The sequence below is a fragment of the Solenopsis invicta genome, chromosome 13 (assembly GCF_016802725.1).
Source record: "Solenopsis invicta isolate M01_SB chromosome 13, UNIL_Sinv_3.0, whole genome shotgun sequence".
Taxonomy (NCBI): Eukaryota; Metazoa; Arthropoda; class Insecta; order Hymenoptera; family Formicidae; genus Solenopsis; species Solenopsis invicta.
Genome location: NC_052676.1, coordinates 9,743,830 through 9,794,534, shown reverse-complemented (window position 1 = coordinate 9,794,534; position 50,705 = coordinate 9,743,830). Strand labels below are relative to the sequence as shown.

At 32.9% G+C, this 50,705-nt stretch overlaps 4 protein-coding genes across 4 annotated transcripts; 3 read left to right on the top strand and 1 right to left on the bottom strand.

Moving 5' to 3' along the window:
- The first annotated feature begins 11,127 nt into the window (after nt 1-11,127).
- LOC120359453 lies at nt 11,128-11,992 on the top strand. Its single transcript, XM_039456937.1, has 3 exons — nt 11,128-11,576; nt 11,666-11,857; nt 11,931-11,992. Exons 1-3 carry the CDS (start codon nt 11,198-11,200, stop codon nt 11,990-11,992), a joined length of 633 nt encoding a protein of 210 aa, XP_039312871.1. The 5' UTR covers nt 11,128-11,197.
- On the top strand, nt 11,788-13,248 carry LOC120359402. The gene is made up of 3 exons (XM_039456755.1): nt 11,788-11,857; nt 11,931-11,992; nt 12,065-13,248. Exon 3 carries the CDS (start codon nt 12,076-12,078, stop codon nt 13,246-13,248), a length of 1,173 nt encoding a protein of 390 aa, XP_039312689.1. The 5' UTR covers nt 11,788-11,857; nt 11,931-11,992; nt 12,065-12,075.
- Nucleotides 13,249-27,241: 13,993 nt separating this feature from the next.
- On the top strand, nt 27,242-29,372 carry LOC120359452 (uncharacterized protein F54H12.2-like). The gene is made up of 2 exons (XM_039456936.1): nt 27,242-27,974; nt 29,215-29,372. The coding sequence occupies exons 1-2, from the start codon at nt 27,242-27,244 to the stop codon at nt 29,370-29,372; spliced, it is 891 nt and encodes a 296-aa protein (XP_039312870.1).
- A 23-nt stretch (nt 29,373-29,395) lies between these two features.
- LOC120359451 (putative uncharacterized protein DDB_G0282133) lies at nt 29,396-45,114 on the bottom strand. The gene is made up of 5 exons (XM_039456935.1): nt 45,095-45,114; nt 44,794-44,948; nt 31,669-31,936; nt 31,124-31,620; nt 29,396-29,616 (listed from the first exon to the last, which is right to left on the bottom strand). Exons 1-5 carry the CDS (start codon nt 45,112-45,114, stop codon nt 29,396-29,398), a joined length of 1,161 nt encoding a protein of 386 aa, XP_039312869.1.
- Nucleotides 45,115-50,705: the final 5,591 nt, after the last annotated feature.

Genomic DNA, 50,705 nt, shown 5'->3' with positions numbered 1-50,705 from the left:
GGATTCAGGAGGAGATGTTCAACTTGTAGTGCCAAGAAAGATGCAGATACAAATCATACAGCGGGCTCACGAGCGAGGACATTTTTCTGTGGGAAAAACTGAGGACCTGGTACGTACTGATTATTGGATGCCAAACCTGCGACAACGTATGGAGAAGGTGGTGCGGAACTGCATCGCATGCATCTTGGCCGAACGGAAGGCAGGAGTGCCTGTTGCAACCAATTGAGAAAGGAAGCGTTCCGTCGGACACGTTTCATGTCGACCATCTCGGACCGTTGTCCTCCACAAAGAAATCTTATCAATACATATTTACTGTGGTCGACGCTTTCTCCAAATTCACGTGGCTTTACGCTGCTAAGTCCATGAGTACCGCCGAGGTCTTGGTACGCCTGAAGAAGCAGGCAGCTATTTTCTGTAACCCCCGGCGAATTGTCTCAGATAGGGGAACTGCATTTACTTCGAGGGATTTCAAGGACTTTTGCCACGAGGAAGGCATCGAACATTTTTTGATTGTAACGGGAGTTCCCAGAGCAAATGGCCAGGTTGAGCGCCTCAATCGAACGCTTCTACCGCTTTTAAGTTAGCTGCCCCGAGGCCGGGCGAATGGTTTAAATATTTGGAAATCGTCCAGCAGTGCCTGAATTCGACTATCCATCGTAGTATCGGCATGTCACCACTCCATCTTTTATTTGGAACGCATCCACGACTTAAGGATCGTCCGGACATTCGAGATTGGCTCGAGAAGGAATGGATAGCGTCGTTCAAGGAAAATAGAGACGAGTTGAGAGCTCAGGCCAACGAGAATATACTAAAGGTTCAACAAGAGAACAGGCGAACTTTCGACAAGAAGAGACATAAAGCTGTGATCCATCGCGAGGGTGATTTAGTTGCCATTAGGCGCACTCAGCAGGGTCCAGGTTTGAAAGTCGCTCATAAATATCTTGGTCCTTACGAGATCATACGTGTTCTTCGCAATCAGCGGTATTTAGTGCGAAAGGTCGGTGAGGGAGAAGGTCCTCAGCGAACGTCAACGTCGGCAGATTTTATGAAGCTGTGGGTCAACCATGATTCGTCGGAGGACGAGGATCGACGAGAACATTCGGGACGAATGTTCGAACAGGAGGGCCGAGTGTAGGGCCTGTAATTAGCACGGCCCTGGCGCGTTCTGTAAAGACTGTAATTTCTAGTCACCGCGGCGCTGGTAGCGAGAGGCCCGCGTGGCGATAACGGCGAGCTTGCGAGCGCGAAATAGATCAAGATCAACCGTGATCCGTGCAGGTGTTTTTCGCAATGTGTACGTGCGGTTAGAGTCTCGTCCTGGCGAGTCGTTAGCCGTAAAACTGTCTCTTAATAAATAGCTCTTATTTTCTCGGCCAGTTAAATAGCGTGAGTGTTCGACCATTAGTCCTCGATACTATCGAAAATTATCCTACATATGTGTTATATGAGATATGTACTGGTGATTGACTGTTTTACCTGACTTTATATAATTTCGGCAAGTTCGTGTAGCTACAACAATTTACAGCTTATTCGACATATATCTTATGCAATAATTCTTAATTAACAATTGGATTAGTCGTTACGTTCTCAAGAAAAATTATAAAATAAAAATTTTAGTAAAAGCAAAATATTATTTTTAATTTGACCATTATAGAAATCTAATGAAAGTTACAAGGAAAAAGTTCATATTTTACAAGTATAAGGCTTTACGTTTCTCGTGTACCATGTGTATACGCCATCTTGTCATACCGAAGTACACGTATAACATAAAAATTTGGAATTTTATATTGTAAAACTATTAGTCTTAAAGAGTTGAGATTTTATCAGAGTATTCTTTAGCTTATGCTCTTTATTTTTTAATAATACTTCAAAGTTGTGGGGGCAACCGTTTAGTTGTTATAAACAATTGAAGTTTTATTACTATTGGAATTTTTTATAATAAATCGGAGTTACTTAGAGCTCTGTCTTATAATGCATAATAATCTTTAGGTCTATATGTATAAAAGATATAAGTGTGAGCTTTTTATGTGTAACCGTTTTTGCAATAAAAATTTATTAATTTCCTTAATTAACTTTTGAATTGCTTCTAAACTATTTGAGTTAAAGGTATCAAATTTAAATTGTAAAGATAAGTTTTAATTCTGAATAGTTTGACAACATTTTTATTCTCCTGAGATTAATTGTTATTAATTATAAAATGCGAAATGTATTTATTCTTGAACTATTTAAGATATTGCTATGAAAATTGAACTACAGGGTCATTTTATGATTCTAATTAATTAAATATTATGTTCAACTCTTAATTTTGACATTGGGGTGACTTTATATATATATATATATATATATACATACAGGGTGTTCAAAAAGTCCCGTACCGGCAAAATATCTCAAAAACTAAGCATTTTAGAAAAAAATGTTTCAAATAAAAGTTGTAGGGTTTTAAAAGATCTATTTATTGATCTTATCAGTTTGACCTTGGACAGCGTCGCCAAGGTCAGATCGAAATCACATTAACTTTTTTAAATGAAACTGCCTACTTTTTATTGCATATTCTTGTAGCTTATCTCAAGACCTTTCCAAAACACTATAAACAAATGTATTTTTCTTAAGTATTTTTTGAGTTGTGAAGCTTGAACGTTACAGTACATTACAGCTTTCAAGCCTCACAACTCGGAAAATACTCAACGAAAATAAACTTTCTTGTAGTGTTTTGGAAAGGACTTGAAATCGATTACAAGAAAATGCAATAAAAAATATGCAGGGTGTTCAAAAAGTCCCGGACCGGTTGCATGTCCTGGACTTTTTGAAGTCTAATAGAAGTTTAAAGTATTTTGGAAAGGTCTTAAGATAAGCTACAAAAATATGCAATAAAAAGTATGCAGTTCTATTTAAAAAAGTTAATGTGATCTCGATTTGACCTTGGCGACGCCATCCAACGTCAAACTGATATAATCAGTAAATAGATCTTTTGAAACCCTACAACTTTTATCTGAAATATTTTTTTCTAAAGTGCTTAGTTTTTGAGATATTTTGCCGGTCCGGGACTTTTTGAACACCCTGTATATATATATATATATTTACGTAAAGGCAGTTTTGAGGACCTTGTCTAACAGCCTAATTTTATTTTATAGATAGAAAATATATTTTGTTATATAGTAATATGTATAGTAATTTGTTATATAGTAATGCCGTTCGCAAAATTTGGAAAGAGTACTTATTTTTCAAGATACATAAGATAATGTATCGTAAGGCAATTTTCAGGTTCTAAACGTTTTTTTAATGAATAGAAATATCAAATTAATTTTAATGACAATTTTTTATAGATCTAACACATGCAATAATAAAATAACATTCTCACGTATTTTTGTAAACTATATTTAAAGGAATTAGGATAATTTCTCAATGTTCTGAAAACTGCCTTTTAGTAAATTAATAAATCAGCAGAATGGCATTTTTCAGGTCTTTAAAAAAAGTGCGTTTAAAATAAAAATTTCTTCATATTTTGTATCGCTTCTTAAATAAATAATAAAAAAAAACACTAACAGCATAAATTTTTGTATATAAATAAATATGTTAAAAAAAGTTATCTATAAAAAGTTTTGGACCTGAAAACTACCTTTCAGATGATTATGTCAACGAATTGGCAGTTATGAGGTCCATCATTTTTTAAATAAAAAACATAGTTTTGCTTTAAATGCTACTAATGCAAAATTCATAACTTATAATAATAAAACTAACAATTAATATAATTGAACATATGTCTATTACAAAATAAACTCAAATTACTTTTATTTCAATATTACTTTTTCGTAATTGATATTTATTATTGAATATCAAATTATTGATAACTTTTTGATAAATTATTAACAAAATAAGTATTACGTATTTTTTAAACACACCGATCTGGTAAAATACGGAAACACATTCTCGGATGTAGAAAATTTTTTCAACTTTGAGAAGCTGTAACTTTGATTACAATCAAAATTTTTCAACAATTTCTTTAAATGAAAATTTAGAATCTCAGAAATATGACTGTACAATCGCCATTGCTGAAAAATAATTTATTTTGAAGTTACAAAGCTAATACCATTAAGCAAAAATGAAAAATTTGTAAAAAATCCAGTTTTCTTTCAAAATATCATATCTTCGCTACAAAAAACTTTTCAAGACTTTCAAATACGGCGTTTAAAAGCTAAAGAGTCGTACATTAAAAAAAAATTATATTATTGTTATTTCTATTAAAAAATATACTTATGTAACAAGAAGAATAATGTATTTTTGATTTATTCAAAGTGTCTAAAATTGAAAATTAATTTGTTTTATGATATATTTTGGAAAAGCTTTCTTTTCTACAGAACTATATAATATTCTAAATTTAGACAGAGTATATACGACATCCGCAAACGGATCTGTTTAAACGTGTTTTATCCAATTTTTTAATTTAAAATACTTACATAAAATATTTCGCTTACATACAATGTTAGTTCCACAGACTTCAACAAAACTTTGCAGCCGTGCCGTTCAAATTCTAATTACCAATATAGTTGGTCAACTATATCAATCAAAAGAGGAAATTTTAAACTTTTTTTACGTCTTGGTCCCAATCTCCTATCTCATTCCGTCTTTACACAGCAAACGTTCGAAACGTTCATATAGGGTTTTTACAACCCACTTACGAATTTAAGGGTTAATGATTCCTTACATTTTTAATTATTTTAATTATTTTAATAAATTCCGAAACAATACGATTTTATCCTTTCGTGCCAGGTAGTACGTATGTGCTAAACATTCAATAATTTATATCTTCAATAAAAATAGAAACAGCAACTTCTTCCTGGACTTATTTTAAGATACAAGATAAGACTCAATAATTAATTTAATTATGCTTTGATACTGTGTTGCGTTTTATTTATTATTACATTTATTATTACATTTATTATTTTATTTACTAATAACATGCATTTTATTTGTTATTGCGTGAATAGATAACGATTCATTTGCATTTGCACTTGGATTTTTTAAAAATTTGGTTATGAATCCAACTTCTAATCTGTGGAACGGAGCAACGGCTTAAACATTTGTTTCTCATTTTAGCTTCTACCATTTGTTTTCCTGAGGGCAAACGTCGTTCACTTATTTCTTGTTTAAATGAAGTATTTATTACATTACACTCTTCTTCAGTCCATCTTATACGTTTTGTGGAACCGTACGGTGATGCTATAAAATATTAAAATTAATTACAAATATTGCACGTGATGAAAATTATAATTGCGAAAACTATAAATTATAATTTAAGTTAAGACTCGGCAAAAATGCATATTTCGGCCAATTGTCAACTTAAAGCTTTCATCTCACCGCATTACTTCCCACGCAGTCTAAATACCAATTGACATTTGGACTGCGTAAAGGTTGGCAAGGTAAGGGGAATAACGCTGGCTGAAAACTGGCTGAAAATGTACATTTTTGTCGAGCACTGAATCATAATTTATATCTTTTGCGATTTTCTTATAATTTTATCTAATTTTTAATGTGACATTAGTATTAAATTATAATATACTTTTAAAGTGTATCCCATCTTGCCTATGGGAATACCTCATCTTACCCTACCTACAGAGCAAGATGAGAAAAATGGCTTTTATTTTATTTTTAATAGAGTTTATAATTTTCTGAAGATTTTATTTAATGACAGTTACGTATTGAGCGATTAATATTTAAAGAAAATTTAAGAAGTAAAAATGATTCCTTAATTATGAAAACTTAACTTTCATTTAACATCAAACATTAACTGCACTGTTTTGCCTTACCTAACCACATTGGTATATTTTTTAAAGCTGAGTAAGTTAATATTTTTAATTTATAAAATTAAAAGGATATTAATTTATATTTAACCATAACAAACATATATAAACATACTATGTATATTCAATTAAAGTTAATGTCTTGTAAAATTGAGTTAAATGTTGTTTTAAATAAAGTTAAATTAAGGATTAATTTTAAGAAAAATTATTTACATTAAATTTTTAAGTAAATATATAATCATATTTAATATATACTTACTACTACGTTTTTTCTTTTTTTCACTGCACCGCTATTTTCAGTTTCTTCGATTGAATCATCGCTATCTTCGCCAATGCAATTTTCCGTTTCATTTATTTCAAAACTGCTTTGTTCATTAAACTGCAGATCTTCATCCACATTTTCTTCAACACTGCCTTGTGCAATGTTGAATAATCGCGACATTTTAATTGCTTCAATCTGCGGAATGGATTGCCGATAATGTCTCATGTGGATATTTTTGTCATGGCCAAGATGATTGGCCAATTCTGTTACGTCAAGTTCTGATAAATTTAATGTAATGCATCTTGTTGCTATATGCTTTCGAAGCTTTGTGCCTCGTAATCTATCAGGCATGCTTGCACCACAATCTACAGAATATGTACGTAATAAATCACATGCTCTCAAATGTTTAAATCGGCTTTTGTCATAACCTGGTAGAGCAAAGATGTAGGGGTTTTTTTCAGGAATATTTGCTGCTTTACGATGTTGTAAAAGTAAATCAATACAATTTTTCATTTCACGATCCAAAAGTACGGGAACAGATCGTCCTAATTTACCTCTAAGAAGAATTCTTATATACTTTTCAGCTATCTAAAAAATAAATAATCATTCATTTTATTACTTTTAAAACTATTTAGGCTAATTAATTTTTGTATTAACATGATGCAAGAATTTACACCGCAAAAATAAAAAGTATAAAAATAGTGAAGGTAATATAATATCTTTATATTATATTATGTCGTAATTTCAATTTTATATTAATCATTGTAAGATGAATAAATTTGTTTATGTATTCGTAATGAGTAGTATAGAAATGTATATAACCTCCATAAAATAATATATTCTTTGTCGAGAGTGTAATTTAAAATAAAAAATCAAAAGCAGACCGTATTTGCAAATTTATATACAAATAAGTAAGCAAAACAAAAATAGCAAAAATTAAAATACATAATTAAAAATAATATTCAACAATTGTAAAGAAGAGCTAATGAGCCACGACAGGTGTTATTGTCAAAAATAATATGTCAGATATTGAATTCTTTTTGACAAAAGAATTTAATTCTTAATAAATGAAAAATATATTTAACTTATACTTTTTTAACTGTTGTGTAGCTATAAGTTTTGCAAAATATAAAGTTACGAAAAGTTTATGATACAGAAATTGAAACATCCCCGGTTTAAGTTAATCTGCAATACACAAATTTTAATCATTATACTATCTGCAACATATTTTTATTATTTTTTTACTAGATTATAGTTTTCAAAATTTTATAATTTTTTATGAAATAAATGTTACGTGTAAAAACTTAGCTTAAAACGTACCTTTCGAGCTTCAGCCGATAAAGATCCATATAAATCTAGATTTGTTTGTTCGTTTATATTTTCTTGAAGCTTATAATCATCGATGGATATACGTTCAATTTCTCCAGCTTTACGCCTATTAAATACTTGAATTGATATCAAAGTAAATTCTCCTAGCGCTCGCCAAGCATTATACGAGAACACATCTTTAAGGTGTTGAAATGCTAAACGCCTATTAGTTTGTAGAAAGTCGTGCAACAATTTAATATCTTCTAATGGAGGTAATTCTTGCAATTTATATCGTTTAGCTCGTAACATAGACTCTTCAACCGTTTTATTAACAGATACACTGAAATCTTCTTGTAATAATTTTAAAAAATTCTCTATGTTTGTTTTTTTTTCCCATTCGTTTTGTTTTATGCATTCGGAGACAGCTAAATTTCCTATTTGCTTTAGAAGAGTGCCAATCCTTGCTGCGTTAGAAGGAGCCTTATAAATCTTTAAATGGTCATCAATACCTGCCACTTCATTTACAGCGACAATGCAATCATCGTATATCGATGGATGATAAAGACTAAAGGAATCTGTCACATCCTTATTAATTTTTCGAAGGGCTTGTAAAAAACGGGCTAATGATCTCATACGTGATCTTATCATATTTTGTTGATGCTGATGTTTGTATTTTACACACATTTTATTGCCATAAACAATTAGTAGTTCATCATATCTAATTAATCGGACGAGATCATCTTCTCTTATTATAATACTGGAAGTACAACATTCCTTAAAATAGAATTTGCACGTTCGTGAATTCGACCTTGAACTTTTCTTCCAAGTACTTGGATAGATCTGCCAACAGTCTTTTGCGAACATTCTTTAAAATGATGACGTATGTTATTTTTAGTGAAGAAACCTTTACAACTCGCACAACATATAAAATCGCGTGCAGTTTTCTTTCTAGATTCTGTCGGTCTTCTACAAACTATCAGCTCTCCTTTATTATACGCAGGATCTGTATTGAATAAATTACCTCTTCGTCTAATAAGCCCAATAATCTTTTGTCTCTCTTTATTACCTAAGATGAAAAATAAAATATACATAAGTAGGCTAGTACCACTATGGGTAGACGACTGTGACGTCACTGGCGCCGTGCCCCCACTTTTCTTATCAGGGCGCACAGCATCACAGTCGTCTCCCCATAGTGGTACTACTCGTCGATCTTTCCCTACCATCACCACTACCACCGCAGATAGCTGCCCACAACAGCGCGATCGGTGTTGTTATCTTACTTTGATCTTATTAATGCTAGAGTTTTAATAAATTTACGATTATACAGAGGGAATACTTACTACTACTGCTACTACTACTCTATCGACCAATTTTGATTTTTTAATTTCTTAAGACTTATAACTGTTTTTAAGCTAATTTATGAGAGGTTGTTTTTTAAAAATACACAATTATTAAACATTTATTAAACATATATATTTATTATATATTCTTAAAAAATACAGTAATTTATGTAGTTTGTTTAATAATCAAAGTAATTTTTATAAATTAATTTTTTTAGCTAGTTGGAAAGCATGCTCGGTATCCAGGTATTATACACATGAACACAGAGGCGTAACCAGGTTTATTTACTCTAAAACCGATGTATTGATCGCAGCACTGTAAATAACAATAATTATTATTATTAAGTAGCAAATATACCTAAAAAGTTATATAATGTACCAAGTTATATACTTACTTGATAACTTTTTGGGCGGTGTAAGTTCTGTATATCGTTGTTAGCTCGAGAAAAATAATGTGGAATTCTTGCTCGACAAATATCGGATATTTTATATTTACTTCGTTACAAATCTGTTTTTCAAGAATACTACGTACAGTTTTAATAAAATGCGTTACGGAATGTAAATCCATTTTAAAATCATTTTTTGACACTTCTATATTTATCCGCTTGATTAAAATATCTTTACAATAATTGACGCATTCAGCGATTGCTTCAAGTTTTTTCAAGCGTTCATTAATGCATACACATATTTCTTTAAGATTATCAAAAGTGTTTTTTTGGATTATTATTGCCCAGGGGTTAAATTTTCTTCTCTTTTTTGCAGCGACTTGACGATTTTGTATATCAAGCTCTTCCCTGCAGTAGTTTTGCAAACTCTCAATAATTATAGATCGTTGACCATATGAAATTGTGAATAGTAGTAAGAAATCTTCTTTTATAAATTGCTGATCATGCATTTTCTCAGCCACGTCATCAGTCGTATCAAAATATTCGGATATAGTGTTAAAATCTTTCTGGAAATTATACCAGGCATTTGTTTTAAATGACACGCCAATAAAATCTTTTCCGATTAAACGAGCCGCTGGATATAAATCGCCACTTTGTTCATCCTCTTCAAATTCGATAATTACTTTCTTACCAAGAAAGATTTAATTTATATATTGTAGGTAGAAGAAGTTGTTTCTCTACAAATTTGCACGAATTACTTGTTTCACATGATTCGGAATTGATACAGCTGCTATCCGTTTTTCGTTTTGCCATGTCGTTAGTCACTGTACAATATATCGCAAGGTACTTATTAGCTTAATTAACAAACGTCTAATGAACGCTGTGCTGTCGATCTTATACACTGAAGATCAGTGCAATAGTGGGGCAGAAGGATTACCTATAAATCTTAATATACCATAGTGCCGCAAATCCGGACTCCCCAAAGTTAACATATAAAGGCAAACACATGCACGCGTTAGGTAATATGAAACCGCTTGCTACACGTCTCGCGATAAAAAACGAGTATCCCATACATTATTACGTCATCGTTTGGGCTTGTACATCATGTGTGAAGCAAAGCAGCGTTTTTATTTAATAGATAGACAAATAACAAATAAACGATAATAAAAACGTTAATATTAGAATTGATTTAAAACCGTTAATAATAATATCTTTTCTTTATATCCTGTATTATATTATTAAATGATAAATTCTATCCTTAATCTAATTTATTTTATTATCTATCTAGCTATTTATCTAGTTAGTTATTAAAAAACGCTGCATCAGATATAATTGACACCATTCACTCTATCCTCGCTCAGGATGCTGAGACTGCGGCTGAGGCTGAGCTGTAGGGAAGAGGACACCGATAGATGTGTCGGTGGAGGTGAATGAATAGCCTGAGAAGGAAGAATCTATTTTATTACTATTATTGTTTCCGTGTTACAAAAAATGTATTCAGATATAAAACTTTATACAGCCCGTTCCGGAGATGTCTGCGATGTCTTGTCATCAAAAAAACTAGCGAGTAGAAATCCTGAGAATCAGCTGATGCTGCAGAAATCTTATAACTCGTTAGAGAGCATTTTGTAACATTTAGTATATCGAGAACTTTGAGCGAATAAAGTTCTGCGGTAAAATGAATCTCCGCGAAATAATAATTAAAGTACAGAGTGTTTTAATACCGCGCTCTTCGTATTTACGCCGTGTTTGTAATAGAGCCTGGTGTACACATTTACGGAGTGATTCACGACAAACTTTATTAAAAAAATTTAAATTTTTAATAAATCACACCACTTTACGTAATATTATAAAATGTTTTAATCGCGGATTGTTCTCTGGTGATCGTGACATCCTACATATTATTTATAACGAAATTGTGCGACGTGGCTTACACAATACGGCTTACGTTAAAAATATTGTATCCAGGTATGATGAACGACGTAGTAAGTATAACAAATTTGCAGAAGTTGGTTGCAATTCGCTCATCTTAACGTATCAAGAGAGAGGAGGGAAGAGAGTAATCGAAATAATAGATATTACATTTTATTAGACATACAAGAGATGCTAGCGAATGACGAGGACGATACATTTCTAATTGAGTGTATCGAGCAATTTGAAAACTGTATTCCAACCACGAGCCCTAACAATAACGAATTAATCGGTGAAAATAGCATCACTGATAACACTGCTAACACTGCAGATATTACGGATAATACTGGTATGATTAATGAGGAAAACAAACACGATATAAATAATGATCGTGACAACTCTAATGAATTTTTAATGGAGGGTGGAGGATGGCTGTGGCAGGAATTTCTAAAACTTCCTCAACCAACGGCGTTAGAAACAATACAGAGTGGTTACGTTAATGAAAAACCATTTGACGCTGTACAAGATGTCGGCTTAATTAATAACGCCGTTTGCGCTGATAATAATAATGGTATGAAGTTTCAATTTTTATTGCTGAGTATATAAAATTAGTTATATCTAACAAGCTTCTAATGAATGATATTGGTTGGGTATGGTCAGAGTTTCCGCGGTTTTCTCAGGAACTATCGTTGGAAATGGAACGGGACGTTGATGCTATACAGAGTATCTCTATGGTTAGACCCGTGACAATAACAGACAAATCGTTGGAAATGGTGCAGAACGATGATATACAAGGCACCTCTTTAGTGGAGTCTACGACAATAACAGACGAGGTCACCGATACTAATAACGGTAAGATATTTATGTTTTATTGTTAAATAAATAAATAAATAAATAAATAAATAAGATTATTTATATGATGCAGGGTCTGTACCTGTGAGTCATACGACGGAGGTCGTAAACTCGTTTAAACACCTTGAAGATTAAGTTAGTAATAAACACATTAAAAAAAAAACTTGTAGAAAAATTAAAATAGTGATCATTAATGTATTACTACAGGTATATCATCAATGCAAGTGGGGTGTGGTCACTCTACTGCTGTAGAAGTGGGGGAAAAAGAAGAGTCGCACGAGATTAGGAGAGAAGGCGTGGTAGATGTGGATCCTATTGAAGAAAGAGACGCGTTACAACATGCTCAAAATGAAGTCGGAGACCCAATAACATTTAATATATCGAACGAGAATCAACGCTATTTTCAACGGTTTGATGCGTACGGTCGTGAAATAACGCTCGTTATTTGTCAGGCTCCAGAGGCTACCGATCCATTAATGTGGCTGGATAAAGTACTTGTAGAAATACACGCATATCTTACAAATTCGAGTGATCCTGACGATTACATAGGTGTAACATTTACAGCCGATACTTTTTCACTTGGTCCAGTGTGGTTATCTTTCCGTTATGTACGCGATTTTCAATATATAGACTTATGGGCACTAGTGAGCCGAGCCGCACAAAGCAATACAAATTTTTGTATTAACGATAGCTGTACGATAACATGTTGTGTAATACGTGGAGTAAACGGATGTTCGCGAAGAAAATTAACCCATAATGTGGCAAAACGGTCGATATTAACGATAACAAACACCGATAATTTATGCCTCCCACGTTCATTAGTAACAGCTTTGGCATATGCAGAACGCGGTGAAATTCGTTCGGCTGAGTTACATCGTTATTGGATGGCTATACGTTTGGCTAGGGGTAAACTACAAAAAGAAAAGGCGCTCGAGCTTGTAAGAAATGCTAAAATAGATATACCGCCTAATGGTTGCTCTATATCGGAGTTAGAGTATTTTCAAAAATATTTAGCAAACGCGGGAGTAGCTATAGTTGTATACGAGGTTGAAACGCTAGGGCATGGTGGAGAGCCTTTATATGATGGGACGGCTTATGTAATAAATTCATTCACCAGCGTCGTACATACGCTGCGTGTTCTATATTATCGAAGATTACACCATTTTGAGCCAATTCTAAATTTACGCGCCGCTGTAGGAAGTAGGGGTTTTTGCGTGTTTTGCAATGTAGCGTATACTAGAATAAGGGATCATAAATGTTCGCGCAAATGTAATCGTTGTATGAGCCAACCACCGTGTATAATAACCGCAAATCCCCGTATTAAATGTAATTCTTGTAAACGCTCTTTTTATAACAACAATTGTTTTCAACAGCATTTAAGGGGATACTAAACATGGTCCTTTTTTACCGACAGAAAACGATTAATTTTCTGTCAAACTTTTCTTTTAATTGCAATTATTAGATTTCAAAATCCTTCTCTACAATTAAAGTATAAACTTTAATGTACCTCACAGCACGCCACTTTATGCCGAAAACGTTAAATTTATATCATTTTATCTAATCATAGTCTAGTATGGCATCCAGAGCTGTCAACGAGTGGCAATATTCGCTTCGTACAAATATTTGACGGTCTTTTCCTACAAAATGAGTGTGCAGTGAGGTGCAGATTAGACGCCAGAACAACGTAAAATTTTCAAAATTTGGCTTAGAAGTCTAATATAAAAGATTTCTTTGACAGAAAATTTGTGAGCACACGTACGTCTGATCTCGATATATCACAGCTGATCGCAGCAGAAGAAAGCAGACAATTAGTTGCCCTGTATTTTGACAGATGGCAGTGTTCAAGTCGGACGAAGCAATCGATCAGTTTATCGATCGATTGGATTGAATCTAAGCTAAGCAATAATAGGTTAGGTTTCCTGTCAAATACAACTCTGCAAGCAGATTATCTGCTTTGGCTTGAACTTCTTGGCATTCTGCGTTTCGAAATTCACTGTTAGTACTAGAAATCTATAGTTTCGTATACTGTAGACGTTACCTATAATGTAGATTTACAATACTAACAGTGAATTTTGAAACGCAACCGTAATACAAAAATAAATAAAGGATAGACTTTTTTAGGGTTGATTATTTTGTAGGGTAGATTCGGAACATCAACTGCATGATCTCATACCTTTCTCATAAATTTATTCATTTTTAGAATACAGATTTCACATGTCAAAGCTTGAACATTTTATACAGAACACTTATTAGAAAATGTTAATTTTTTAAATTCCCTCTTTATTTTTTTTAAACGTGCACTATCAATTTTTTGCTCTGGACGCAGAACCTGTCGTCTATCTATGACATCCATTTTTCAAAAGAAATATATTCATTACACAAAATTAAAGAGTAAATGACAAAAGTATCATAAATTAAGTATCAGGCTATGCACCATTTATACATTTACAGATATGTACCGTAGAAATCTTACCATTCGAAAGTTCGCGGATCGTATACAGTAACGCTATATACTTGGTACGAGAGATTATTGCATTACAATAAAAATCATTACGAATTGATTGATTCATAATGATTCATGCTCTTAGATTTCGTAGAATCTAAGAGCACGATTGATACATCAGCACATATGACAAGTGCACGCACACTTTGCGAGGATCCCACCGTGCGCATTACTTAGTAAATTCATACGAATGGCAAATTGAAAACCGAATATGGTGCATAGTCTGATACTGACTACAGTTTTCGCTAAAGATAACATAAAGTAAAATAAGAAAAGTATAAAGAAAGAAACTCATTTATACATAGTTTTTATTTCTATCGACTTTGATGAGTAAATATTTTTATTTTATGAATAAATATTTTCAATACAGATACATTATTATTATTATTACACATGTGTATAACCGACTATTCAAGCATTCTTGAGAAAATGATAAAATACTTTCAGCAGCTATAGTATCAATACGGAAAAAGAATTGTAAACGGACCTCTCTGAGGATGTTCATGATTCTTGACTGTTATGCTGAAGATTTCAGGTTCGATTCCTCGGGACAAGACTTTTTTTTTTGTAAAGTGTAGTATTAAAAAAAATCAATAAATTTAAAAATGCTTCTCTACAATTATATTAACTTCAATTTCGACACAAAAAATATGTCACAATTTTAATACTTTTTTTTGACGTTCCTCATTGTAAATTTTTATGGCGACTATATCTTTTGTATTCTTGAGAAAATTTAATTGAATTGATAATAAAAGAGCGTTTATAAACTTACTAATATTTTTTAAAAATTGTTATATATATAAGTTGTAAAAATAATTTTTATATCATACTAATTTGACACAATTGTGTCAAAATGACATTAAAATGAATCGTAATTGATTGAAAAGTGACTTTTAATGATCATTATGTAGTCACTTTGATATCATTTTGATGTCGTGATGACTCCTTGTTCTGCTTGGGTAGTCAATGTTTTTCCACGCATGCAAACTTCTTCTTCGTAATTCTTCTTCGTAATGTTACTATAGGTGCTAGAAATATTTTATTATTTTCTCGAGAATGCCTAAATAGCCGGTTCTATGGTTTTGCTGTAGTAAATTTACGAATGAATACTACATAATCATGAAATTTTTAATTAGGGATCGCCGAGTCCCCGCAATATTGAAAAATTTTTGTCCCATCGCCAACAAAAACGAGAATATTTTTTAGTAAAAAAACCCTAATAGGATGTAACAAAGCGCCTAGAACGGCGCTCCATGCACACTAACTATCGTCGACCAATACACGTGTACTCGATCGACATCCGTAACGGCGAGGACACCGCGGTTGTCATAAGTCTATGTAACATCATGCTTTCTCTCTCGACCCAGCGTCAAGTAAGAAAGATGCGTGAGGAGTTCTACTGTCTTTTTCTTTCTCAAGCAGTCTATTCTTCTCGACCTATCCTCTTCTGTCTCGAGCGTTCTTGATTTCTCTCATTACAAGCCGGCAACACTGCACAAGCCGGCAACACTGCACAGCTTAGCGAAACGATTTCAGATTTTCTTGTCGCGGATCAGAGTTGCAACGCGCGCGCGCGCGCGCGCACGCACGCGACGTATTATTCTATATACGTTTTTTACTTTTATATATATATATATAACATATATTACATATATTACATATATTAGTAGGAAAATCTCGATAGGACAACATTTATTATATTATGACAATAAAATCTTGCATAACAATTTTAATCAGCAATTATGTAGGTACATTTAGAAAAATAGATGTAAAAGTATTGACGTTTTGTAAAGCATTGATAACTGCTGATGTAATTTCAAAATAGTATTTTGACAAAACTATGACAATATATATCAATTTTATATCATGATATATTTACAAAATTAGGAAAAAATTGATAAAAAATATAGCTACGTTATGGATAAAACACTTATAAATATAATCCATATACATGTTTACAAAAATTAATTCTTTCAAAATTACCGTTGTAAGAATAATGCAGTATGAAATATATTACAATTTAGTATTGAAAAAATAAAGAAATTAAAAAATGCTTTTTTTTATTAATTAAATGGAAATTGAACACAGAACATATGTAAAAATTGTAACACTTCTTTTGACGTTCAAACACCCATTGTAAATTTTCATGGCAAATACATCTTTCGTGTTTTTTAAATTTTAATCCGATTGGTAATAGAAGAGCATTTTTAAATTTTCTAATATTTTTTCATAATGACTTACTTAGTGTTAAATAATTAAAAATAGTTTAAAAAATACATGTAACAATTTTAAAAATTCCCACTAACTTTTATATAATTCTACGTACATTATAAATAATTATATGTACGTATGTATAAAGAATAACTTTTTTACAATTTTTACAATATCTGTGATTTCATTTGTCACATTCTTCACTAATTTATATATATATGAATAATTGTAAAAAACATTATTTTTGATACATCCGTAAAAACAATTATTTATAATGTATGTAGAATTATATAAAAGTTAGTAGGATTTTTTAAAATTGTTATGTAACGTATATTTTTTAAACTATTTTTAAATATTTAACACTAAGTTCGTAATTAAAAAAAAATATTAGGAAATTAAAAAATTCTTTTCTATTATCAATCAAATTAAAATTTTTCAAAAACACGAAAAATGTATTTGCCATGAAAATTAACAATGAGTGTTTGAACGTCAAAATAAGTGTTACAATTTTTACATATGTTTTGTGTTCAATTTCAATTTAATTAATAACAGAACAGCATTTTTTAATTTCTTTATCTTTTTCAATACTAGATTTACAAAAAAAAAATTGTCCTAAGGGATCAAACCTGGAAACTTTCGGCGTATAAGCCACGCATTTTACTATAGAGCTACATGCCCAACTTGACACGTCTTTTTTCGTAACGGTACTATAGGTGCTAAAAGTATTTTACTATTTTCTCAAGAATGTCTGAATTGTACTACAATTTGTATGAAAATTACAATCCTACTGCCGCAACGCGCGAGCGTGTACTGCCACTCTAGTAGTATGGCATCTGATGGCATCTTTGCGGTGTGCTTCATGCCGTTTGTCGCTGGTAGAGTTCTTTTTACACGTACGTCTGAGTATTCGTGAGTAACCCGCAGTGAAATAAACGTTCAGACAATATAGTTGTTATCGTTGCATGGTACGGATTAAGATAATTTACTCCGCGCGTACTCCTGCGCATCATCTCTTTCTCCTCCCCCCCCCCCTCTCTCTCTCTCTCTGTCTGTCTGTCTCTGTCTCTTTTCTGTCTTTCTTGTTTCTTTCACGTCTCCATCGTGACGCGTTGTCACTCGTGGTCACTCGCATTCACCGTATCGTTCCCGCGCAATAGTTTGAGGTTATAATGTAGAGGCAGTAGTCAGTTCGTACCACAATAGTGGGCGACCACGACAACGGTAGCGGTAGCGTCGTCGTCGTCGTCAGTGATAATAAGAATAGTGGACGACTACGACAACGGTAACGGCAACGTCGTCCTCGTCGCCGTCGTCGTCGTCGTTAGTGCTGGTGATAATAGCTAGTGAACGACTATGACAACAGTAGCGGCAGCGGCAATGGCGACGTCGTCACCGTCGTCATTGTCAGTGATAGTGATAATAGTGGACGACCACGGCAGCGGCGACGGCGACGTCGCCAGTGATAGTGATAATAATGGACGACCACGGCAGCGGCGACGGCGATGTCGTCGTTGTCGTCGTCAGTGATAGTGAGAATAGTGAACGACCACGACAACGGTTGCGGCAGCGTCGCCGCCGTCGCCGTCGCCGTCGTCGTCGTCATCGTCACCGCCGTCGCCGTCGCCGTTGCCGTCGTCGTCGCCGTCGTCGTCGTCATCGCCGCCGCCATTGCCGTTGCCGTCGTCGTCGTCGTCGTCGTTGTCGTCGTCGTCGTCGTTGTCGTCGTCGTCGTCGTCGTCGTCGTCGTCGTCGTCGTCGTCGTCGTCGTCATTGATAGTGATAATAGTGATCGACCACGACAACGGTAACGGCAACGTCGTCCTCGTCGTCGTCGCCGTTGTCGTCGTCGTTAGTGCTGGTGATAATAGCTAGTGAACGACTACGACAACGGTAGCGGCAGCGGAGGACAACGGGAAGCCGCCGTATCGTCTGCGAAGACGAACTACGTTATGTAAAAAACCTATAATGAGATATCAAAAGGTTTCTTTCTCCATAGACCGGTAAACCGTTCTAATTATAATTACATTTGTAATTACTGCCAGAGGCGTTTTGTGAGCTGGCTTGTTATAACAAAATGCCACAGCTGTAAATCGTGCTGTGGATAGTTATAAACAATTTTTGATTATTGCCAGAGGCGTTTTGTGAGCTGGCTTGTTATAACAAAATGCCACAGCTGTAAATCGTGCTGTGGATAGTTATAAACAAATTTTGATTATTGCCAGAGGCGTTTTGTGAGCTGGCTTGTTATAACAAAATGCCACAGCTGTAAATCGTGCTGTGGATAGTTATAAACAAATTTTGATTATTGCCAGAGGCGTTTTGTGAGCTGGCTTGTTATAACAAAATGCCACAGCTGTAAATCGTGCTGTGGATAGTTATAAACAATTTTTGATTATTGCCAGAGGCGTTTTGTGAGCTGGCTTGTTATAACAAAATGCCACAGCTGTAAATCGTGCTGTGGATAGTTATAAACAAATTTTGATTATTGCCAGAGGCGTTTTGTGAGCTGGATTGTTATAACAAAATGTCACAGCTGTAAATCGTGCTGTGGATAGTTATAAACAATTTTTGATTATTGCCAGAGGCGTTTTGTGAGCTGGCTTGTTATAACAAAATGCCACAGCTGTAAATCGTGCTGTGAATAGTTATAACTAAATATCGGAGGCGTTTGAACTAGCTAATTATGACACAATACTATAAGTGTTTATCATACGCATATAATTTTTATAAAACGCTGTACTTCATTGTACTTCTTCTCTTCTCTTTTTGTTATGTAATAAAAAGAAATAGAGTATCTGTCTAATAGAGCTCATGTGAAAATAGAAGAGAAACAACGCTTATATGATAAATGTCGATAAATGTCGATAAAAATGTTGGTATTATCGATATTTATCATTTTTAGTTCTGCAGAGATCCGCAGATGTCGCATTTAGTTCCACAGAAGGCCGCAGATGTCGCAGGACCATTAGAGTCTAGACCGACCTCGATTGAGTTCGCCGGTCACTTTAGCATCCCCTTAAAAAACCCGTACGACGACACAAATAAGAGAAAAAAAAATAAAAAAAGTGTTTGCGATACATTAAAAATATGTGACACGTGCTCAAGATTTATTACAATAGATAAAAAAAGGGAACATGATTGTATCGCGGTATATTGCAAAACATGTAAAGATTTTTGCCATATTAACCATTTATGCTATATACAGCCTATAAAACAAACTACAGATAAACGACCAAAAATATTGTTTTTATTTTATGATTTTGAAACACAACAAAACACGCGCATTAAAGGGGATGATAAAAAATGTGTACATGTACCAAATTTATGTGTTGTGCAACAAACATGTACTTATTGTTTAGAAGATAATGATGATGATATGACAAAATTATGTCAATATTGCGGTATACGTGAATATGTATTTGATCAAGACCCTCTAAAGCAACTTGTTGATTTAGCTACAAAGCCACTACGCTCGTTTAGTCGTACAATTTGTATCGCCCATAATGCGAAAGCTTTTGATGCTCAATTTATTTTGAGACATTTTGCTACGAGAGGTGGTGTAAATGAGATGCCGTCAATAATATACTAAATGGTACAAATATCGTTGTAATGACGATAGGGCACACGACATTTCTCGAGTTTAAATTATCTTCATATGCCATTAAGTGCTTTACCAAAAGCTTTTGAACTTAACGGTTGTACTACAAAAGGTATATTCCCACATTTATTTAATACACCTGAAAATCAAAATTATATAGGACCGTTACCAGATTTGAAATATTATTCAAGTTGTTATATGCAAAATAATGAGCGCGAACGGTTTTTATCTTGGTTTACTAAAGCAAAACAATTAAATTATATATTTGATTTTAAAAAAGAAACATTATTGTAAAAATGATGTGACGATATTACGTAAAGCCTGCTTAGCTTTTCGTAAAATGTTTATTAAATGTGGTATGGTTTGCCCTTTCGAGGAAAGTATCACAATAGCATCAGCCTGTTCACGTGTTTATCGTAAAAATTTTCTTCAAAAAAATAAAATTGGTATTATACCAACGGGCGGTTATCGTTGGGGTCAAAATCAATCGCGTAAAGCTGTTTCTTGGTTGATTTGGACAGAGCGCGAATTGGGTAGTGTTATAGCTCACGCTGGACATGGTCGTGAGACACGATTACCCGAAGGTGTTTTAGTTGACGGTTATTATGAAGAAACCAATAACGGTGTGACGATTAAACATGTTTTGCAATTCCACGGTTGTTATTGGCATGGCTGTACCCGGTGCTACACTGTAAATAGAAACCAAGGAATCGGTAATGATACAATGGATGCCCGTTTAGAACGTACTCAGTTTATTACAGCAAAAATTATAGCTGCTGGATATGTTTTAACAGAAATGTGGGAGTGCGATTATGAACGTATTTTAAAATCTAGAGAAGATATGCGTATGTTTTTAAAAAATTATCCAGCTATATCTCAGCCTGCGTTAAATCCCCGCGATGCTTTTTACGGTGGTCGTACAGAGAACATGGTGTCTCTTTACGATGTAAAGGATAATGAGAAGATACATTATGTCGATGTATGTTCTCTTTACCCATATATTTATAAAACAGGTATATTTCCTATAGGACATCCGAAAATATATGTCGGTGAAGAGTGTCACGAATTAACGGGTCCTACAGGTGTCGAAATTGATAAAATAGAAGGACTCGTTTATTGTTCAATATTACCACCGCGTACGCTTTATCATCCTGTATTACCGGTGCGTATGGATGGTAAATTAATGTTTGCTTTATGTCGTACATGTTGCGAAAATATGTGTCAAACAGCGTGTACACACGAGAATGTTGCCGATCGCGAATTCACCGGTACGTGGGTAGTACAAGAAATACGCAAAGCTGTAAGTGTTGGTTATAAGCTTGTAAATATTTATGAAATTTGGCAATACGAGGTAACGCAATATAATCCCCAATCTAAGGAGGGTGGTCACTTCACAGAATACATTAATACTTTTTTAAAAATTAAGCAAGAAGCTAGCGGTTGGCCTTCTGATTGCACCGATGAAGAGTCAAAAAAACGATACATAGAGGAATATGAGCGAGCGGAGGGTATTAAATTAGATCCTGAAAAAATATGTATCAATCCTGGTCTCCGAGCTGTTTCAAAACTATGTTTGAATTCTTTTTGGGGAAAATTTGGTCAACGTGAGAATCTACCTAAAGTTGAAATTGTAACAACGCGTAAAAGATTAATACAACTGCTTTCTAGTAACGAAGTTGATGTTACAAGTATATTACCTGTTAATGACGATGTTTTATATGTTGGTTATGTATATACAGATGAAAATTTAACGCCATCCGCTCTAACAAATGTTGTTATAGCTGCATACACGACAACTCAAGCGCGTTTAAAATTATATGAATATCTCGAGCGCCTCGGAGGTAGGGCTTTATATTGCGATACCGATTCATGTATATACGTAAGCAATAATTCTCAGAACGCTTATGAACCACCAACAGGTAAATTGTTGGGTGACTTGACGAATGAATTAGCGTTCTACGGTGAGGGTAGTTACATTAAATCTTTTGTTTCGGCTGGCCCGAAATTTTACGCATTTCTTGTACGTAAACCCGATGGTAGTACCGTAGAAATTTGCAAAGCTAAAGGTATAACTCTTAATTTTGCAAACAATAAATTAATCAACTATTATTCCGTCAGATCACTCGTTACAGATAAAGGAGATACGTCGATAACACTTCATTTTGACTCTATCAGACGTACGGAGCTTCATAACGTAATAACGTGTACAGAGAGTAAAACATGTAAGCAGACATTTAATAAACGAAGACGGTATGGGCCTTATGGGTCGTTACCATACGGTCATTGTAATTTATAATTATTTGTTATATAATTGTATTTTTGAGCTTTTGAATAAAATATCTATGTATTATCAGAAGTTTATCGATTTTTCTAATATTTACCTGTATTACAATATAAAAGTTTTTAAGTAAAAACATCAGCCACCGAGCGTTATTCGTAAAAATGGATACACGGTGGAAACACCCTTGGACCTCTATGATCTGCGGTCCCACAGGCTGTGGTAAAACTTTTTTTGTGAAAAGATTTTTTCGGAATATGAATTTTATGAGTGATACCAAGTTTGACCGCGTATTATTTTACTATTCAGAATGGCAATCAGGTTACACCGAATATGGTGATAATGTCGAATTTCGTGAAGGTCTACCGCGAAATGATGACTACGCTGATGATCCACGGCCAAAGCTTATTGTTATTGATGACCTCATGCGCGAAGCATCCGATAACAGTGTTATAGATTTATTCACGAAAGGGAGTCATCATAAAAACCTTAGTGTTATTTTTATTACACAAAATTTATTTCACCAAGGACGTGGTATGCGCGATATTTCATTAAATGCTAATTATATAGTTGTGTTTAAAAACCCAAGAGATCGGGCCCAAATACAGCATTTAGCGCGCCAAGTTTATCCCGAAAATACACGGTTCTTATGGAAGGTATATAACGATGCAACTACAACAGCACACGGTTATTTATTACTTGATTTAAAGCAATCCACACCGGAGAGTTGTCGTTTTCGCACCCATATATTTCCTGATGATAAGTACCAATATGTTTATATACCACGTAAAAAACTAAAAGACAAGAGTACCGCACAGGAAATACCAATAATACGTATCTAATACTTTTACAAAATTTATCTGATATATAGATGTGTTTTTAATGTGGTTAAATACGATCATGAATTCAAATTTTGTCAGTAGTCAAAATGTTTTTCATCTTGGTAGACAATGACGATACCATCGATGAGTTAACAGTTGAACAATTACAATTTATACCAAAAATTATTTTACTACTAATCGGTAATCACATAGATTATCTGTGGGATAAGCTTCCTGAGTATATAAAGAAAGATCCAGAAGTGTGTAGTTATCGCCGTTGTTTAAAACATTATAATCAAGTGACTCAGCAACTGCATATTAATGGCCCAACGCCGCTAATTAAAGATTGTTGTAAATGTAACAATAAAAGATCGGCTATTTAGTAAAATTTATAATGGTCCTGCCCGCGCATATTTTATTTGGTCAAAAATACACAGCGATACTACGGGCCTTATGTCACCTCAGTAATAAACAGCGTGTTGCTATCTTGAAAAAGGCCGACCCAAAACTTATTAGGTGTATATGTGAGTGTGCTTTAAACATATTACGCGGTAATGTGGCTCTTAAACACTCATATAAACGTCGTTTGAAGCGTCATGCGAGCATATTGCGACGATTAGTTGATAAAAACGCTTCTTGGAAGAATAAGAAACGGCTAATCGTACAGCGAGGTGGTTTCTTACCTTTATTATTAGGCACCGTGTTATCTCGTCTTATAGGTGGAAACTAAAAATAATGGAACACGCAAAAAAAATGGTCTTGATACCGAAAGAAAAAATTGCGCAATTAACACGGATATCGAACGATAGAACAATTCGAACTCCTGGTACGACGATAAGCAGACTAGATGAAGAAATGCTTGAAATTCTCAATTCAAGCAAATTTGCGGACGAAAGAGAAAAATGCAAAGCTTACCTGCAAACGTTACAACGTTACCTGTATTTTGTAGAAGAAGCAAAACGCAATATACCTACTAAATCTATTAATATTTTGATTGACATTGTTTACAAAACAAAGCAATCAAGATATTCGGAGGATGAAGAGGTAAAAACACCGGAACAAAAAGATTGTTTAGACGATTTATTTATTCTAGATAGCGTACCATCAAAATATCGACCAAAAGCTAGACTTTTATTAAACCATACACATTTGAACGCTTCTGAAAGACTAACTTGGGATAAATATGGTGTTATTTCTATTGATGGTGTAAAAATAAAGGAATCTAATATCGTCGACCTTATAAACGACGCTATGCGCTCCAGAAAAATAGCAAAACCGATCGGCAAAAATCGTTTTGTCACACTCATGCACAATGTAAAGGTCCCACGTGAATTTATAGGAAATCAAAATTTATGGTTAAATGAACCGGTCAATAACAATACGCTTCAAGTACCTAACAATACAACGACACACACCGCAGGACCGTCGCGTATGCGGTCTGATTCAAGCGAGCTTCCTACAGATGATACCGATACCTACAGCGAGTGTTATGGTACCGCAGATAGGTGGGAAAGTTTATCACCTAGGAAAAAAAAAGAAACCCGTGATAGAACATGAAAAAGCTAGAGAAAATTTATTATAAACCAATGCACGCGGCCTCTTTTTTTGGAGCACCAAAATTATTGCGTGAAACAAAAAAATCAATACCCAAAAACAAAACAATTGCCTGGCTGGAAAGTCAAGATGCATATACATTGCATAGGCCTTTACGTCGCCAATATCCTAGACGTTCTTACAATCTGTATAATATCGATGATGTATGGGAGGCAGATATCGTAGATCTACGTGCAATTAAAAATTATAATGATAATTACGCATATTTACTTGTTGTTATTGACGTTTTAAGCAAATTTGCTTGGATTGAAAAACTACGTGATAAAACAAGTACTAGTGTTGCTAGGGGTTTAGTACATATACTGGCCCGTAGTAATGGTAGACGACCTATTGTTGTACAAACAGATCGTGGTAAAGAATTTGTGGGGTCTGCCACATAGCTTTTTTTAAAAAACGCAAAAATTGGTTTTCGAGTGGCCCGTAATCCAGATGTGAAAGCTGCAGTTGTTGAAAGAAATAACAGGACATTAAAGGAGCGTATATGGCGATATTTCACTTATGCAAGGAATAAGCGGTATATCGATGTACTAAATAACATTGTTGATGCGTACAATCGTTCGTATCATAGCGGTATTAAAATGGTCCCGCAAGATGTAACATTGAACAATGCAAGATTTGCTCGATCAAATCTCGCGCATAGATATGATAGTAAATGCGCCGGTGCTCCTAAATACAAGATCGGTGATCTGGTGCGAATCAGTAGTAGTAAAGCAGCGTTCGCGAAAGGTTATGAAGGCGGCTGGAGCAAAGAAATATTTCTTATAATACGCATTTCCACACATCCACAACCACCTGTATATTTTTTACGAGACCTTCATGGTGAAGATATCGACGGCATTTTTTATGAAAAAGAATTGAGCAGGATCCGGCAAGATTATGCAAAGACCGATCTTATGGTCGAAAGAATAATTCGTAGTAAAGGACGAGGCAGTGCAAGACGTATCCTCGTTAGCTGGCGCGGTTTTCCAGAAAGTTTTAATAAGTAGATAAACCCTAACGATTTAAAAAATTATAATGAGGGATAATTTTTACGTGGTTTTACCTAGCAACAGCAGTTCTTCATATTTTCAGGATAACACAACAACTCATTTTATTACACGTCTACCACAAGCATTACGTTTACAAGGGGAGTGGGGTGTTTCTTTAACTGATATTCAAATACCTATGACGTTTCTCCATTTTTCACAAGATGAAAAGACTTTGGTGAAAATAAAAAATTTTATCAATGAACCGCCTGAAGAAGAAGAGTTAAAAACGGGTTTAGAACATCATATAGTACCACAAGGACTGTATCAGACAATTGACGATCTTATCGAAACAGTAAACAAAACAACGCTGAAGAAACATTTAATTTTTACATTAAATAGGTTTGGTTATGTCACAGCACAGCGTTCATGTACAGATTGTATGGCTATAACACATGGTTTCCGCCTATCGCCATCTCTGGCTCAAATATTCGGTTATGAAACTCAATGTCATATATTGGATGGTGAAATGTCTTGGCCGGCATCTAGACCGGCTAGTTTAATCAGAGCATTACCTACAACGCTGTTTGTATATACCGATATATGCGAATCGTACATTACAGGTGATATGCAAACACCTCTACTTCACACAGTACCTCTAGATATAGAATCGTATGTTTATGGTTTGGTTAAGTATAAAAGTTTTGCAACAGCTAAATATATACCGCTAATACACACTGCTTTGCAAACAATCGAGATTGATATAAGAGATGAGTTTGGACAACCTATACCATTCGAATATGGTACATTGACTGTAACACTACATTTTAAGAGATTAGACTAAAAATGACATATTATGATGCGTTTCGATATTCAACACGGTAGCGGTAGACAAAGTGGCATCGAACGCGTCTATGTAGGCGCCCCAAATCAACGCGGTCGGTAGTTTTCTTGGTGGTCTCTTTCGACGTGTTTTAACCCTTTTATTAAAAGGAGCCAGAGCCATCGGTAAAGAAGTTGCTCGCTCTGGTATGAATGTAGCTCGCGATGTAATTCAAAGAGATATACCGTTTAAAGAAGCTTTTAACAGCCGTATGAAAGATTCAGCTGAGAGCCTAAAACGGAAAGCCGAAGAAAAAATTGATATTCTCATGGAGGGTTCGGGCTATAAAACGCCTAGAAAGTCAAATATACAGCATTTAATTAACATTCGCGACAACGATCATATCGTAAGGCGTCAAAAGAAAAAGAAAAAGATTTACAGTAGCAAAACACCGAAAACTAAGACAAACACGTTAAAGAAGAAGATAAAAAAGAAAAAGAGCTCTATTCGCGATAAACGAACTGTAGTTGACATTTTTCAATAACATATTTGACGTAAAGCAGACGACGCCATGGCCTTTTTACACTCTCATTCGTGCGAGTGTCTCAAATCAGAATTGGAATTATTCACCGTCCCACCAACGCAAGCAACAATTGAAAACTCGCAATGGTTACATTACAAACCAATATCGTCGTTAACCGATGATTCACCTATAGAATTTGTTATACCAGGCCAGGGAGAAGAATACATCGACTTACCACATACCATGTTATGTATCAGTGTTCAAATAAGACCGACCGTTTCCAAAGAAATTCCAAAAAAAGAAGAGACTTCAGGTGCTGTTGATAAGCTAGTAGGACCCGTCAATAATTTTATGCATTCGTTATTCAATCAGGTAGATGTGTTTTTCAATCAAAAACTTGTAACACCCCCAAATAATGCGTACGCTTACAGAGCTTATATAGAAACATTGCTTAATTATGGCCCTGCTGCAAAAAACTCTCATTTAACAAGTGTGTTGTGGTATAGCGATACGGGTAGTGAAATGGCGCAACCATCCATCTTAAACGCCGGTTTTCTAAAACGGTGTTCGTTAACAGCTAATGCTAAGGAAATTGACCTTATGGGTTATTTACATTGCGATGTTTTCAATCAAGAAAGGTTTCTGATAAACGGCGTAGAAATGCGTTTGCGGATGGTACAATCAAGAGACGCTTTCTGCCTTATGGATCAAACCGAACGAGGTTTCGAAGTTCATATACTCGATGCTACGCTACTTGTCAGACGTTCAAAGATTTCACCAGGTATATTATTAGCCCACGCTAAAGCTCTTTCAAAAACTACAGCAAAGTATCCTCTTACGCGTGTTGAAGTAAAATCTATATCTATACATAGCGGTATATATGGTGAAACGCTCGACAATGTGATACTTGGTCAGATACCAAAACGTTTAATAATCGGTTTTGTCGATAATAGAGCATTCAACGGAAATCGCACTCTTAATCTTTTTAATTTTCATCATTACAAAATTAATTATTTATCTTTATACGTTGACGGCACACAAATACCTAGTAATACCGCTACAACCAGATTTTACAAAAGAAGGCCTGTATATGGATGCCTATCACACACTCTTTTCTGGAACGGGTATACATTTTCTAAACGAGGGTAATTTTATTTCTCGTGAAAATTATCCAAATGGCTACTGTCTTTTCGCATTTGACCTCACACCGAACCTTTCGGCAAACAACAATACGCACTGGAATTTAATGAAACACGGGAACGTTAGAATTGATGTGCGTTTTGAAGAAGCGTTAAAAACTACGGTAAATTGTATCATTTACGCCGAATATGATAATATTTTAGAAATCGATGCTTCTAGACAGGTAATTGTAGACTATGGGGGATAAACGCTGCCGAGAGCTGAAATAAACGCACTATGGAAACGGGTACTACTGGAACAACGACGCCTCGAACAAAGAACGCATATATTTACCCGACAGTCTGTATCGGTTTTTGATCGTGTATAGTACTACAGCTTATATTCAAGATAACAAACACACCTACAAATATGGATATCGTTGTCGATATACAAAAACGCTGAAGAATCTTTCTTTCCAAAAGAAGTTGCTATTGTCTCTATAAACACAACCTACTGTGCTCATTGGATCATCGCGCAACCATGTTCTTTTATTGAACTACCAGATCGTTCAAAATCTCAAAATAATTGGCTTAGTAAAAATTTCCACGGTATTGAGTGGTATGAAGGAAATACACCATATAAAAACTTACGACGACATTTGAGAACGATTGCACAGTTTACCAACCGCATATTCACTCGGGGGTTTGATAAATCAACATTTCTTCATCGTATTACCAGTAGAAACGTTATAAATTTAGAAGAAGAGAAAGAATGTCCGCCATTTCATCAATTACCGCGATTAGAACAGACATGCCTTATTTATAACATAAAAAGTAAGACAAACAATTGCGAATATACATGTGCTTTAAATAACGCATTACGCCTTGGAAAATGGCTTAAAGAATACGGTCTTTTGGATTCTACATCATTATTATCATTGACATCACCGTCATCACCACCCGCACCATCGTTTTCTACGACTTGGTGTAATCGTAATAATCATCATAATATCAAAAAAGAAGAAGATGATATCTCTCCAGTCAATTCTTGGTGGTTATGAACACCCACCAATTACGGGCAGCTCTACAAAATATACCGTGCGATACCATAGGCGTTTACGCCTCTGACGAGATACCAGCTGTGTGGAGTAAACCCGCGGCTATTATTGCTAATACCGATGATCATACAAAACCCGGGACACACTGGGTCGCTATGTACGTCGGAAGGGACGGTATCGGACACTATTTCGACAGCTATGGGTTGCCACCCATCATCCCCCAACATCTCAAACGATTTAGAAGAAACTGCAAAATCATACTCTACAACCCTCAACAATTTCAAAGCAACACTTCTGACGTATGTGGACAATTTTGTGTCATGTTTGCGCATCTTATGTGTACTGGGTTTGGCATGCATAAGTTTCGTGATATTTTTTCGAACGATTTATCACGAAATGATAAAATAGTTCGCGATTATTATAATTCGTATGTAAAACGTCATCAGCATTACATTTCTAAAAAAAATCAATTTACGAGTGGCGGTATTTCAAATTTGTACGGGTCGCTGCGGCCTCAAAGTTGTTATTCACGAAAATAATATATCTTACATTCCACACAAATATGTAACCACCTAACAATTACAAGAATTGATGTATATTTTGAACGATATGTAATCAATAAATGTTCATAATTAATAATGTTACTTTTGTTATTACTGTATTTTTAAGAATGTATAACCAATAAATATATATATTAAATAGTGTGCTTAATTTAAAACCAACCTCCCATAAATTAGATTAAGATTGAATCTTCTTTTGCAGTAAATAAAAAAATTTTTTATTAAAATAACTATAAGACATAGAAAATGAAAAAAACTAATTAGTAGATAAATAGTGCAGCCTCCTTTTTGCAGTAAAAAAAAAAAATTTTTTTTACATTTTTATTAAAACAGCTATAAGGCGTAAGAAATAAAACCGACAACCAGATGAGTAACGCCGCTATAATAACGCCGCCGGGTAACTATCTGTAGTGGGGAGAGATCGCCTCGTAGTATCACTATGGGGAGACGACTGTGATGCTGTGCGCCGTGATAAGAAAAGTGGGGGCACGGCGCCAGTGACGTCACAGTCGTCTACCCATACTAGCCTACTTACATAAATGAAAATACAATAGTTTTCAAAATAAAAATGAAATGCATTTTAGTCCAAATTAAACGGTAATGTAAAATTAGCTAAATTATTTTATACATTTAGGAAAATTTAATAAACTTATAATGCAAAGCAATTTAGTTAATTTTATATAACAAATTAGTTTAGATAGATTTTACTAAAATTTTACTAAATTTATAAAAAAATATAGTAAAATACCTTTATGTCCATGTTGTCTTACTACTACTATAACTACGTTTACACGTTACCATTAATCAGGTTTAATAATATCTTGGTCTGTCTTATAATTAAAGGTATTATTAAACCTCACTAATAGAGAAAAGTAAATGTAGTTTATGATTTTGAAATTAATATGTAAATTTTATATTGTAAATACTTTTATTGATAAAAGTAATTTATAATAGAAAGTTAGCTAAATTATTTGATATTTTTAACATATTTAGTTAATTAGTTTACATTATCGATTCGATAATTTAATCAATTATTTATTTTACTAATAAAAGTAAGTTTAGGATATGGTCCTAGGAAATTCTTCTATGTACTTTCTATGTAAAGTGAAATATATTGATTAATAACAAATTTATATTTGAGAAAACAAAATATTATAAATACGTTTTTAATAATATGAAAAAAATTTTCTATACCTTTAGGTAATGTAGTAAACTTCTTCACTTCGTCTTCATTTTTATGAACTTTTTCGAGGTGTCTACTTATCTTTGATTGCATTTTTTTGCAATAATAACAAAAGATTTGTTTTCCGCTACCTTTAGATTTTGAAGTGTTAACATGTAAATTAGTATCATCACACATTTTACTTCCAGTAACATTTAAAGAAGTTTCTAAGCTATTCTGTGTAGTATTATTAGATTGAGGTGCAGATGGTTGTATAAGAGTATTGTTTTCTTCATCAGAACTATCTGAATCTGCATTATAGTTAGGATCCTTATCTACATCATCACTACTATCGTCACCATAAATAGAATTATATACACAGGAATGTGATTTGTGCAATTCCTCTGATTTTTTATGGATATTTGATTCTATGTTGTTATTATCATCCGATTCTACGTCGTCACAGTTATTTTTATCTACATTACTACCTTTGTTACCACTAAGGGTAACGTCTTCAGTACCATTATCACTATTAATGCAATTTTTATCCGATATCTCTAACAAATTATTACTAAACACGACATTTTCTTCAACATTTTGACAACATAAATCAGTATTTAAGAATACGTCTATATCATTCAATTCTGGAAATGGTAATATTGTAACTTGTAAATCGTTTTCTATATCAACATTTAAGTCAGAAAGTCCACTTATATTCATAGGTAAAATATTTTCATGCAGTAACATGTCAGATGTAGATTCATTAGGTAAATTGACATTTTGATCTAGTATTATTTCAGTCGTTGCTTCATCAGAAATTACAATATATTTAGGTTCTTTATCGACTGTAAAAAATTACAAGTATTAATGACACGTTGGTTTCTGATTATTATACGTATAAATAGAAACTTTTATTTTTACCTATGTGTTTATTTATTTGCAAGATTGGTATCTTTGCATTTAAATTTGTCGCAATAATTTTAAGCATTTCATGATTATCTGTGGATCAAAACATTTTTGATAATTATATTTAAAACGAGTTTTAACATACTTAAAAAAATAATTACATTGTATAGATATTTTAAAGGTAGATGAGAGTTTATTTTAATTTTAAAAGAAAGTCTATTTAATATTGTAAATAAATAATTAAATCCATTAATCTGAATCTATATTAAAAATCCTTTCTCGCAATAGGCCAGTCTTAATATTAACCGCAATCAAATTTTGTTAAAATATACATAATTAAATTTATGACTTTGCCAATTATAAAACGTAAAACTAATTGTTTTTATCCTAATTTTTTAATTTTTTTGAATATATCACTTAATATTATGTATTATTAATTAAAATTATTATATTTTATATAAATAAATTGTAATTTGTAGAAAATCTGTAACGAAAACAAAATATCTGTTTTAAGTATTTTAGTTCATAAATTTAATTGGCTACTTTTTTTAATTTAATCAGTTATTGACAAGTCCATTATTAATAATAATAAAGATCGTGATATGAAATTTGTAACTTACCATTTTGTGCAATCAATTTTTTACAACAATGAGTACTTCGAATTTTTACGAAGTACTTCTTACGATGCTGATATAAACCATACATTTTAATTAAATTCCCAAAACTTGTAAATTTCCTTCTGCTGAAATTGTACTAAAATTATGGATAGTTATCAATACTTAAACGAAATTATAATTATTGACGTTATATTATTGCTGCTAGCATTATCACACGACAGAATTTGCGTAATAATTTTTAACTTCATTTACAAGTCTACAGCAGAAACAATTCTGAAATGATTAATAATGCAAGATACAAATTCATGTAGCAACGTCGCTACATATATATGTATCTTCTATTTTGATAACTTTAGAAGTGAAACTGTTGTAAATGTAATCGCTTCGTTTGCATGGCTCCGCTTTTGCACGTGGCAGAAGAAGTGACCGTGCCTCTTGATAATTAATTACTCTGCATATTCTATCGTATGCTTTGCAACAATAATACAACCACAATAACTATAATTTCTTCTGAATATTGATATTTTTCCGGATATAAATAATTATATATGTATTTCGGCACCTTACTGAGCAGGAACTACGAGATAGAATCATAGATGTACAGTCGTGAGCTAAAAGATTGCAACACATTTTCTTCGATGGTTTTTGGAATGTAGACTTGCTCATCAAACGGCGAACGTCATTGATTCTTACCTGTGGATCCAACCAATTAAACATCGAACCATCTAACCATCGAAGAAAATGTGTTGCAACCTTTTAGCTCACGACACCCAAGGACTTTGATTCTGTCCATGGGGAAATTTTCCAAACTGAGAAGTCACGACTTTCTACATACTCGCAGTTCATAATTAATGAAACGACTAGAGCTTATTGGTCGTTACGTTAATCATGAACTGTAAGTATGTAGAAAGATAGCGACTTCTCAGTTTGGAAAATTTCCCCATGGACAGAATCAAAGTCCTTGGGTGTACACATATATGGACGTTTCGTGAACACAGATGCACTGTTTCTTGTTTATCACCACGCATGTTTTATAGTTATTTTATGAGAACGGAACCATCAGTTTTCATTAAAGAAAAGCAGTCTTTTCAAATATAGTAGGAAAATTTACATAAATTTATATCATATTCCGATATATTTAATTATCAATTTACATTCTTATAATTTCTCTTATTTTTGACAGATTGACTCTTATATAGAGAAATACACTGAAAGCGTTATTTTTTATTTAAAAAATAAGAATTTCTGTTCGACTGTAAATTTAAACGTATATTTGAATGCCTTTTTAAAAAGTTATATCTATTATACAACATATTATAATTAACTAACATTTATGCAAATAGTACTTTTCGATTTACATTTATCCATGCAATGGCAGTTTACAGGTCGGTCCTGAATTTTCAGAAATTACCGCTATATGATTACATGCTACGAAGTATTGTATTTAATTTGAATCGGAAGATGAAGTAAACTTATATGTTATTGTGTATTAGAACATAACTATATTATAACGTGTCACAATATAATAATATGTATACAAATTTCGACTATTTTTAACTTCGACGGCAGTTTTTGGTTTGGCCCTAAAAATAATCTACGTATCAATACGAAGAATGGCGCCAAAAGTATCTTTTTCATTAATGAAACGGGTACTGTGAAATAAAGTTCGCTCAATTGGCGTCGTTCTTCGTATGGATACATAAAAAATTTTTCAGGACTGACCCGAAAATTGCCTTTGCATGGATAAAAATAAACCAAACATTGTTATTTGCATAAATTATTATTTAATTATAATATGTTGTTAAATAGCGTACACACGCAGCGCACACGGATACACACACACACACACACACACACACACACACACACACACACCCATACACACACACATATATCGTCGTGCACGACAAAGAGTACCGACACATAATTACGAAATTTTTCGAACTCGCCGAATTGAAACGGACTGCGGTCGCCTATGGCACATCTTGCACGACGCCGCGGCGTCGCGGCTTTGAAAACGCGGAACCGCGTGCCATCAGGAAACAATTATCCTGTCGAACGCGGGTTGACATCACAAGGTTCTTAAGCCGAAACTGGCGATAGTTAAAGCGATATCGGTGACCAGCATCGAAGCCTATTCTTTGGTCGACGATTGATCCAACCGCTTTACGCAGATTCGTCGCGGTCACAAAAATTAAGAATCTAAGCGGCCAATCCGGACAAGGGCGCGAATCGCCACCGTGAATCCGGACGAGCACGCAAAGACCGCCGCGGATATATATTCGGTGGACGAAACCCTCCGGCCTCTTTGCCTGTTCCAGCAGCCCGAGTGTCAGAGTGCGTAATTCGAAGTATCGGACGAGTGCGCGAAGTCGAGCCCTTTCACAAGGCGAACCAGGAGTCGAGACTCAGGGTAGCGGTTCCCAGGCGACGGTTCTTAAACCCAAGATCGTTACCCCTAGGCGCGTCAAGACTCCCGAATCGCCCGAGACACGCGTAGTGTTGAAAGAAACGAGAGTCGAAGCCGCGAACTCTGCGAAATAAAAACGCGTCCGAACATTGTACTTGAAATAAACTACAGTGAGGAAAATTAAATTCTTTTCTCCTGCGAAACATATGTTATAGTACAATAATAGTATAATATATACATATATTATACTATAGTAATAGTATAACATATACATATAACATTTTATAGAACGGGATCCGATAGCCCACGGTGCGATAGCCCACCAACCAATCATCTTGACTTATCTAACACAAACAACGGAAAAAGGCATTAGACGCTGTGAGTGGTGATGGACTATCGGTTCCATGCGCTATTGGGATCCCATTTTATAACAAGGCTTGATAGTTAATAATTATTAACTTCAATTTTATCTAACAAAGTTTATTGCTGATAATAATAGCAGAATCTTATACTTAAAATTACTTTAAGTACTATCTTAAGATATAAATTAATTATAGTGCTGTATTTTAGGATCTTAAAATGTTACTTAAGATGAAAACAATAATTGATTTGAATATCGATTTACATAGAGCTGTTGGTTTTCCAAGATTAAGGCCCGTATTCAAAATGCATTTCTAGCAATATTTGTGCTCTTCTGTGATATCCTTATTTTATGGCTTATGTATATGTAAACGTCTTATGTATATGTAATCAAGATATAATGACGCATTCATGTGCTAATTTTACTATAATCATTGAATACGGACTCTAACCTGAAAGATATAAACATATAAGGTACACTTCTATCCCTTGACATTGAGCGATGACTTTTGTTATTAATAATGGAGTATATGTTATTTTATTATGTACATACATATATTCTCTATTTCTAGCATTAATATCTTTTCTAAAAACACTATTATTTTTATTCGGATTGGAACTTTAATCATTTTTTTTAAATAAAAATGATTCACTATTGAGCCTTGTTATAAAAAGATAAAAAGTCTTATACTATAACATATTATAATTAAATAATAATTTATGCAAATAACTTATTGTATTATAACATATTATAATTAACTAATAAATTATGCACATAACAATTTTCGTATTATTTTTATCCATGCAAAGGCAGTTTTCGGATCAGTCCTGACAAACTTTTATTCATGCAAAGAACAGTGCCGATTGAGCGAACTTAAATTCACAATACTTGTTTCATTAAGGCCGTATTAAACTAGATTGAATTAAAATTAAAATTGGATTGTAATTTTATTTAACAAAAAAAATACTTAATTTCGACGTCGTTCTCAGTATAAATACGTAGACTTATTTTCAGGGCCGACCTGAAAACTGCCTTTGCATGGATAAATGTAAATCAAAAAATGCTTTTTTCATAAATGTTACTTAATTATAATATATTGTATAATAATAGAAATCGCTGTTTTTAAAAAAGGCATCGATTTCAATTTCTGTTTATTTAAAATAATTAAGTTCATAATCGAATAAAGGTAATAATATGTTTTATAAAAAATATATTAATGTTAGAAGTAGACGACATCACATACATAATATTATTAAAATATGCGTCATTACTAACGATAAGGTCATCACTTAAATTAATGTCGATGAATAGAATCTATGTTTATATCTTTAAATTTAAGTCTATATATTCAGAACGCGATTAGAACAAAATTAACGCAGAAATGCGTTGTTATATATTTATACATAATCCAGTTTTAGTCAAAATTTGATGAAATTGTAGTGAAAAACAAAGTCTTAATGTGTAATAGAAATTTATTGTACAACTATATAAGTTTATCTGGATAGGCCTTTAATCTCGGAAAATCAACAACGTTATGTAAAACGGTATTTATAAACAATTTCCGTCTTAAGTAGTATTTTTAGCACTTAAAATACTGCTCTATAATTAACTTACGACATCTTAAGCTATAGTACTAATAAATACTTCTTTATATGTATATTTTAACGTAGATATATATATATATATATATATATATATATATATACCGGGTGTCCCAGACCACCCGTCCCACCCGATTTTTTCGTAAACGCGACATTTTAAAGAAAAATATTTCAGACAAAAGTTGTAGGGTTTTAAAAGATCTATTTACTGATTTTATCAGTTTGACCTTGGATGGCGTCGCCAAGGTCAGATCAAAATAACATTAACTTTTTTAAATAGGACACCTCATTTTTGGTTCCAGAATCTAATAGCTGGTGTCAAGACCTTTCCAAAACACTATAAGAAAGTTTATTTTTGTTGAGTACTTTCCGAGTTGTGAGGCTTGAAAGTTACGGTGTACTGTTACCTTCAAGCGTCATAACTCGGAAAGTCCTTAACCAAAATAAACTTATTTATAGTGTTTTGGAAAGCTCTCGAAATCGACTACAAGAAAATGCAATGAAAAATATAAGCAGAGGACACCGACTTCGCCCATGGTATCACGTCGAATAATGCTTTCTCTCTCGACCCAGCGTCGAGCGAGGAGGATGCACTATCGTAAAGCCCCCCACCACTTTCCGCCCGCACCCCGATCGTCGCCGCGCAGCCTAGACACACGTACGAGCGCGGCTCCGCGTGTGTGCGGCAGCCGAGCGCTAGCGTCGAGAGACACCATTTCTGCCGGTGCGTGTACCTATAGTCCTACGCGTAGAGTTTTGAAGATACCTAATTACCGAGATCTCTAACATTCGGTACAGCTCTATGATGCCGTTTATTCTTGATTTATTAATATTAATCTTCATTTAATGTTGATTATTGTAGCAATAAAGTAATTTTCACGAAAAAGCACCCTTACATACCACTCCTAAAAGTCATTGCTTAGAATTCATAATATTACGCAACTCGTCACCAATTCACGTTTTCTAATAAGCAACCCGGTCGTAAGCGTAATTTGTAGTTATGCCTTACCCGAACGAAGAAGCTGCGTTAATGATGTCAGTTTTGGGTAGAGCTGGAAGTTTTCGAGCAGCTGAAATAATGTGGCGAAATGAATATCCCGATCATACACCACATTCGCGCAAAGTTTTCAGTCGCTTACAACGTCGAATAATTGTAAAAGGTATTGTTCAGCCGGATCATAATAAGGGAAGGCAAATTCATCGATCAGTTCGTTCAGTAAGAGCACCTGATGTAATTGCATCTGCCTTTGTAACCCCGAATGATTCTTTAAAGCGACGAGCAAGAGATAGTGGAATAAATCGAAGCACGATCAGTCGAATTTTTCGTGAAAATTCATTCCATCCATATCGAATGTCACTTCACCAGGCCATGACATTGAACGATCATAGACAAAGACTGATATTCTGTAATTGGATTACTCAACAATTACCTAATTTCCATAGAAGTATTTTATTTTCTGATGAGTGCACCTTTAAAAGTGACGGCGAAATAAACACACATAATTTTCGTTATTGGGCACAAGAGAATCCACATTGGTATCGAGAAATGGATCATCAACGTATCTGGAAAGTCAATGTTTGGTGCGGAATTGTTGATACGCATATCGTGGGACCATTTTTCTTTCAAGAGAATTGAAACCGTTTTTTATACGCAGATTTACTCGAAAACGAACTTCCACGTTTACTTGAAGATATTTCACTCCAATTACGTCTAAATATGTGGTTTCAACAGGATGGATGTCCCGCCCACACGTCTGTCATTGCTCGTCATCAACTGAACCGCATATTTCGCGGCCGATGGATAGGTAAACATGGTCCACATAATTGGCCACCACGATCACCGGACCTTACAATTTTAGATTATTATTTGTGGGGACGAATAAAAGACCTTGTATACCGCGAACGACCTACGACTGCAGAAGATATGAAAAACAGAATTCGACAAGTCATTCAGTCTCTAGATACTGACGAAATTCGTCGGGCGACGGATGATTTCCAAAGTAGGGTAACAGCCTGTATAAATGCACGTGGTGGACATTTTGAACATCGAGACTGAACAACATGCGTATGCACAAAGGTGACGGCAAGGGGAACTACCTTATGAAAGCACCCCGACAAAGGTGACGGCGAGGGGAACCACCTTAAAAAAGCACCCCGACAAAGGTGACGGCAAGGGGAACCACCTTATGAAAGCACCCCGACAAAGGTGACGGCAAGGGGAACTACCTTATGAAAGCACCCCGACAAAGGTGACGGCGAGGGGAACCACCTTAAAAAAGCACCCCGACAAAGGTGACGGCGAGGGGAACCACCTTAAAAAAGCACCCCGATAAGGTGTAAGTACGATCTTGTTACCTACACGTGGTACACCTTAGGTAACGCTAATACCTACAGGCGGCACCGATTATTTCGTTTTTACATTTTAAAAATGTTACTTTGACTTATACCTTTATGCCCAAGATCGATCTCAAGGTCGAATTCAAGATCATCATCAGGTTGATCCCTCGAAATCATGCAAATTTTGTCTGAGCCATTTTTTTGTACAAGCACATCCCTACGTTTTAAAAGGGTGGGACGGGTGGTCTGAAACAGGTATATTTTTCATTGCATTTTCTTGTAGTCGATTTCGAGAGCTTTCCAAAACACTATAAATAAGTTTATTTTGGTTAAGGACTTTCCGAGTTATGACGCTTGAAGGTAACAGTACACCGTAACTTTCAAGCCTCACAACTCGGAAAGTACTCAACAAAAATAAACTTTCTTATAGTGTTTTGGAAAGGTCTTGACACCAGCTATTAGATTCTGGAACCAAAAATGAGGTGTCCTATTTAAAAAAGTTAATGTTATTTTGATCTGACCTTGGCGACGCCATCCAAGGTCAAACTGATAAAATCAGTAAATAGATCTTTTAAAACCCTACAACTTTTGTCTGAAACATTTTTCTTTAAAATGTCGCGTTTACGAAAAAATCGGGTGGGACGGGTGGTCTGGGACACCCGGTATATATATATATATCTTTTATACTAACAATTAAATATTACAAAATAATGACGATAAAGATCTCTTTATGAAATAGATTAATTTTACTCGAATTATACGTTTAAATTTAAATTTGAACAAAAATGCTATTTTTTTAAATAAAAAGTAATGCTTTCTGTGTATTTTTCTATATAAAATTCAAATCTGTAAAAAAAAATTATGTAAATTTATGTATAAAGAAAGGATATAAATTTATGATTAAGCATATCGGAATATGAATCAAATTTATGTAAATTTTTCCACTATATTTGAAAAAACTGCCCGCCTTTAATGAGTGCATCAGATGCGTAACCGCTCACTGAAAACGTAAGTAGCAATTTAAGACGATTGGTTCTTACCTTTAGATCCAACCAATTATCTTTAATTGCTACTTACGCTCTCAGTGAGCGGTCGCGCATCTGAATACACTCAATGACTAATGGTCCTATTTTCATAAAATGTACTATAAAACGTGCGTGGTGATAAATGAAAAGCGGTGCATCTTTGTTCACGTCGTTCAGGAAACGCATTTCCGTTTGGGCCGCTCACGTTTTCGGACATAATTGTCCGTATATTTTTATAATCGTCGATTGCATGTTACAATCGACCGCCGGAACGACAATTGTAAAAATTGTCGTCAAGAGCAACTTCCTCGAGAGGCGAGAAACAATAACTAGAGTGAAGTGAGTATCCACGGACATAGAAATACGTCAATGATTTTATCCCGTAGATCTCGCTCAGTAAAGTGCCGAATACATACATAATTTACGTCTGGAAGAGTATCAATACTCAGAAGAAATTATAATTATTGAGGTTAAGTTGTATTATTGTTGATAGGCATATGACAGAACATGCAAAGTAATTATTCATCAAGAGGCACGGTCACTTCTCGCGCCACGTGCAAAAGCGTAGCCATGTAAGCGGGGCAATTACATTTACACAACCGCTGCATTTCTGAAATTATCAAAATGCAAGGTACAGATATATGTAGCAATGTTGCTACATGAATCTTTATCTTGCATTATTAATTACTTCAGAATTGTTTCTGCTGTACACGTGTAAATGTAATTAAGAATCATTGTGCAAATTCTATTGTGCGATAATGCCAGCAACAATCACATAACGTCAATAATTATAATTTCGTTTGAATATAATTAACAAAAATGATTTGATCCACAGATAACTATGAAAAGCTTATTGTTATTAAGAAAAATTTAAAGGCAAACATTGCTATAAATTTAAGTTTTTATAAACTCTTATCAATCTATTTATCTTTGACTGCATTTTTTTCCAATGACCAGAGTTTTGCTTTTCTCCAACTTTGTCTCCAAATATCAACATTTAAATTAATATTGTCACAGATTTTATTTCCAGTAATATTTAAAGACGTTTCTAAGCTGCTCTGTGTGGCATTATTAGATTGAGTCGCAGATGATTGTATAAGAGTATTACTTTTTTTATCAGAAATTTCTGAATCCGCAATGTAGTCAGGATTATTATCTACATCAGTAGTGACGAAGAAAAGTAGTACTTTCTAATATCATAATTGTCGTAAATAGAATTGTATACGTATGAATACAGTTTATGAAATTTCTCTTATTTTTTATTGATATTGGATTCTACATTAACAGAGTTATTATTTTCATCTGATTATATGTCATCGTAGTTATTTTCATCTACATGACTACCTTTATTACCATTAACAGTAACGTCCTCAGAATCATTATCACTATTAATGCAAATTTTATCAGATATCACTAACAAATTATTACTGAATACAATATTTCCTTCAACATTTTGACAACATAAATCAGTATTTAAAAATACGTCAATATCATTCTGGAAATGGTAATATTATTGTAACTGGTAAATTGTTTTCTATATGTTGTGAAGAAAATAATACTCTCTAATATCATAATTGTCATAAACAGAATTGTATATATAGAAATACGGTTTATGGAATTCTTCTGATTTTTTATTGATATTGGATTCTATGTTAACCGAGATATTATTTTTATCTGATTCTATGTCATCACAGTTATTTTCATCTACATTACTACCTTTATTAGCAATAACATTAACGTCTTCACTGACATTATCACCATTAAATATTCAATAATTTATCTGCAATAAAAATAAAAACAGCAACTTCTTCCTGGACTCATTTTAAAGATAAATAATGAGACTCAATAATTAATTTAATTATTCTTTTGTACTGTGTTGCATTTTATATATTATTACATTTAATATTATATTTATTAACAGCATTCCTTTTATTTGTTATTGCTTGTCTTGGACTACGGTATTCCTCTGATTTTTTATTAAAATTTGATTCTAATAAAGAAAACAACGATTGATTAACAGTATCATAAACAGAATTGTATACGTATGAATACGGTTGATGGAATACCTCTGATTTTTTATTGATATTTGATTCTAACTTAGAAAACAACGATTAATTAACAGCAACGTCTTCAGTACCATTATCACTATTAATGCAATTTTTATCAGATATCATTAACAAATTATCACTGAACACGATAGTTTCTTCAACATTTTGACAAAATAGATCAATATTTAAAAATATGTCAATATCATTCAATTCTAGAAATGGTAATGGTGATATTGTAACTGGTAAATCATTTTTTATAGCAACATTCTAATCAGTCCACCTTATATTTACAAGTAGAATATTTTCTTGCAATAGCTTCCCACACAACACATGGACGTCCCCGGACGTCCAATACATGTCCACAAAAGTCTTTGTAATGTCCTAGTATCTCGTACGACCATAGGACGTTCCAAAGACGTCCGAAGGACATCCTGGTTTATCGTAGCTGCAGTATGACGCTTGTAGGACATCCGCAGGACATATTTAGGATGATTCGTAATATTTAACATACTATGTATACATACATAATAAATATGCATTCAAAAATTGCGTTGCTCTTTATATTAAATAAGAGATTTTGAAGATGTTCTAAGGACGTCCTTTAAATGTCTAGCAGATATTGGTGGTACGTTCCGAAAAGGTCCGCTATATACATATATGTCAACGAAATTGAGTATTTTTATAATTATCATCATTATCATTATTATTATAACACAAGAATTTTATAAATTATAAAATTATAAAGATAATTTTTCGTGTTAAAAAATATTTAACAAAAGATATATTTAACCATATAATATAAACATAAACTACAAATTTTGATAATATGAGAAGCTTTAATATACAGTATATAGCTTTTTAATAAAATATATTATTCGTTAATATTTAATATTTCATTATATATAATATTTAAATTATGTAATATTTAATACATATGTATAATACTATAACGATTAATTTAATATGCTATTTAATGGCTATTTTATTTGTGAGGAAACTCCTACTCAAAATATAAATAAATAATAACGTATATTATATCAAGTAAAATTTTTCTCAGAAAAAACGTTTTGGAACGTAAACTTAAAATATAAAGAAAGTAATTATACATCAAGCAGCAAGGTATATATATTTGATTTACAGAATCATATCTGTTTACATGATTCTGTGAATTAAATACATGTATACATTAAAATTCGATTTAATTATAATTTATGAAATCCTGTAATTTCGGATTGAAATGAATTTAACAAGTGAGTGCTGGCACCACCGCTAGGCGGCCACGCCGCGAGAGATCTTCTAGTGAGTCGAATGCGGGCACGGGCGTTACATCTAGGCGCCACCGCGGCCGACTCCCCAGCTCATAACTTCAGTAAGACTTAGAAGCTGCTTGTTGTAACCTCGAGACGAATACTCGCTCTCAGTCTTTTCAAATGTGTGTGGAACGCTGTTCCACATAAATTTTTATAATTTTTACATGTAAATAACAATTTGTATTGTTATTTAATCTTGTAGAAAAATTAAATATTTAATTCAAATTTAATCTTTTTTTAATTCTTTTTAACGAAAAGGATACAAGAAATATTTTTTTGTAAATTAAACATTTATAACGTTTTATATTAATGTATTCTGTTTTAATAAATCTATCTGGGTTCCAATTTTATAATATTTTCAATCTGTCTTAACACCATATTTTCGGTGCAGAAATCTCGATCGATTCGGATTACTTTTTTTTTTAATCGGTTTTAATCGCACATTTTCGGCAGGGTTAATTCTACTTTTACTAATAAATAGTATTTTTTACTAAATAAAGTCCTAATCACGTAATATAAAATAATGTCCAAACAACGTCTATAAAAGTCCTTTTTATGTCCTGCTGAGACGTCCTAATGACGTCCATTCGACGTCAGAAGGCGGTACATTGTACGTCCAAAGGACGTTTCCTAGACGTCTACAAGACACAATTGGTATGTCATTTGGACGTCAAAACATGTCCGACCGCGACGTCCATTGGACGTCCAAAGGACGTCCTTGTGTTGCGTTGGTTGTTAGATATAGATTTTTACATCACCACTGATGATGATGTATAAGAATATTATTATCTTCATTAGAACTTTTTTAATCCGTAATGTAGTCAAGATTCTTATCTACATCAGTAGTGAATGAAGAATAAAATAATACTCTCTAATATCATAATTGTCCTACGTAAACAGAATTGTATACGTAGGAAAACGATTTATGGAATTTTTCTGATTGTTTATTGTTATTTGATTCTGACATAAAAAACAACGATTGATTAACTGCAACATCTTCAGTACTATTATCACCATTAAAGTTTTGTTTTTCTCCACCTTTAGGTTTTGAAGTGTTGACATGTAAACTAGTATCATCAGATTTTACTTTCAGTAACATTTAAAGACGTTTCTAAGCTGTTCTGTGTAGTATTATTAGATTGCGGTGCAGATGATTGTAGAAGAGTATTGTTTTCTTCATCAGAACTATCTGAATCTGCATTATAGTTAGAATCCTTATTTACATCATCACTACTATCGTCACTACCATAAATAGAATTACATGCACAGGAATGTGATTTGTGCAATTCCTCCAATTTTTTATTGATATTTGATTCTATGTTATTATCATCCAATTTTATGTCATCACAGTTATTTTTATCTACATTACTACTTTAATTACCACTAACAGTAACGTCTTTAGTACCATTATCACTATTAATGCAATTTTATCAGATATTAGTAACAAATTATCACTGAACACGATATTTTCTTCAACATTTTGACAAAATAAATATTTAAAAATACATCTATATCATTCAATTCTAGAAATGGAAATATTGTAACTTGTAAATCGTTTTTTATATCAACATTTAAGTCAGAAAGTCCACTTATATTCATAGGTAGAATATTTTCATGCAGTAACACATCAGATGTAGATTTATTTTTACATCACCACTGCTGATGATGTATAAGAATATAATTATCTTCAATAGAACTTTCTGAATCTGTAATGTAGTCAGGATGAAAATGTGCAGTTTAATGAACAAAGCAGTTTTGAAATAAATGAAAGTCCCCAAATGAAAAGTTGACGGAGACAGCAGTGATGATTAATGTATCGAGGAAACATCTGAAGAAAACGATTCATTAAAAGAAAACGATACTGTTAATCAATCGTTGTTTTCTATCAATCGTTGTTTTGTTGTTACAATCAGTTATCAATAAAAAATCAGAAGAATTCCATAAAACGTATTCCTACGTATACAATTCTGTTTATGATGGTGTTAAATAATCGTTGTCTTTTATATTTGAATCAAACGTCAATAAAAAATCAATAGAATTCCACAAACCGTATTCCTACGTATACATTTCTGTTTAACAATTAGGATATTAGAAAATTATTTTCTTCAACATTGCCTTGCGCAATGTTGAGCAATCGCGACATTTTAATTGCTTCAATCTGCGGGATGGATTGCCGATAATGTCTCATGTAGATATTTTTGTCATGGCCAAGATGATCATTGGCCAATTCTGTTACGTCAGGTTCTGATAAATTCAACGTAATGCATCTTGTTGCTATATGCTTTCAAAGTTTTGTGCTTCGTAATCTATCAGGCATGCTTGCACCACAGTCTACAGAATATGTGCGCAATAGATTATTATTTTTTTCAACAAAACTTTCTGTATCCGCATTGTAGTCAGGATTTTTATCTACGTCAGTAGTGATAAAGAAGAAAATAATAATACTCTTTAATATCATAATTATCATAAACAGAATTATATACGTAAAAATACGGTTTATGGAATTCCTCTGATTTTTTATTGCTATTGGATTCTATGTTAACCAAGTTATTATTTTCATCTGATTTTATGTCAACACAGTTATTTTCATCTATATTATTATTAATAGCAACATTTTCAGTACAATTATCACTATTAATGCAATTTTTATCCGATATCTCTAACAAATTATTACTAAACACGACACTTTCAACATTTTGACAATATAAATCAGTATTTAAGAATACGTCTATATCATTCAATTCTGGAAATCGTAATATTGTAACTGGCAAATTGTTTTCTGTATCAACATTTAAGTCAGAAAGTCTACTTATATTCATAGGTAAAATATTTTCATGCAGTAACACATCAGATGTAGATTTATTTTTACATCACCACTGCTGATGATGTATAAGAATATAATTATCTTCAATAGAACTTTCTGAATCCGTAATGTAGTCAGGATGAAAATGTGCACGTCAGATGTAGATTCATTAGGTAAATTGATATTTTGATCTAGTATTATTTCAATCGTTGCTTCATCAGAAATTACAATATGTTTAGGTTCTTTATCGTCTGTAAAAAATTACAAGTATCAACATTTAAGTCAGATAGTCCACATATATCTATAGGTAAAATATTTTCTTGTAATAGCTCGTTAAACATAGATTTATTTCTATATCACCGCTACTGATGATGTATAAGAATATTATTTTCTTCATCAGATCTTTCTGAATTTGTAATGTAATCAGGATTCTTATCTACATCTGTAGTGATGAAGAAGAAAATAATTTTCTCTAATATCATAATTGTTATAAACAGAATTGTATACGTAATGTAAAGGAATACTGTTTATGAAATACCTCTGATTTCTTATTGATATTTGATTCTAACATAGAAAACAACGATTGATTAACAGCAACATCTTCAATACCATTATCACTATTAATGCTATTCTTATCAGATATCACTAACAAATTATTACTAAACACGATATTTCCTTCAACATTTTGACAACATAAATTAGCATTTAAAATTATGTCAATATCATTCTAGTTTGGAAATGATATTGTAATTGGTGAATCATCATTGTTTTTTATGTTACTAGTAATATTCAAATCAGATAGTCTACTTATATCTATAGACAGAATATTTTCTTGCTACAGCGCGTTAGATATAGGTACATTCTGTAACTCATTAATGATATTTTGATCTAAAATTTTATTCATCATTTCATCAGAGATTACATTGTCAGTAGATAACGATTATAAACTGTTATACCAAGAATACGTTCAGGTTTTTATCAATTGAAAGGAAGAATAAGTTGTATTAATGACAAGTTGTGTTTTCTTACTATTACACATATAAATAAAAACTTTGATTTTTACCAAAAAAGATGTTAATCGAAATAATATTATTGATGATATTAATTTACATTTTGACGTTTTGAAAAGTGGAGAATGTGGCGAAAAGCAAAACTTATATTATTATTGCAAAAAATACCGCCAAAGCTTAGTAGACACCTCGAAAGAGTTTATAAAAATGAAGAGCAAGTGAAGAATTTTACTACATTACCCAAAGGTATAGAAAATTTCTCTTATATTACTAAAAGTTTATTTATTATAAAACTTTATTTTCTCATGTATAAAATTATTCATCAATATTTCAGAAAGTATAAACAAACAAACAATTCCAGACTTATAATACAACTGTAACAAAGCTATTTTATGCTTGTTTTTAGTAATGTAGTTAAAGTTATGAAGTTATATAAACCGTACTAGAAATATGTACCAACGTTTATTATTATTGCAAAAAATGCAATCACAAAGATAAGTCGACTTCTCAAAAGGGTTTATAAAAATGAAGAGCAAGTGAAGAATTTTACTACATTACCCAAAGGTATAGAAAATTTCTCTTATATTACTAAAAGTTCATTTATTATAAAATCTTATTTTCTCATATATAAAATTATTCATCAACATTTCAGAAAGTATAAACAAACAAACAATTCCAGATTTATAATACAACTGTAACAAAGCTATTTTATGCTAGTTGTTAGTAATGTAGTTAAAGTTATGAAGTTATATAAACCGTACTAGAAATATGTACCAATAAAATATATTATTTTTAATTATGTATTTTAATTTTTGCTGTTTTTGTTTTACTTATTTTTATATGGATTTGCAAATACGATCTGCTTTTCTTCTTTTATTTTAAATTACACTTGACAAAGAACAAATTATTTCATGGAGGTTGTATACATTTTTGTGCTACTCATTACGATTACATTAACAAATTGATTTATCTTATGATGATTAATATTAACAATATAAAATTGAAATTATGACATAATATAATATAAAGATACAAATTAAACAAGAACGCCTTTTGCGGTCGTAGCAAGTTGTTGGTGCTTTTAAAATTTGCGTGTGTAATTTTATATACTTTTTTTTAAATTCACTTGACTGCGCGCCAAATTATTTTTCCGGGCTTATGAATTTGAAAAGGTATATAAAATCACACAAGCAAATTTATAAAGCACTAACATCTTGTTACAACCATAGAAGACGTTATTGTTCAATTTGTATGTATTACATTATCGGTTGAATGTGTCTCTAATAATATAAAGATATATTACATTTACTATTTCTATTTGTTTTTATTTCTGCGATATAAATTCTCCCATGTAAATAATCAAATTAATTAGTCTAAACAGTTTTAAAAGTAACAAAATAAACGATTATTTATTTTTTAGGTAGCTGAGAAATATATAAGAATTCTTATTAGATGTAAATTAGGAAGATCTGTTTTCGTACTTTTGGATTGTGTAATGAAAAATTGTATCGATTTACTTTTACAACATCGTAAAGCAGCAAATATTCCTGAAAGAAGCCCTTACATCTTTGCTCTACCGAATTATGACAAAAACCGATTTAAACATTTGAGAGCATGTAATTTATTACGTACACATTCTGTAGATTGTGGGCAAGCATGCCTGATAAATTACGAGGCACAAAACTTCGAAAGCATATAGCAACAAAATTCATTACATTAAATTTATCAGAACCTGACGTAACAGAATTGGCCAATCATCTTGCACAAGGCAATGTTGAAGAAAATATGGATGAAGATGTGCAGTTTAATGAACAAAGCAGTTTTGAAATAAATGAAATGGAAATTTGCATTGACGGAGATAGCGATGATTGACAGCTCTTACATCTTTGCTCTACCGGGTTATGACAAAAGCTGATTTAAACATTTGAGACCATGTTATTTATTACGCACATATTCTGTAGATTGTGTTGTAAGCATGCCTGATAGATTACGAGGCACAAAGCTTCGAAAGCATATAGCAACAAGATGTATTACGTTGAAACTATCAGAACCTGACGTAACATGAAATAAATAAAACTCTTTAAATTGCATTGACGGAGATAACGATGATTTACGAAAATTGCATTGACGGAGATAGCGATGATTTACGTATTGAGGAAAGTGAAGATAGCAAGGCAGTAAAAATAAACGTTGTAAGTACATATTAAACATATTTGTTTAAAAATTTAATATAAAGAATTCTCTTTAATTAATCCATAATATTTTATAGCATCACTGTACGTTTCCACAAAGCGTATAAGATGGATTGAAGAAGAGTGTAATGTAATAAACACTTCATTTAAATAAGAAATAAGTGAACGTTTGGCTTCAGGAAAACAAATGGTACAAGCTAAAATGAGAAACAAATGTTTAAACCACCACTCCGTTCCACAGATTAGAAGTTGGATTCATAATCAAATTTGTAAAAAGTCACGCAATAATAAATAAAATGTATGTTGTTGGTAATTGTAATATTAAATGTAATAATAAATGTAATAATAGATGACCGTCCAACCACAAAGGTTAATTTAAATATAATAATAAATGTAATAGTAAATAAAACGCATCACAGTACCAAAGAATACGTAATTAATTACTGAGTCATCCTTTATCTCTAATATAAGTCCAGAAAGAAGTTGCTGTTTCCAGTTTAATTTGAAAAAAAAGGTAATTTTATTTATTTAGCAATTTATTCAAAAATGAAATCTTTGTTTATTAATAGTTTAAATAATTATTTAAAAAAAAATAACTTATGTTGATTTTGTTGTGTATTTTCTGTACAAAATATTTTATAAAATATTATCAAGTTATATTCCTTGCATGTTTTTTCTATATACATTATTTATCTATCTATATCTTTAAAAATATTTTAAAATCAAACTGAATATTTCTAGAAATACTGATCGGTGTTTTTCAGGACCTATTTCCATATACTGAGATATATTCTATAATGCTGTATACATAACTACTACATATATATACACATATAAGAAAATTGTTTCTAAAAACATTTAGACAAGTCTATTGTCTATCTATACGTCTATTGTTAAATTATAGCATATCTATAAATTATAGATAAAACTGTGCTATGGAAAGGTAGTTTTAAAGACTTTTTATATAGAGACATCCACGGGTAGAATTCGGGAC

Excerpts from the sequence above, each read along its gene's own strand:
- LOC120359453 (XM_039456937.1), top strand. The coding sequence starts at position 11,198 with ATGCTAGCGAATGACGAGGACGATACATTTCTAATTGAGTGTATCGAG. Across the intron at positions 11,577-11,665 it reads TTGCGCTGATAATAATAATG|AGTTTCCGCGGTTTTCTCAG; the intron begins GTATGAAGTTTC and ends GGGTATGGTCAG. Across the intron at positions 11,858-11,930 it reads GGTCACCGATACTAATAACG|GGTCTGTACCTGTGAGTCAT; the intron begins GTAAGATATTTA and ends TATATGATGCAG.
- LOC120359402 (XM_039456755.1), top strand. The coding sequence starts at position 12,076 with ATGCAAGTGGGGTGTGGTCACTCTACTGCTGTAGAAGTGGGGGAAAAA.
- LOC120359452 (XM_039456936.1), top strand. The coding sequence starts at position 27,242 with ATGGCCTTTTTACACTCTCATTCGTGCGAGTGTCTCAAATCAGAATTG. Across the intron at positions 27,975-29,214 it reads ACGTTCAAAGATTTCACCAG|AATACGGTCTTTTGGATTCT; the intron begins GTATATTATTAG and ends AATGGCTTAAAG.
- LOC120359451 (XM_039456935.1), bottom strand. The coding sequence starts at position 45,114 with ATGGTACTAAAGACGTTACT. Across the intron at positions 31,621-31,668 it reads AATGTTGAAGAAAATGTCGT|TGATAATGGTACTGAAGACG; the intron begins GTTTAGTAATAA and ends TTGCATTAATAG. Across the intron at positions 29,617-31,123 it reads GTTTACTACATTACCTAAAG|TTTCTTCTAAATCGTTTGAG; the intron begins GTATAGAAAATT and ends ATGATTTTGCAG.